At 37.0% G+C, this 72089-nt stretch overlaps 1 protein-coding gene across 1 annotated transcript; it reads right to left on the reverse strand.

The window, feature by feature from the left end:
* Positions 1-965: 965 nt before the first annotated feature.
* LOC122753154 (cysteine-rich venom protein-like) lies at positions 966-21895 on the reverse strand. Its single transcript, XM_044000303.1, has 8 exons — positions 21790-21895; positions 21226-21286; positions 19400-19516; positions 15857-15947; positions 12915-13060; positions 10677-10771; positions 8901-8989; positions 966-1093 (listed from the first exon to the last, which is right to left on the reverse strand). The coding sequence occupies exons 1-8, from the start codon at positions 21807-21809 to the stop codon at positions 966-968; spliced, it is 747 nt and encodes a 248-aa protein (XP_043856238.1). The 5' UTR covers positions 21810-21895.
* Positions 21896-72089: the final 50194 nt, after the last annotated feature.

Here is a 72089-nt window from a genome sequence, read left to right on the forward strand (position 1 = left end):
ACAGGCCTTGGCAACAGTTGGATGTGGAGTTGGGGTGGATGAGATATAGTAAGGAATTCAGGATGATGCCTAGATTTCGGGCTTGAAGGGATGGGAGGATAATGCTGGCCTCTACAGTAATGGGGAAGGTAGGAGGTGGTGGGGAGAATATTATACCTGATAACCCTCTGAAGTCCCTTCTAAATTTGTGAATCAATCGCTGTTATAATATAGATCCTAATGTGCATGCTTATCGAATGGCATCTTTTTCAGATGGACTATTGAGGTCAATGTACCATTGTGTCCAAAAAAACTCTGCACATGGAGGTCAGCTCTTTTGTGTCATGGCTGTCTATAGAATCAGAACTATATCTGAACATCTGATATAAAGCCCCTTTTTCTGTATTGTTGCACTTTTCTGTAATATATTCTTTGATATCACATGGAATGATCCCATACTAAATGGGTAGCCTGTTTTATTGAAAATCTTTCCTTTTAATCAAGGCTGTTGAAGTTAACCTTGGTATACCATGACACCTACAATTTTTCTTCAAAATTTCCTCAGTTATGTTGAAGTATAATTGCTCTTTTTCATTCCCAGGCACATATTTAATAATTTGCTTTAAAATGAAGGAAGTGAATCTGTCATGAAAGGAATAAAATTTAGACATTTTATTAGTGCTATTTAAATTCCCATTTTAACATCATATACAAAATAGATAGCTAGGATTTATTATGCCATGGAAAAAAATGTAAAGTACCAGCAAGACTGGATACAATTAATTTTATAGTGCAAGCATGCACTACAAAATAGGAATGGAATCTTCCTATATATCACACCAAATAGAAACAGGGATACAGTTTATTATAGTTTTACCTGGAATTATGAACATTGGAAATATAGTGAAAGTGGGATTACATAGTCATAATTTACATCTTGGCTCTAAAATAATTGTCTCATAGAAGAGAGAAATTGGGAATCAACTCTATTTTATTTCACTGGTACACCTGCACGTAGCTTTACAGTGAAGCTTGACCTCTGTGAAGTCACAGGTAAGATGATCTTTCAAGTCTTGGCAATTTGAATATTTATCTTCATACTGACAAGGGTTGGCTGAAGTGAAGCAGAAAGAAGGGAAGTTGTTATGAAACACGAGATACATTGCTCATGGTATAGATTTCAGAAATGATTTAAATGAGATTTTTAGGAGGAATAAAAGGTGAAAATAGGCCCAATTTTTTTTTAAAAGAAAGAATATATGATAAGGCCGCATTCATGCAGTACCCAGTCAACAAGTTCAAATTTCTCTCCATCCCCTATGCCATGCTCTCAGTATATAATATGCCTCTATTAAAATACCTACTTACAGTCTTACTATGATTTGGAAGTGACCTTTAATTCTCACATCCTAGATAGTGTAGTAGAGACCTACAAAGCCAGAATAACCTCCTGAATAAAGCAAATGATTTGTTTTTCTTCTTTTTTTGCCACAGCAATTGTTGAAGTTTTTGTAGACACTGACAAAATCAGAGGTCCTTGAAGTATTGATAGTGTGTGGTACTATAAAAATTATATATTACAAATGTAGTATTTACCACTGTGGTTTATACCTTCACTAAATCCATTAATAAGAATTTATTTAATGCCCATTATGTGCTGGGTCTGGGGATACAAAACCAGAAATGGATTAGTCTCTGCCTTCATTGATTTTCATTTGATCAGAGGAGATAACGTCTTTGTATAAAAGTTATGTGCATAATAAATAAATAAATACAATGTATTTTTTAGAGAGAAGGCCCTAGCCACTGGGGGTGGGGTAGGTGAGAGTGTGGCTTGTCAGGAAAACCTTTATGTAGAAGGTAGAGCTTGAATTCAGCTTTGACAGAAATCAGACATTCTATGAGGTAGAGAGAGTAAAATAGTGCAATCTAGGCATGAGACACAAACAAGACAAAAGCACGGAAAGAGAGGATGGAGAATTACGTGTGAGGAGCAGTACAAAGCTAAAAAAGGATCCTAGGTTCATTTATAATCAACATATAATTTGATCTTGAGAAATTTTCTGTAAATTGCTTTGCAAACCTTAAAGTACCCTTGTCACCAAGTCAAAGATCCCTTCCATATTCCTCAAGCCTCTTTTAAGTTAATTTTCCCTTTCAAAGTTGCCTTGACACCCACTTTTTACACTCACTGTATATATTCACTATATTTCACTTTATTAAAATATAGGAAGAGTTAGGGGAAAGCAATGGAATGGTTGACCCTAGCCATACACTCTGTTAATAATTTAAATAATCATCAATGTAGGTAGAAGCAGAAATAATATTGTAATTAAAGTATACTATGGATCACCTGTACAGAAAGGGAAACTGAAGAGGGACTCAGTGATTAAGTCTAAGATACTCCAGGTGTCTTGGCTCTAATAGGTTAGCTTTGACCTTATTTTGTTGGGATCCAGGCCTCTACAAGATATCCTGCTCCTTCCACATGCATACTGTATTCAGTTCTTTATATCTAATCTTTTCCTATTGGAATGTAAGCTCCTAATGGGTAGAAATAGGCTTTTAAAAATTTGTATATCACCATCCCTTATCCCAGTGCCTGGCACCCCATAAACTCTTAGTAAAGTCAAAAAAACATTTATTAAAAGTCTATCATGTTCTAGGAATTGCACTAAGGCCTGGGAACACAAAGAAGAGCCAAAGACTGTTTCTACCTATAAACAGCTCACAGTCATAGAGGAGACAACAAGAAAACAACAATGTACAAATGAGGCAAAGCTATATCTATCTATATATGACACATATATGATATACACACATATGTGTACACAGATATACATATGTATAATATACATATATTACATATATTTAATATGTAAGATATGGGATCAATTTCAGATTAACAAGAGAAGGAAGGCAGTTAAGGGTGATTAGAAAAAGCTTCTTGCTAAAGAAGCTTGAGACTTGAATGAAGCCAGAGAACTGTCTTCCAGTCTCTCCTTATCTCTCTCTCAGTCTCTTTCTCAGTGTCTCTCTCTCTCTCTCTCTTTCCCTCCCTCCTCTCTTCCTCCCTCCCCTCTCATGGAAACTTGGAGAGACATCTCTAGTGGGAAACTTTAGGGATCTTTGCTTGGCCTTCTGCTATTTAATCTTTTAAAATTAATTACTAGAATAAAGATATACATGATGTGTGTCAGAAATAGTATTCAAGAATTTCTGGGACCCCAGTGTTGGAGAAGTTTCAAAAAACCCCTTTATTTACATTTTCCTGAGAATGGGCCCATTCCCTAGTGGAAATGGCAGCGAGTGTGGGGTTCAGGGAGCCCTTTTATCCCTTAACATGACTGGCCCCTCCCTTCTTCCCTAGCTACAGTCTGCGTGCCAAACACTGGAGCCAAAAAATGGCCAATCAGAATGCAGTATAGCCAATGGGGGAGGTGACACACAGGGACTGCCCTTTAAACTCCTCCCCCACCTGACCAGCCCAGGGTTTTCCCTAATCATGAGATTCCATTCACTGAGGGAGGGGTGGAGGCAGACCTTCTTCCCAGGCTAGGAGAGACCAGCTCCCATCTGTGGACATTAGCATTTTGAGCACCTCCACTGTTCCCATGGAAGCCCAGTCCACCTCCTAGACATCAATTGTTTCCCCCTAGGTAGCTTCAATCAACTTTGAGGGGGGCCCACATTTCCTACAATGTGTTAACCAAATTTACAAATGATACAAAATTGGAAGGGATAGAGAACCTACTGGATCACAAGTCTCCCCCCCCCCCAAAAAAAAAAGATCTTTATGGGTAAGAACACTGGGCTGAATCCGATAAGATGAAATTTAATAGGGATTAATGTATAGTCTTATACCTACTTGGTTTCAGAAATTGTCATAAGTACAAGCTATAGAGACATGCCTAAACAGTGCTTTTTCTAATGAAAAGATCTTAGGAGATGGAAAATTCGGTATGAATCAACAAACAAGCAAAAAATCAAATATAGCACATGTTAATATGATCACATACTAAATTGACAGGCATTGTGTCCAGAAAGAAAGAAATGATAGTTCTGTATTCTGCCCTGGTGATTCTATATCTGGATTAAGGAATTTAGTTCTGTATACCGTGTTTTGGGAAGAACTTTGGTAAACTGGAGAACATGCAGGGGAAGGCAACCAGGATAGTGAAAAACCTTAAAATCATGCCATATGAGGATTAGTAGAAAGAACTCAAGTTGTTTAACCTGGAGAAGTAAAGATTCAATGGGAATATGCTGGCTTTCTTTCTTTTTTTAATCCATAAATTTTTTTTTTATTATTATTTTCTATTTAGCATTCTTTAAGTAGCTGAAAGACTATCACATGGAACAGGCCTTGCTCTTCTGGAGGTAGCTAGAGGGATGAGCCTAGAAGACCTGAATTGCCTTGGGCAAGTCACTTATCTGTTTGTCCCAATTTTCCTAACTACAAAACAGGGATAATAACAATACCTATCTCACAGGGTTGTTGTGAGGGTCAAATGCAATAACATGTTTAAAGCTCTTGGCACAATGCCTGGCACATAGTAGGCATTATATAAATGCTTATTTCTTTCCCTCCCTACCCTTCAATGTGACCCCAGAGGGCAGAATGAAGAGCAATGCATGGAAGTTTTTTTTGTTTTGTTTTGTGGGGCAATGAGGGTTAAGTGACTTGCCCAGGGTCACACAGCTACTACATGTTAAGTGTCTGAGCTTGAATTTGAACTTTGGTCCTCCTGAATCCAGGGACCATGCTTTATCCACTGCGCCACCTAGTTGCCCTACATGGAAGTTTTAAGGAGGAAAGTTGGCTTACGCTAAGGAGGGAAAACATCTACATAGTTCCTACCAATGAGAGCTCTCCAAAAGTGGAATGGCTTCTCTTGGAAAATAATGGGTTTCCCCTCACCAGGAGTCTTCAAGCAAAGACTGGGTGTGTTGTGAAGGGGAATGGGATTCTTTTTTTTATGTACAGTATAGGTTGTGCTAGATGGTTTGTGAGGTTCCTTTCACTTCTGAGGTTTTGCAGTTCTACAGTTCTTTGAATGAATCAACTTCTGGAAAAGTATAAGAGTATTAGGTATATACCTACATACATACATGTCTCCCCCAGTAGAATATAAGCTCATTGAGAGCTGGGATTATTTTATGTTTTTTTCTTTTGTGTCCCTAGAGCCTAGCATAGTGCTAGGCTCACAGTAGGTGCTTAATACATACTGGCTCATTTATTATCAGTCAGCATGATGAGGGTAACCAGGTTAAATGTTTGATGATTGATTGATTAACTAAATATCAGGAAGTTCTGTTAGTCTGACTGCTTCCTCATAGTCACTCTATTAAATGGAGCTAAATGCCAGAGAGTACAGGACCAGAAAATGTTGATGTGAAACTTTTCCATTCCTCTGTACAGGTAGGTGGTGATCAGGCATAGTCATAGGTACTATTCAGACTGAAATTAATGCATTTACTCAATTACTTTCTTAAGGTACTCTCTATGAAAAAAAAAAATCAGCTCCCAGTGAGAAACTTTCTTTACCAATGCAGATCTGCATGGTTTTAGAGTATTGTTTTGAGCTCTGAGAGCCTAGGTCACAGAAACAGAATTTCTCTGAGGTCAGCTTGGACCAAGGTCTTTCTGATGCTGTGGCCAGCAGTCTACCCATTATCTCAGGCTGTCTCTATGTATTTTAATAGGGTTAACTTTATGTACAAGGTCCTTCACGTAGGAATATCTGTTGGATGATATTGGATCCTTGCCTTACTGAAAATAACCACTAGAATGTAACATGTTAGGAATAAGTCTGAAGAATGTGACACTGCTTTAGACTCTGTGCGTGTGTTTGTGTGTATGAGTACGTGTGCTTCTGTATGTGTGAGAGTAAAAGGGTACCAAGAAGTACTCTGATCAATACTATATTCCAAGACAATTCCAAAATTCTTGACGTGGGCTTAGGAGAAGTCAGAAGAAGTTTCTCTCCTGAGAAGCAAAACCAAAGATGACTAGATAACAGGACAGACGTGGAGGAATCAAAGGACTATTAAAGTTTAGGTTGGACAACTAGATATCAGGACAGACACACCTAAGAAATAAGGGGAGATAAAATTCTATAGCAGGAAAGTCTCTTAGGTGTGGCTACTACCTGGCCAGAGCTAGGAGACAGAGATAACCCCAGAGGACAGGACTGTCATTTAAAAAAAAATTCCCCTGACTTTCATGAATATGACAAGCATCCAAGCTTTCCCTACCGCACCCCAAAAAGGAACTTTCCATTTTCAGGTGGTCACTCCATCTATCCTCTATAAAAGCTTCTGCCTTCCTTCTCTTCTGGGAGAAGGATGTTTCTAAACCACCTTCTCCCCTGGGGTGAAGCCATTGACTTCCCCCTTGGTCACTTTCTCTAGTACCAAATAAAAGACCACTTTAATTCTAGTTGGACTGTATGTGAAAGTGTAATTCTTGTTTTTTTTTTTTTTTTTGCAGGGCAATGGGGGTTAAGTGACTTGCCCAGGGTCACACAGCTGGTAAGTGTCAAATGTCTGAGGTCAGATTTGAACTCAGGTCCTCCTGAATCCAGGGCCGGTGCTTTATCCACTGCGCCACCTAGCCGCCCCCGAAAGTATAATTCTTTACTGAAGAATACCTAAAGATCCTCACCTTTTCTTCTCTGACAGTACTCATAATGAAAAAAAAATGCTATTTTCTTCCAGAGAGAGAAGTGATGAACTCTGAGTGCAAATTGAAGTATAATTTTCTAACTTTATATTTCTTGCTTTTTTTTGGAAATATGGATAATGTGGAAATACGTTTTGCATGATTTCACATGCATAACTGATATCATATTGATTGCTTTCTCAGTGGGTAGGAGAGGTGTATTTGGGGGGAGATAATTTGGAACTCCAAATTTCAAAAGAAAAACAATGTTAAAAATAAACAAGGAAAAAAAGGAAACAGTATCAAAAGGAAAGATGGAAGATGCTAAAAACAATCTTTGCCTAATAATAACTTTAATGTAATTAGCAGTTTATGATTACTGCCTATTTATAATATATTAATGAAAATAAAGTATAAAAATCTCTTTTCAAAAGAGAACTATGAAGGGGTCAGAAAAACTTGAGGATACTATAGGATGGAACAGGAAGAGATATCCCAATGGCCTCAAGCATATTCAGTTGTGAAGTCCTCATGATTCCTTGGGCCAATTTAAGGGTATTAGGATGTAATTTAAGGGCATCAGATCTTGGGATTGATCTCTGGAGGTGTGAAGCATATTCTGAGAACTAGAGTCTATTCTGAGAAAGTTTTTTCTTTCATTAGGGGTACATAGAAAATTACTCCAGAATTCAGAAAAAGGGAGGAGGTGTACTAAGAACAATGTGGCAGCAGAGGGTGAGATGCTGACTGTGGGTGAGATGGTAGGAAAATATAGTTTTTGAATAATGAGGTGCCACCTGAAGCCAATAGAAAATGGTTGTGTCTGCCTTTGATGTTGAGAAGGAAACTGTTGAAACACATTGCTTCCCTCCCTTGGCTCATTCTGGCTCTCATGCCAAGTTCATATCCCATTTCTCATTTCAAGAGTCTATTTGCTTCCTGGATTTGCTTTGTGTCCTTAAAAGAAACAGGTTTCTCTAAACTATTGTTCATTGTATGTGTGTTCTTGGGGGATTAACAGGAGGTGAGTAGGAGGCCATAGTCACTCAAGGACACACACACACACACACACACACACACACACACACAGAAAGAAATTTTATTTCTGGGTTTTTCACTGGGTTTTTCCTTGCTAGGGGTTTGAGTAAAGTAAAATAAAATTTTGTTGGCACATATTAATATGGTGTCCATACTGCAGAGAAAAGATTAAATTAATCTAGACTGTCCTAGACAGGATCATCCAGCAGTGTTTTTGGTGGGAGGAGGCTTGGAATTCAAGGGGGAAGAAAGTTCCTCTGATGCAGTAGCCACAGGCAATTTACCTCCTGTTGCCTTTTCCTTCAGGGGTGGAATGAGGGCACTGAATAAAGGAAAAGTCATGGCTATTGGGAGACCTGAATGGGAAAAGAGGAGCTCACCAGAGACTGACAGTCAGACAGAAAGAGTAGCTGGTTTTCCCCTTTAGCCAAACAACTCCTAACTCTTGACCACTGTCACATACATGCTATGATATGATGAATGCCTCTTAATTAGATTTTGACACATAACATATGTGAACAGGAACTTTTCAGAGCACTTCCTAGTTCTATTCTGGGAAGACATTCTCCCTTCTCATATCCAAAAAATAGGGAAGTAGGGTATAATGATCTCAGGCAAGTGGCATATCTATATGTGAGTTAAAATTTTATGACCCTGTGATTTCATTGGTATCTATACTCCATTCACCAATTCAAATCCCAGTACCTCTGGTGATTAAGCCTTTCTGAACTTAGTCAAAAGATCCTCAGAGGCTATTCCAAACCCAGATGTCTTGCTATTTTTATATATAGGCCTAGGGAATGTGACTGACTTTTCCAACTAATCACAAAATGTTTCCAGTGATCCAACTGAAGCATTTACGCCTGATAAAGGTATATCAGAAAATAGAGTATCTTATTTAGACATTATGACATTATACCTTTACAGAAATTGAGCATATTAGTGAGGAACCCCTTCCCTTACATAGTTCATCGTTAGACTTGTTCTCAAAGCCCCTCCAACCTGATAGAATGTGCTTTCAAGATGACACATCTTTCAAGATCTGAAGGTCATCTCCATATTGTTATGAAGCATTGACAGAAAACTTTAGTAGTCCTCTCTCTCTCTTTCTGTCTCTCTGTCTCTGTCTCTCTCTGTCTCTGTCTCTCTCTCTTGCACACGTATACACCAAGGTAAAGAAAGAGAAAAAGAGAATATAATTTTTCTTCTTTAAACTTACTACACAGTCCATTTTGACAAGAATGAAGGCAATCACCACATCTGTCACCTTTCTTATAGGGTGTTGCTAATGAAATGACTTCATTCCCTCTGCACGACAAGAAAAAAGTTTCAAAAGAGCAAGTTTACCATAGACATTCACCAGTCCCCAAACACAGCCCCCATAGAGGCTGAATTCTCATATATTGTATCCAGAATTCTGACACTGAATTTCAAGCAGTAAAAAGTACCATATTTAGGTATTAAATTTAGGCATTTTTTTTTGAACAAAAAAATAAGGCAGAAGAGTGTGTCATGAGGAAATTTGACATGAGATAATATGATGAAAGGTATGAATGGTGTTTGTATAGAATCTTAAATGTATTATCTTATTTGATTTTCACAGCAATTTTAGGAGACATGGTATGTTTAGTAGTAGCCCAGTAGGCCTGGGTCCAATTAGAGGACACTGACCATGAGAAATAGTATGGTTGATCAACTTTTTGGGGTCAGTTATAGGGTACTCTTCCCTTGGAAAAGCAAAGTGGTTGATTGGAAAAGCAAAGCAATTAATTAACCATATAGTGGTTAGTCAAACATAATGAAGCAGGCATGTCATGGGTACCCAGAAAGTTGGGAGCCTTGAAATTTATAGCAGCAGGCTAATTAGAACCCAGATGTTTTTGTTACATGAATAGGACCAGGCAGTGATGATAACCTCATGACCCCCAAGTGTTTCAAGCACCCCCGCTCCCCAATAGCTCTAACTTTTCAATTTCAAGTCTCCCCCAACTCCCCCATAAAAGCATTGTTTTTACTATGGCTGATTGAGGAACATGCCATAAATCTGCTCTTCCCCAGGAGTTGACTGGTTGACTTCTCCTGGCTATATCCCTTTGTGCCGAATTAAAAAAAAAACAAAACAAAAACAAAACCTTTTACTTAAATTTTGATTGGATCTTGTGTGTGAGTAATTCTTTAATAGAGGGATATTCCAAACCCAGTTTTCTGGAGACAGTATGCATATATTTCTATCATTTTCATTTTTTAGATGAGGAAATAGATCTAGAGAATTTAAGTGACTTTTAAGTCACTTCAAAGGCTTCAAGCAATAAAGACATTTAAGTCTTTACACTTGTCAAAAACAAGTCAGAAATTGTATGTCTACTCTGTTCCACTGATCTACCTTTCTATTTCTTAGCAAGTACCAGGTAGTTTTGAAAATTATTGCCTTATAATATAGTTTTAGGTCTTGTACTGCTAAAACTTCTTCCTTTTTTTTTGATTAGCACATCAGAATTAAAGGTACTTTGTTTCAAGCCTATTTAATTCCTAACTCACTTTGGACCCTGCTCTAGTCTCACCCTATGTTTGATACTGCAGAAAGAATGAGTCACATATTGTTTAGGCCTTAGGGTCTAGGCAACATAGATGGTTCTATGAGGCCTATTTCTTTGGAAGCCTATGTCTAAGCCTGAAAGTAGCTGATAGGTTTCTTTCTTCATCTCAGAATAACATTTTACCTTGCTGTAATAAGGAGAACTAGTGTGGAGGAATTTGGGGTATGTTGGGACATAATATCAATAAATACCAATGAAAAGTAACCAGTAATAAATGACAACCTGGGACAGCTAGGTGGTGAAGTGGATAGAGCACCGGCCCTGGAGTCAGGAGTACCTGAGTTCAAATCCGGCCTCAGACACTTAACACTTACTAGCTGTGTGACTCTGGGCAAGTCGCTTAACCCCAATTGCCTCACTAAAAAAAAAAAAAATAAATAAATGACAACCATACTTACGCTGGACAGTATTGGCACACATAAATGTACTTATATGCATTTTGGGGGCAATAGGAAACACCGCATCCAATTTTATAAGTTTTATACCAGATCATCTATAGATTAAAAAAAAGAGAAATTGTTCACAATTCATATTGTTCATATTAATTAGCAGGCTGCATTTTATCCTAGTTTCTTAAATGATCCCTATTTATTGGATATATTTTCTTATCTCTTTCCTATGTACAAGCTTCCCTTACCCCTCAACCTCCAACCTTCTTCTCCCCACACCATATGACAGTAAATGCTGACTCCTGATTTCTCTTAGCACTTTACCTAGATCTCTCATTTTCAGTATTTCTCATATCAGGGTTATTTTTGTATTTTTCCTTATCCTTCCCCCCTTCATTAGATTGTAAATACTTAGAGAAATAGACACGGGCTCTATATATCTCTATATCTTCAAAACATAGCCAAATATTATCTTATACACAGTAGGCTCTTGATAAATGTTTGTTGGATGGAATTAAATGGATCCTGATAACCTCTCATTTGATTGTCTCTCTTGGTACCAGGGTTGTCTCCTTGTGGCCATCTATCTTAATCTTCAGGCAGGCTTTTCATTCTTTATTCTCTCCCTTAGGGATAGGGACTAGACTTGTGATTTCATTGGTATAGGGAAATTCTAGCTGAGGGAACTCCTTCTACCAATGCAGGTCAGCACTTTCTTTGCAACTTGGAGTCTTATAGAAAAAGGCCTAGAATATTGAGATATTAAGTGAGGTAGCAAGAGTTACATAGCCAGAATGTGTCTGAGGCAGGACATAAACCCAACTTTGTAACCAGTTTTCTGTCCATTTCATATGGCCTCTCACTTAGATTTTTAGATATTTAAATGAATCCATGACAGTATAAATAGTAACCATTCCATACCTTTTCTATCAATGCAATCTTCTCCATGTCTTTCAACTGATCAATCAATCAATAAACAGTGCCAGCACTGCCTTAAGCATTGGGGATACAAAAAGGGGTAAAAGACATTCCTTGGCCTTAAGGGGCTTATAATTCCTAAATCAAAGGATCATAAGATCATTGATCTAGAACTGGAAGTAATCTCAAAGGCCATTTAGCCCAACTCTTTCATTTACAGATAAGCAAACAGAAGTTCAGGGAAGCTAAATGATATTCTCTAGGTCACAGAGGTGATAACTTCCAGGGCTGGGATTTGAACTCAGGTGCTCTGACTCTAGAGCTAATGATTTCCATAAGTCCTTCATAGGGAATCTATTCAATAAAGGAATTTACTCAGAATAGCCCTTCTGTTTTTTTTTTTAATATACTGAAGCATCACTGCAGCCCTCACATTATCATTTGCCCATTATTCCATGGAGAAGGTTAAAGTCAGCTGACCCATGAAGGGCATTCTGAGCAGTTAAGAGAGCAGTCTAAAGAAGGGTACTACTACATGCCAAAAGTAGGTTTCCAGTTGGAAAAAATAATCAAAAGGATTTGGAGGGGCATTATCTTCTTTTAGCCTAGAAAAAGAGGTAGAAGAACATCAGACACAAGCTTTGCTTACTTAGGTTTGTCTCAAACTGACTTGAGTCTTCTCAGTACCATTCTTAAATATATCACTTCTCTGTTGATTTTTTTTAAGTGAGGCAATTTGGGTTAAGTGACTTGCCCAGGGTCACACAACTAGTAAGTGTTAAGTGTCTGAGGCTGGATTTGAACTCAGGTACTCCTGACTCCAGGGCCGGTGCTCTATCCACTGTTGCCCCAAATATATCACTTCTCAAATCACAATGAAACATTTATTTTTTAGAGAATGAGTTGGGGTGAAGTAATCATTAGCTCATAGAGTCACAGATTCAGGGCTGAAAGGGACCTCAGAGGTCTTCTAGTCTAACCCCCTTATTTTACAACTGAGAAAAGTGGGGCCCAATGAGATTAAGTGACTTGTACAAGGTCAAACAGAGTGTGAGTTGGCATTTGAACCTAACCCCTTTGACTTCAGATCCAGTGGTCTTTCCTCTATGCTCTGACAAAGGTCAAAGGTCATAAGTTTACCACATAAGGAAAGGGATTCTCCATTTTGGAGTGGGTTAGGATAGAGAAGAGAAATGCATTAAATTCATTCAACAACCATTTAACAAACATTAGTGAATAGCCTACTGTGCTCAAAGCTCTGTGTTAGGTAATAGATTCTATTATATGAGATAGATAATCAATGAAAGGTTACAGTGCTGTAATTCATACTTGAGTATAAGAAAGATAATGGTGATTTTCATTGATGGCCCCTACTCCGTAAGTAAAATTCTTTTTCTGTAGTTCCCAAACAAGGATGGCATCATCCCAGGAGGCAGGAAAGCTTGCTGCAAATATGTTTTCACCACATACCATATCTGAGAAGAGAAATTAGTTCAGACTCTCCAATTGTACTAAGAGTACAAGAACTAGAGACAAAGGAAAATGGTTATGCATTTGCCCAGGGTTACCTTTTTTGAATTTAGTATTATATTTTCCCACAATTACATGTAAAAACAGTTTTTAACATTCATTTTTAAAACTCTTGAGTTCCAAATTATCTCCATTCCTCCCTCTCTCCCTCCCCCCACATTGATAAGGCAATTCCATATAGATAATACATGTGTAGTCATGCAAAATATTTCCATATTAGTCATGTTGTAAAAGAAAATATAGACCAAAAAAACTAGAGAAAAATAAATTAAAAAAAATAAATTTCTAATCTGTATTCAGATACCATAAATTCTTTCTCTAGGAATGGATGGCATTTTTCATCATAAGTCCTTCAGAGTTCTCTTGGATCATTGAATTGCTGAGAATAGCTAAGTCATTCACAGCTGATCATCTTACAAGATTACTGTTACTTTGTGCACAGTACATTTCACTTTGCATCAGCTCATATAAGTCTTTCCAGGTTTTTCTGAGAGCATCCTGTTCATCATTTCTTATAGCACAACAGAATTCCATTATAATCACATACTAACAATTTGTTCAGACATTCAAGGTTACCATTTGATGTCCAAATAAATAACATTTGTTGGCTACCTCTTTTTTTACATGTGACAGAGGAATTATGGTGCCTTGGAAAGGACACTGGACCTGGATTTTAGGAAGAACCTGGGTTTAAAAACTGTTGCAATATTTCCTAGTTTTGTTATTTCACTTCTGTGCCTCAATTTCCTTCTCTGTAAAATGAGAATGATAATATTTGAATGAATAACTCACAGAGTTAGGTGGAAAGATTGTTGCCAACCTATATTTACATTTTTTTGCCATATTCACATTTGTGTATTATTATTCATAAAAATGAAAAAAATGCCCTTCCTCATAAATGTTTCTTCAAGTGCATACATTTTCAGACTGTATGGCTTTCAGACCACCGAGTTATCAGTTAATTCTCTACAGCTGACCTGCCATTTTGATGGAACTTATCTTTTTGGGGTATATTAGAAAGTGTACTTTATATTAACATAGAACTATTAGTAGCAGAAACTCTTTGAGAATTATTATCTAGCACATTAAGATCTAGAGCTGGGAGAGACAGAAAGAGATATCTTTGTCACCTTCTTCATTTGACAGATGAGGATATTATGGTTCAAGGAGGTTATGGAACTTGTCCAAAGACTGCTGCCTAGGCTGTTAGTGTCTGAGGCAGGATCTCAAACTAAAGTCCTCTGACTCCAGAGGCAAATGCACTTCCTGCTGTACATGCTTGTCTTCTGGTTTTAATAGGAGGGAGAATTAGGTTGTCCCCATGAGGTCTTTTAGAACTCTAAAATTCTGTGATTCTGAGTTAGTTGAGGAGTGAATATGAACATGAAGATAGGCTTGGATTATTCAAAGACCCTCAAGTGTCTCATGTTTACTCTTCAAAATATTGCTTCCCAACCATTTCTGTTTATTGCCAGCTAACACATTCTTTTATATTTTTCATTTTTTAGTCAAAAACATTTGTTGAACAACTAGAAGTCATTGTGCTAGGTAATCTGGGATGATAGAAAGAAACAGTAATGGAGGAGCCTGATGTGAAGGATCTTATGACCTAAATGGAAGGACAACGTATAAACTTTTTTTTTTTTGTGGGTCAGTGGGGGTTAAGTGACTTGCCCAGGGTCACCCAGCTAGTGAGTATTAAGTGTCTGAGGCCGAATTTGAACTCAGGTCCTCCTGAATCCAGAGATGGTGCTTTATCCACTGCGCCACCTAGCTGCCCCGCAACGTTCAAACTTTTGAGCAGTTAAATAGCAAATATAAGTGCATGAACACATCTATATCATGATAACACATTCTTTTAGACCTAGCTTTTATACTATCTCCTTTAGTCTTCCATAATTTCTTCCTCTGTACCCCTCTACTCTAAGCGTGATTTTTTTCCCCCTTTAGTTGATCTCATGACAATTTACACTCCTCTTAGGTACTGAAATTCTAATTTGTGCCATATTGGTATATGTATCTTAACTATGCCTACTAGCTCATAAGGATAGGAACTATGACTTTTCTATTTTTGTAGATCTCCCAGTACTTAGTATCTAGCATATTTGGGAGGAGGATATAGTATTGTGATTTTGTTGCTGGCTGGAGAGGGTGAAAGATGGACATTAGAGAGCTCTGTCCAGATCCTTAAGGAGACTACCCAGGGCAGCCATCTCATAATTTCCCACCTGGCTGCAAGAATGCATTAGGACCCTATACTGGGAACCACCTTTTGCTCTTCCTTTACTTTTCAGCATTTTAAATATGATATCTTCTCCCATTACATTGCGAGGTCATTGAGAGCAGGGACTATCTTTTATATTTCTTTGTTCTCCTAGAGTTGAGTACAGTGTCTGGTCTCTTAAGTAAATGGTTATTGACTGATTGAAATGTTAACACAAAATCACTGGAAAATCCTCTTTGGTGAATGGGTGTGCTGGTAGCTTTATGGGCCAAGGAAGAACTTAGCCAGGGTGTAGCAGATAGTGCTTTCTGGTTGCTTCCTATTTTAGCCGAATATTCTTGCTTATCAGGTACTAAATTCAGTTTTTTTAAACCTTCTAAAAGATTGCAAGAGCTGTCAGTTCCTGCTACATTTCAGCACCCTGGAGCAAAGTTCTGGTCATCTTGCCACCATTAATATTCTCTTTTCAAGGCACTCCTAAAGTCACAAAGTATATGTGTTGTAAATCTTTACTTACCATCAATAGATCTATTATTAATTCCACTAGCTTCTGTTGTGCATTTATTTGCCCACCTCTGAGCATTTGCAGCTGCTTCATTATTCCATTCCTTAGTGGAAAAAGGACATATTTTATGTTACATTTTTTATTTCAGAAGATGGACATCTCTTAGCTTTCATGCTTGAACTAATTCAACAGTCTTCCAAATTGGTCTGCATATCTCCAAACTCTTCCATTGCTCCTACTATGTACTGCCAATAGCTTAGAAACATGAGATTGAGATTTATATCCAGCATATGCCACTTACAACTATGGCAGTGATAATATCTTTTGTATTTTAAAGGGTTGTTATGAAAATAACATGAAATGACATATGTCAAGCTCTTTTCAAGCAAAATACTACATGGATATACTATATATGCACATGTATATATATGCAAACACATATATATCATATAAAAGTATATACATGTGTCTGTATGTACCTTTATATTATGTGCTTGTATAACATTATACAAGTCACATATATTATCTGAGCCTTTGTTTCCTCATCTCTAAAATCTCAAATCTTAGGCTAGATGGTATCTAAGACCTTTTGTGATTTGAAATACTAGGATTTGGTGATCCAGAGACTGAACCCCTGACTCCAGAAAAGAGAGAGGAAATTACAGTGTAGTGCCTGTTACACAAATACTCGATGACTGACTGATTGGCTAACAATATGGAAAATATATTCTTCTATTTGTAAACAAACTTATCTGAAAGAATACTGAATTTAGAGTCATAGGACCTATAAATTATGGTTCTATACTTGCTACCTAATCTTTATTATTTATACTCTAGTCATTGTACATATTGTTTTTCTGATTCTACCTACTTTACTTTGTACCAGTTCATATAAATCTTCCCAGGTTTCTCTGTATTCATATTTATTGTTTCTTATGGTACAATAATAATCTGTTACATTTATGTACCACAACTTATTAAACATTTGCTGATCGATAAACATTTACCTTGCTTCTTCTTTTTTTTTTTTTGCTACTATAAAAAGTTTAGCTATAAATACTTAGACCTATATGGTACTTTCCCTTTTTCTCATTGACCACCTTTGAGTATATATATCTAGCAGTGAAATATCTAGGTTAAAGTTTCTGGTATATTTCTTATGATGACTAAGGCAGAAGGATTTAGATCAGGGATATCAATGAGGAAATATGTGATTAGGAAAGGAGGTAGTTTGTAATGCAGGAAAAACAAGGGACTTTCTTATTTCTTTGCATCCCTAGTGCTTAGCACAGTGCCTGACTCACTGATTGGCTTCTCAGGTATAGAGTCCAAGGGGCATATAGGCAATGAAGATGATTGCTAGAGTGCAGGCAGTAAAATATGTACATAGTTGGTATGTTGACCTTAAAGAGTAAAAAGATGCTACAGCATATTTTGAATGATGACCTGAATGAACAAAACAGCATAAGACATATCATCAAAGAGATGTATAAGTAGAGAGGGAGGTAGCTCATGTATACAGCAAGAATGAGGGATAATAGAAAGCATACATGTTGCTCTAGTATTCAGGTAGTATCACGGGTTGGGAAGGAAGGCTCTTAGTAACAATGGTAGAGGATTGGTTTAAAGGCATGCACAAGAGACACACAGGATAACTTTTATCTGTATCATTTGGGGGAAAATCAATGAGAGTGGCTCCATTGATATATTAAAATATGGAGTAGTTCAGAACCAAAAAATTCATCTACTATAGAATTCTCATCTTCTAGATGAAGAATCAGAGGTCTGAAGAGGTGAGGGAGTAAATTCTTTAGGGGGTAGTACGAACCAGCCTAAGGTATTGAATGGGTATCTATTATTTAGATTGGTGTAGTCCAGAAAGGTCACATCTATTTAGAGCCATATCCAGAACCATGGAGAGAGACATATATGTGCTAGTACTTTTGGTGGGAAGAGTTCACACCACACTTTCCCTCTTTAGACTTTCTATTCATGTCCTAGGGAATTATAGAAAAATGCAATCATAGATTTAGAGCTGGGAGGTATCCAGTCTAACCCACTAATTTTAATAAAGTAGACCCAGAAAATTTAAATGACTTGTCCAGACTTAAATAGGTAGTAAGTAGCTGAATTAAGATTTAAACCCAGGTCTTTTGGCTCCAAATCTCTTTCCACTGTACCATGAGTCTACAGAGACATGAGTTATTGAGAGCAAACCTTTGGGGCATATCCAATCATACTTCTGCTAACTAAAAGAGCTCCTCTCCTATCTTTCTAGCTCTTATTTCTAAAGGCCACTTATCCTACTTTCAACTCAGTGGTGTGTTGGTAAATCTTTAACAACTAGCTCTCTAAAAATTCATGACACACTTTTAAGTTTAATCTGAGTTACATTTTCTTCATTGCTTTCTTAAGTCTAGGCAATCATCAGAATAATAGATCAAATTTTGATTTGTACTATCATTTGATGATTACTGAGGTATTATGCTCACACTGGAAATTTAAGAATTTGCCCACAAGAGCCAGGAGGAGCTGGCTCTATTACACTTTAAACCTGTACTGTTGGGGAAAATGGTGCAACAATTAGACAGGGCAATTTTAGCTGATGAACACTGGTGATTATTATAAGAACAGTATCTTCTGGATAAGTTAAATCCCTCTTCCACATAATAATGCCTCAAAGATTTGAAGACAGTTAACATGTCACTCCTAAATCTTCTCTTTGGGTAAATATTCCATTTCCTTCAATTGAAGGCATAATCTTCATAACAGGAATAATTTCCAGTTCCTTCAGCATCTTGATCACTTTCTTCTAATTGCATTTCAGCTTATTAATGTCTTTCCCAAAGACACCGTACCAGAAATTGAATATGATTTGGAGATATGGTCTGAGCAGAGCAAAGCTCACTGAATAAGACTCTCATGTCACCCTGAATGCTTTGCCTCTTTTAATGCAGTTTAAACTATTTTTGACTATCTTGTCACTATGCTGACTTCTATCAAGCCTTCAGTCTACTAAAACCACCAGACTTAAAAAAATACATGAATCGATGTCCAGCCTTGCTTTTTTCCATTCTCTGATTGCACAGTTGGGTACGTCTTTCTATTATTCTCCTTTACATTTCATTTATTAGATAACTCAACATTCTAGTCTATCAATATTATTCTGTACTTTGGTTCTATTGTCACCTGTCTCCATTACAGATTCATTTTAACTTCAGATCTTTTACTTGTGCTATCTATGCCCTCATCCCCATTAGGTTGAGATTAGGGAAGATTTTTTCCCCTTCCTGTTTTCCCAGCATCTATCTCAGAGCCCAACACAAAATAATTGCTTAATAAATGCTTGTTGGTTGATGGACTCATCCAAGTAATTTATAAAAATGTTGAACAGTATAAGACCATGGACATATCCTAGATCATAAAGTCACTGGCTATGGACCAATTCCTAAATTATGCTAGTTCTCTTTCTTAAGCAGAAAGAACATGTAGCCTGCCTCTTGTATTAGAGTTACTTTTAAAACTTTTACATATTTCCCTCTCTGTATGACTTACCATTTTCAGCATATTGCTAGCTGGTGGGATCACCGATCTTCTTATATTATTGTGGTGTTCAAGAATCTTCTTCTGCATTTCTTTTGTAGGGGATAAATTGCTATAAAGTGTGAAATTCTAATAGAAAAATCACACAGAGATCAGTTTGTTATTGGCTGTGTTATCCTTTGTATTCATCCTAGTCCTTAGAGTTGGTTGGTGTGGTGTTCATTAAAGAATTTTTTACTTAATCTAGCATTGTCATAGATTCCTTTGACACTGGTGAAGCCTATGGATCCTTTTCAGATAATTATTTTAAATGCATTAAAATAAATATATTAGAATTGCAGAGGAAACCAATTATATTGAAATAAATATGTATTTTTCCCCATCTGAATTCATAGACACCCCATAAATCTATTTTTTAACTATTTTGGAATCCACGGACTCCAATTAAAGAACCTCTACTTTAGGGGTAGTGTTTGTTGTTGGACAAGAGCCAGTATTATTTATCATCAGGACTAGCTCTTTTTCAAGGGCTAAAACATTTAGTGCTATATATATCATAAAAATCATCTGAGTCCTTAGCTTAAAAATAATATTAATGATAGCATTTCTGTCATTCTATAAAGTTTTAGTTTGTGTCTGTGAATTGGTTGGCTGACAAATTAATCTTCCTAGAAGCACATGTTTGACCATGTCATCTCTCTGTATTCAAGTTACTCAAATGGCTCCCTATCATCTCCAGGATCAAATACAGACTTTCTTGTTTGGTGTTCCAAGTTCTTCATAACCTAATAACTTCCTACCTTTCCAATTGATTATATCCTTTACCATGTACTCTACCACCCAGAGATCCTGGCTTATTTGTTGTTCCTCATACAAATCTTCCATGTCTTGACTCAAGCATTTCCATTAGCTGCTCCCACACCTATAATTCTCTTCCTCCTCATGTCTGTGTCCTGGCTTTCCTGGCTTCCTTCAAGTTCCATCAATAATCCCATTTTCTATAACAATTCTTTCCCAATCCCCCTTAATACTAGTGCCTCTGTTGATTATTTCTAATTTATTCTGTATACAGGATCTCCAGAAAGTTTTAAGTTTTAAAAGATAAAAAACTACAATAAGACTTTTTGGGACACTTTGAATATTTTCTTTTTACATAGTGATTTACATAATAAATATTTGTTGTGTGAGTGGTGTGGAGAATTCCTAGCATAGAAAATGTTTGGTGCATTGAGGGGGTTAAATGACTTGGTTATGGTCCCAAAGCCAGTCTCAGGGGCAGATCTTAAACTCAGGTTTTCCCAAGTCTCTGGAATGCTGGCTCTCTAACTACTATTACACAAGGTATTGCTATCTCTCTCTAGTAATATTCTGGAATTTATATACAATTTGTATGCTTCTCATTTCATGTCAAAATACTCAATAGCTCACGTTTTTCTGGTTCTGCTAATTAGCTCCTTGCTTTGTTCTGATTCCTGACTTCTCCTCATGGAATTAGTAATGAGCTCCTCTAAGGATCCCTGGTGATGAACTTTTCTTTTTATGATAATCCCTCAAATTGTGAATCTCCATTCACTCTGTTCACCCTACATTGAGTAGGCTTTTCTGTTGTGTTTGAAGGGGTAGTTCTTTAAAGGGTTGGCTCCCCTTCAGTTAGCAACATTTGGGGTGCAGCTAGGTGGTACAGTGGATAGAGCACCAGCCCTGGATTCAGGAGGATCTGAGTTCAAATCTAGCCTCAGACAGTTGACACTTACTAGCTGTGTGACCCTGGGCAAGTCACTTAACCCCCATTGCCCAGCAAAAATATATCGAAAAAAAGAAACATGTGGGTTCCTTACCAGTCCTGTAGATTGGTGGATCACAGTGGCCAGAAGCAACAGTAGAGAAAGTGGACCCATCCTGAAAGAAGAGTCACTTCTCTTACTTCAGATATCTGTTAGGCCTCAAGAGTCCCCCTGAAACTCACTCACCTTTTGAGAATACAGATGTTCAGGGCATTAAACTAAGCCTTCTGACTTTGACATTATTTTCTCTTTAGATTGAGCCCTTCATTTTTATTCTTACAGACATCCTTGACATGTACATAAATTTTTACTACTGGGACAAGGGGATGTTGCTAAAATTATTTCTATCTTCCCTTTTTGCCAAACTACAGTATATACTTTCCACCCTTTAAGACTCCAGTCCATTTTTACCTACGTATTTATGAAGGGATATTTTTTATCCCTGTGAATTTATATTAACTATAAACAAACTCTCTCTCTCCCCACACATATACATATATATGTATATATGTGTATATATACATATATGTATATATATGTGTACACACACACACACGCGCACACACCACACACACACATTTGGAAAACAAATTTTACCTCTCTAAAGTTTTTAGTTACCTCTTTGTATCTCTAGGCATATCCACCTAAAAACTATTAGACAGTGATTTCCAAGAACCTTTCAGTCCTGTGGAGCCCTAAGATATGTCTCCCTCAAGCCCAAAATGAAAATGTTTTTATATAAAGACTGAGAACTTGAGATATCACTGATCTAGTTTTTAAAGGAAACAATCCACTCAGTCAATGTTTCATAATAAGCTTGTTTGTATCTTTGAACTTCCCACCCACTCAATCCAACTGCTTGGCATAGTTCTGATGGTGGTTATTTTCTTCCCCTGGCTCCAAGGAATTAGTTCATTTTTTGATTGTTGGATAATACTGACTGGTAAATCGGAATAATTAAAAGTGTGATTGTACAGGTATCACTTCATCCAAGAGGGAAAGATCATATTTCTGGAGGGGATTTTAGAGATTGTTTCTCCAAACCCTTCATTTTATACAGGAGGAAACTGTAGCCTAAAGAGAATAAGTGACTTGCCAAAGGTCAGACATAAAGTAGTTGACAGGTAGGATTTGAACCCAATAACTCTGATTCTAGGCTTAATTCCCTTTCTACTCTACCATAAGTTTCCTCTTCTTTCTTTCCTTAGCTCACTGTTGAAATTCAGTGCATAGGTATTCAGTGCAAATATGGGTATTAAGGATAGAAGAAAACATGATTAGATTTTTGTACTCATATTGGTAAGAGTTGGATTCAAGTCCTGCCTCTTATATTTTTCATATGTGAACCTGGATGAATCACTTAACCTTCATGTCGCAGGCTCTCCCATGGAGATTATAAAATTATATGCCTATATATCTAACAATCTAGCCAAAATGAATGAATCTTTATAAAAATATAATTTACCAAAATTAGTGGAAAAGGAAATCAAATTCTTAAATAAACCTAACTTAGAAAAAGAAATTGAACAAACTATCAATGAGTCACATATAACAAAAATTCCCAGAACCAGATGGATTCACAAAAGAATGATACTAAACATTAAAAAAAACACTTAATTCCATTGCTATAAAATCTATTTGGAAAACTACACATAAATATCTTACTAAATTCCTATTAGGACACAAATATGGTATGACAGCTATACCATGAAGAGAAAAAACAGAGAGAAAATGATAGACCAGCCTGTGTTGGTGGAGGTAGTTTCCTCAAAATCCAGCTGATAGGATCTACTACAAATTTATGTTAAATGACCTCAAATGGCCTCTCATTGCACCATGGCCATTTTTTTATAATTCCCTTATAAATTCAGTACACTTAGGACACTCCTTTCAGATCTTTTAAGTTCCTCCTATCCTCTCAGCTGAGGATCTCGTCTCTTAATTCACCCCACCTGTTCAATTGAGGCCATGACTGAGTGCTGATCCCTCTTCCCCCCTCCTCCTCATATCATTTGAACGCATTTCTCCACTATTTCCTTTTTACTTCTGTCTCTGATATCCCTTCTTCTTTCCAAGGGAAACTTCTCTGTGTGCACCCTATTATCTCTATCTTCTTTATTAGATTTTTATTATTATTCCACTTTTCTCTCATATCTTCAATCTCTCCCTCACTCTTAGTGCCTTGTCTGCTGTTTACAAAATCATCATGTCTCCTCTTCTGTTACAAAAACTTTGATTGATCCAAATATTACAACTAGATGTTGTCCTAAATCTCTCCTATATTTTTCAGCTAAACTTTGTGAGAAAGTCTTCTATACTAGCTGCCTCTACTTCCTCCTCTCTGTAGTTTCTTACCTCTCTGTAGTTCAGGTTAGGAACTCATTATGTAATTTAAACTGCCCTCTACCAAGTTACCAATGATCCCTCAATTGCCAATTCTAATGGCCTTTTCTCAGTTCTCATCTTTGACATCTCTGTGACACTTGACACCATCGATTATCCTCTTCTCCAGGATCCTTTTTTCTCTCTAGGCTTTCATGACATTGTTCTATACTGGTTCTCTTCTTATCTGTCTGACCTTTCTTTCTCAGTCTCTTTTGAAAGATCTTTATCTAGGTCATGCAAGTTAACCATGACTGTCCCCCAAAGTTGTGTCCTAGGTGCTCTTTTCTCCTTCTATATAATCTCATTTGGGGATTTTATTAGCTCTCATAAGTTTCAATTTTCATTCCTATGCCAGTGATTCCCACATCTGTATATTTGGGTCTAACCACTCTTCTGAATCTCAGTATCATTAACTGCTTTTTGAATCTTGTCCTATTGGTATTTCAAATTCAACATATCCAAAAAATGAAACTTTTTCCAACACTTCCCCTCTTCCTAACTTTCCTATTACTGTTGAAGGTACCAGCACACTTCTAGTCACCCTGGTTTACAACCTTCATATCATTTTCCAGCTCTTCATTTACACTTTACATATCCAGTATGTTGTCGAAGTGATTTTCTTCAAGTGCAGGTCTAACTCTACTCAATAAACTCCAGTAGTTTCCTATTACCTTAGGACCAAATAGAAAGGCTTCTGTTTGAAATTTAATGCCTTTCAAAGCATTTTCATCTTCCTACACATCAGTCCTTTTCCAAGAACTCATATCCAGGCTCATTAACCAACTTGCTGTTCTTCACTCATGCTATTCCAGCTCTATACTCTATGCCTTTTAATTGGCTGTCCCTCATACCTGGCATGCTCTGCCTTTTCAAATCCACTGCTTAGCTTCCTTTAAGATTTAGCCTCAAACTCAACTTTTTCACTAGATCTTTTCTAGTTTCTCTTCCCCCACACTCTCACACAAGTGCCTTCCCTTTGAAATTACCAGTCACCCTCTCACCTCCTCTCCCCTCTCCCCCTTTCTCCCTCTTCCCTCTCTCTTTCTCCCTCTTCCTTCCTCTCTTCCCTCCCTCTCTCTCCATTTGTCCTTCTCTTCTCCCCTCTCCTCTTTCATGTACATAGTTATTTTACCAACTGTCTTCCCTATAAGAATGTGAACTGCTTGAGAACAGGGACAGAATTTTTGCCTTTGTTTGTAACATACAGTGCTTTAACACAGTGCCTAGAACATAGCAAGTGCTTAATAAATGCTTGTTGATTGACTGTCCTGTTTCTGAGTAGATCATGCTGTCTCATGAGGTAACTTTAGTTTGGGGAGATTGGGACTCTGGTCTAGCTATAGTAGTAATTGTAATTTTAAAAAATATTTCTTTTGGTTTCAGATCTGGAGGCCTCATCTTTTAGGTAACAATTTTTAGTGTTCAGTAAAGTGTTGAATGAATGAATGAATGAATGAAAAATAATTTATTTTGAGTTTACTTAGCACAAGGCATTATGTTAAGTTCTTGGGATACAACTAGAAAACTAAAGCAGTCCCTGTCAAGGAGCTCACATGATGTAGGTGATCCTTAAGTGGAGTCCTTCAGGTATAGCTCCTGGAAGCCCTGATTGTCTGCAGAGATACAGGTGTTGACTTATTAAAATGGCTTGTCAAAACAAAAACTGGAATGCTGATTAACTCTGGCTTGCTAGGCAAACTTGTTCCCCTGATAACAAGAGGCAAGCAAAGCTGCCACCCTAACCACCCCCTCTTAAAAAACAAAAACAAAAACAAAAAACAACAACAAAAGAGATAGAGAGACATAGACATAGAGGTGCAGAGAGAGAGAGAGAGAGAGAGAGAGAGAGAGAGAGAGAGAGAGAGAGAGAGAGAGAGAGAGAGAGAGAGAGAGAGAGAGAAGCTGTGAACTTTTCTTTCTGGACTGAAATTTCTCCCTCAAACCTTTCTTGGCAAAACTTTTTGATTTTATCTCTCAAAGAACTATGTTTCTGAGCCAGACAAAGGTACTTTCCCATCTCCTATATTTTGAATCATGCAATACTCTCCTTGTTCAACTAAATATATCAATAAAATTTTTGTGTGGCTAGGCAGTTTACAGCTTCACAAGTTTAATTCCCATTTCCTAGGATTGTTCTAGACAAATAACAGAGTAGTTAGACAAACAATAGAGTAAGGAGGTGGAGTACATGGATGAGTAGCATTCCCAGGTTGCATAAACATTAACAGTTCTTTCTTCATTCTTTATAATAAACCAGAAATTTCTCATTCTCCCTCCTCCTCTTTTCCCTTTTCTTTCCTAAATTCCCCTTTCCCCTTCTTTTCAATACTATCTCCTCTACTTCCCTTCCCATTTATCTTTCTTCTTCCCTCCCCCCTTTTCTCCCTTCCTTTCTCTCATTTTTGCCTTTCTCCCTTCCACTCTACTATTCCCCCTCCCTTTCTTCCCTTCTGTTTCTCTGTTTTTCTCTCCTCCTTTTCTCCTCTCTCCCCTCTCTTTTACCTCTCCCTCTCCCTTTCTCCCATTATTTCTGTCTCTCTTTGCCTCTCTCCCTCTCCCTCCTTCCAACCTCACCAATTCTCTTTCAACAGAGTTTCCTACTTGTCTGTCAGTATTCTGAAAATATTTCCCAGGGAGAAGACTCCAAGCAATGGGGGTCCCTAAATGCAGCACAAATAAACACTAAGGATCATATTGCTTCTTAGGAGCTGACTGTTCTTGTACCCAAAACACTTGAGATGGATGGGTCTATCTATCCACTTCCCTAATCTATTAATTGTTCTTCTGGTATTTGACACCAAGTTGCCCAGGTAGTCAGACAAAGACGCACTAAAAGAGAAAAGCTGAGGAAATCCTTTCCTGGCCCATACTTCAAGGGAGCTATAATCCTGAACAAAGTGGAGAAGGGTGGAAGACCAGGTTTATGGCAGTTTTGGGATTAAAGTATTTTTTTTCTAGGATTAAAAGATTAACACAACATAAATAGGAAATCGGGTACTGTCTGTGACAGTGGGATTACTGTCCAGCATTTCTTATCCCAGGGGTAAAGAATTAACTTCCAGGTAAGTCCACTGGAAGCATACTTTTCCCATTTCTTATTTCAGCTCTCTTTTCTTCCTCCCATCTCCCAAAGCCCCGCTGGGAGTAACCACATAATGCTCCTTGGAAGCCCAAGAAGACCCCAACCTCCATAGTCCTTTAATTTGATCTTCCTCTCTCTGATAGATCTTTTTCAATCCACTCCATCTATCAGAGGTCACTTAATTTGTGTCAAAGAGCTTTTTTTAGTTGCTTGGTTGAAAAGTTTCTGATTAACTCCCCTGTAAACTATTCATAGCTGAGGAGGCTTAATGAGCTATAATTTCTAGAAATAGTAGCTAATAGTAGCTATCATTTATAGCTAGCCTTAATTTGCTTTGCAAATATTAGCTTATATGAATTCATAACAATCCTGGGGATGAGGCGCTATTATTATCCACATTTCATATATAAGAAAACTGGTTTAGACAGAGGTTATGTGACCTGCCTGGAGTCCCATAGCCACTTAAGTGTCTGGAGCTAGATTTAAATTTAGTTTTTTCTGACTCCAGATTCAACGTTCTCACCAATACACCACCTACAAGTCTCTATGACATAACATGAAACTGTTAACCTCAATTTACTTTAGGATCAAATGTTTGTGTTATCTCTAAACCATATACTTGTATTTCTAAACTATATACAAAGGTCCAACCTCTCACCACTGCCTACAAGTGATATTTCTAGGTAGAGAAGTTTCTCATTTAATATTTAAACACATACTCTTTTAGCAAAAATTGTGTATTGTTGAAAACAAGGAGGCAGATCTCCAGATTAATGGGTAATACTCACAGAATAACTGTTTTAGAACTTAATGTGATCCTAAAAATAATCAGGTCTAACTCATACTTTATATTTCCATTCCCATCTTCATTTAGTATTGTCTACCTATAATTTTCCTGTGGGACAATTACTTAGTTATTCTAACTAATGAATATCTAATATTGGGATTTCAAATATGAAATTTTTCAAAATTTCCTGTCTGATCTGATTATGTTTTGGCCTGCTTCCTGAGAGCTGATTTTTAAGATTCCCTAGGTCAGCAAAATGCCATATGACCGTACCAAAAGCAAGATGGCTTAATCTTGGACATTGAATGTTGGAGGAGGGGAACTATGCTTGATTTTTGTTCTGTCTCAGACTTCCTTAATGATCTGGGGCTCTGTCAATTTTGTTGCAAAATCTTAAGACAGGATATTCTTGAAGACATCATAATGAAAAATGGAAGGTCTAGTGTTTCGGGTTTGGTGTATTGGTCAATTTGAATTTTTTCATGATTGAACCCAACAGGGGTGTAAAATAAAATAAGATATCAATGGGACCTTAGATTTAGAATGGCAAGAGAACTTAGAGGTCATCAAGTCCAACCCTCTTATTTTATATTATAACAAAACCAAGGCTGGGAGAGGGAAGTGACTTGCTCAGGGTCACACAGGCAATAAATGGCTCATCAAAGATTTGAATCTACATTTTACTACAAATCCAAACAAACAGGTAAAAAAAAAGTTCATAGATTTAGAAGTACACAATTACAATTATGTTAAAGGTGCATTTGGGAGAAACAGATTGGTAGGGTGATAAAGGAAAATTTTCTCTCCTTCATAGTCATAAGGCTATAGAACTAGAATCCTTAAGTCCAGACTTACTTTAGGCTACAGAAAATACTTCGTCTGGAATTCTCTCTCTTACCTAGGCACCAAAGATAGCTGGAGGTTCCCCATGAGAGATTCATTCCTTTGATTCCTCCTCCTTATTTTTAGGATCATAAATCTAGAACTATAAGGGATCTCACAGGTTGTTGAGTGAAACTTCATTTTATAGATGGGGAAAGTAAGGTTGAAGTTCATATTCTTTTTTTTTGTTTTGTTTTTTTGCAGGGCAATTGGGGTTAAGTGACTTGCCCAAGGTCACACAGCCAGTAAGTGTCAAGTGTCTGAGGCCGGATTTGAACTCAGGAAGTCCTGAGTCCAGGGCTGGTGCTTTATCCACTGTGCCACCTAGCCGCCCTGAAGTTCATATTCTTTTAAAGCATAGTCATTCATGGGAAAGGTAACATAGCAGTTTAATATAAGTTTATGTTTATATAGCCTTTTAGAGTTTATAGAATACTTTCTTTCCAACTCTGTGAAATACTTAAAATTATTATTATTAGATCCAGTTTACAGATGAGGAAACTGAGAGTTCACAAGGATTAGGTGATTTATGCAAGGTATGCATAAATGGCTGTGAAGTAGGACCTCTGGCATTTAAACCCATGTTCCCTGACTCCACATCCACTGCTTATTCTACTACACTTTGCTCCTTCACGAAGATGTTTGTGACTGATGTCTTTTAGAGAGGGAATCAGCTGAGAACATGGTACTGGGAAGAAGAGACAGAAGGGGAGAGCTAAGGAAGACAAATTGTTCTTTTCCTAGTTTTTGCCATAGCTAACTTGGACAAACCTAAAGGACAAACATGAATTTTAATTCTCCTCACGATTGAGAGGGCAACAGCACCTTAGAATCTCTTTAATTCTGGATTTGGAGCTCTGTATCTTAGAATTTTACTGATCTGCTTTGTAAAAATAAATGTTTTAAGTCTTATCAACTTGAGCATGTTATTTAGACTATATGACTTATAATTTACAGTTCCACTATTTTTTCCTCATTTAAAAGTTGGACTTGTAAAATATTTTCCTATTTAAAAGAGATTTTGAAATATGAAAATGAGACGCTGTTTGAAAGGGCGCCTTTGAAATGTGGGTTGACATAGTGAGCTGTCTAGGATAACTTGTTTGGTTATGAAATGGTTCTCACGACACACACCTTGTTCATACACTTACATAACACCTGGTTTGCCAATAAACAAGTTTGTCCATATTTCCATTCCACAGTATTAATGTCTCAAGATTTAAAAATATAACTTCTATTGATGCCTCCAGAAAAGCATTTCCACTAGCAGCTGTTCTACTTCTATCACCTGTCAGTTCTACTGGAATCCCCTTTCTTTCACAACCCAAACTAATTGTGCGGAAGCAGGATTCTGGTTTCTTGAGTTGCGTCTTTCAAGCTATCAGATTTTCAGGATGGAATTGTAATCATCAGCTCACTCACTGACTGGTATTGGAAATGTGTAGAATAGATAACCTAGTAAGTTTTGAGCTCAAGACATGCTGCAAATTGGATCCTGAACCAGAAGGTTTTTTCTCCCTAAAACTAAAACTTTTTTCTTTATTTTTTTAAGGTGCCAGTCAAGTAATATTTCAGCTTTGATATTCTTCAATCTCCCTTAAGGTAGGCTTTACCACTTCTGGTTTCTGTGACTGATAATTATGGTGACCATTTATTTACAAAGAACATTTCTGTCTCCAAACTAAGGAGCCAAAACTTCATGTACTTCTTGTCCATGCCTTCTTCCCCTCTCCCCTCCCTTCTCTTTCTTTGTTTATACTTTTTTTCTTTTATTATAATTCTTTAGTTACATTTAATAAATAGCACATAGAGCATTATATATTTTCCCTTTCTTTCAAGTTTTTAAATTATCTTATCATTTGCATCCATATTTCATTAGATCCTTAACTATAAAAACATATTAATAAAGTTAATTAAATGCTTATAGAGAAAAATCTGCTTGAGAAGGCACAATGAAATAATGTAATCTTTCCACGGGCTTTCATATTTCTGACTTTTTAATAGCTTTTTCCCTTCAGCTCTCTCTCTCTCTGGCTCTTTGTCTCTGATTCTCTTGTTCTTTCTGTCTGTCTTCTCCCCACACTGTCTCTCCCTCCTTCTCTCTGTCTCTCTCAGTCTCTCTGTCTCTATCTCTGTTTCTCCCTTTTTGTTTGTCTAGGTCTCTGATTCTGTCTTTATGTATATTCAAGATTGAATATGTTCTTCAAAATTGTAACTATGATTACTAAAACATAATGGTTAACCAGTGCACAGATTTCAGTTTTTCAATCCCTTCCATAGTTTTTATTTTATCCAAGAAATTGTTCTTTTAAAAATACAAATGTGTTCACAGAGAGATAGCATGGTAAAGAGGATAAGAAGGCCGACTGTGAAATCAGGAATACCTGAGTTGAAGTCCAGATACTAGCTGAGTGATTCTAAATCACAAGTTTGAGCAGTACACACAGACAGACACACACCACACACAAATGCAAATCAATCTGTCTGTCTGTCTATCTATCTGTCTATTGTCTGTGTGTCTATCTAATCTAATCTAATTTGTTTTCTGTCTGTCTATGTTTTTCTACTCCTGGGACTTGTTGATACTAATGTAATACTTGCTACAGTCTCCTATTTTTCTCTAAGAGTTTTAAATTGAGTGGAAAAAAATTGTTCAATAATATTAACTCTTACCTTTCATTAATTAATACCCAAAGTTTACATAGGCTATTTTTTTGCAGGGCAATGAGGGTTAAGTGACTTGCCCAGGCTCACACAGCTAGTAAGTGTCAAGTGTCCGAGGCCAGACCTGAAATCAGGTCCTCCTGAATCCAGGGCCGATGCCCTATCCATTTCACCACCCAGCTGCTCCTACATTGGCTATTCTTACACCAAATCCACTAAATGTAGCTTAAAACATTTATTTTAGAATTTGAATATAATATGTGCACCTCAATAAATGGTCTATCTAGGAAAAACAAAATAATAAAATGTGAAGAACAGTACATTATTAATAGAAAATAAACTTCTCTTCTCCCCCATCACCAAATATTACTGAGATTCTTTTGATAAACTGGATAGTAAGACATTAAATTCATGCCATTATTTCTCCTATTTTATAAAACAATCTTCTGTCACCGAGAGAAATATTGTCATATTACCTTTTTATCTGAAAGGAAATTTCTTTGCCTTCTCTGGAAAGTTTGGTGTTGTCCATCCTTTACTGACACTGCATATATATATATATATAGTATACCTACTTCCTGCTTGGCAACTATGTGAAAAAACAAATTAGCATCAGAACATATTAAAAATCTTTGGAAGGCTGGTTCAAGACATAAGCAATTAAAAGTGGAAGAGCATTATGTTTTAAAAAATAATGATAGCTCCTATTTATATAGCAATTAATGTTTACAAAGATTATATTATATTATTTTATCCTGTGAAGTATGTCCTATAACTTTTTACATTTTCGGACAGCTAGGTGGCACAGTGGATAGAACATGGTCTTGGACTCAGGAGTACTTGAGTTCAAATCCAGTATTAGACATTTGCTACCTGTGTGAGCCTGGGCAATTCACTTTGATGGAGGGAGCTAAAAGGGGTTAACAGATAACCTAAGACTTGATCAATAGTAGCTAAAATGGTTAACAGAGAAACTGAGGTTTGAGACTTATCAACAGTACAGTAACCTATCAACCAACACTATCAACAGAAGCCTAAGAGACAGTAACCAGGGACAATTAATCATTAATAGCCATTAATATTCCTAGATGACAGGTAACAGAAACTGCACCTAGAAACCAGATCTTAAATTAAAGAGATATCTTAAACAGAGAGACCCTTGGGATCTGACAAGTTTAAGCGTGTCTTTATAAACATATGCAGAAAGATCAAATGTGTCCTTAAGTTGACCTTATGACATTTAAACCTCAAAAACACACCCCTAGAGGAAAAGGTACCCGCCTTGGGGTACATCTTAGGACCTCAAGAATTCTAAATTAGGATATGAACCTCCCACAAGGAGGAGATTAAGATAATGAAGAGATAACCTAGTTTTCCCACTACAAATTTAACCATTTTCATCTCCCTATTTGAGACACCTTTCTCCTTTGGGTGATTCTCCCTGTGGTCATCACAGTTTTTTAATAAAACTTAAGGGCAGCTAGGTGTAGCAGTGGATAAAGTCCTGGATTCAGGAGGACCTGAGTTCAAATCCAGCCTCAGACACTTGACACTTACCGTGACCCTGGGCAAATCATTTAACCCTCAATGCCCCACAAAAAACGAAAAAAAACCAAAAACAAACAAAAAATACTTTAGGAAACTGTCACACAATCAATTAAATCCATCCCCACTTCAACTTAACCTGAATTGCCTCCTCTCCCCAATTTTTTTCTCACATTTAGTGGAGGAAACAGTATCAGAGAAGATTAATGATTTGTACAATATCATACAGCATCAGAGGCAGGATTTGAACCCACGTTCTCCGTCCACTAATTCTAGCACCCTATTCTTATTGGCATGCTAGCTCTCACAAATTTTCTCCCTCTTTTGGTGTCAGAAAACTAATATCCTCCTACTAATTACAATGTGTCCCAGAACCCCAGATTGTCTTGGCTCTTATGCTACTTCTTGGTTGACTTAGGGCCAGTTTGGTGAGTAGGAGTTAGGGAAAATGGCTTATGGCCTGGGAATCAGTAAGAGAAAAATGAGAGAGATTATAGGTTTTGTGAACCACTGTCCAAGGTTTATATATTTAGAACTGGAAGGGAGCTTAAAGTACTTTTAATTTACAGTTGAGGAACCTGAGGTCAAATGAATTAAGTGATGTATAAGAACACATGGTGGAACCAGTATTCAAACCTAGCTCCTCTGACTCCCATGTCATAGCACTCCCTGCTCATTCTCCTTGCTTTTCCAAACTCTGTGTTTATTTTTCTTCTCTTCACCTTTCCTCCATTCCTGTTCAGTGCCAGGTAATTGTACCTCTTAGCTGACATGGACAGGGGACACTGATCAAAAGCTATTTTTTCTAGCTCTGAGAACCATTGTAATTCAGAAAAAGTTGCAAGGCAGAGTCTCCCTACACCACCTATCTCTGTGAGATTATTCTGCTCTGTTTTGTACCCTGGGAAAGACAAACAAAACCAATTCTGATCTCTGTCTATAGTTCAGCTCTGAAATAACAAAGAGAAAACACATACTAACCAATAAGCTTAGTTAAATGGGAAGAAAATAAAATTTTAAGTTGCCTACTACGTAGTAGGCATCATCCTAAGCACTTTACAAATTTTATCTCATTTGATTCTCACAACATCCCTGGGAGCTAAATGCTATTATTATCCTAATTTACAGTTGAGGAAAGTGAAGTAAACAGAAGTTAACTGACTTCTTTTGGGGTACATACCTAGTAAGTTTCTGAGGTTGAATTTGAACCTCAGTCTTCCTGAATCTGGGCCTAGATTATATCCACTGTGGCATCAAGCTGTATGCAATATCTATTAAGACTATAATAAGAGGACTATGATTTAAATAAAATTTGATAATATCTTATTAATATGTTGGTTTTATAGATTATCCTCATAAACCACATAGGTTACTAATCTATAAAATAAGTTCAAGGTATGTTTCGGTGAAACATATTCAACATTTTATAAGCCAAGTAAGGGGTATCCTTGGTGAGTAAAACTCCCTCATATATTGACCATTCAAGATAATAAGAGGAAAAAATGAATAACAATAGCTATAAAATAAGAAAAAAATCAACTATAGCAAAATTCAGGGATTGTCTTTAAAGTAACATTAAAAAACATAAAGAAGGAAACTCAGGCAAACAATAGCACTTTAAAGCCATTTCTATAGAAATATCATCTCATTTTATCCTTACAATAAACCTGGGAGGTAGATGCTATTATTATCCCTTTTTATTTATTTATTCATTTATCTATCTATCTATTTTTATATATTTATTTACTTATTTACTTTTTGCAGGGTAATGAGGGTTAAGTGACTTGCCCAGGGTCACACAGCTAGTAAGTGTCAAGTGTCTGAGGTCAAATTTGAACTCAGGTTCTCCTGAATCCAGGGCCGGTGCTTTATCCACTGTGCAACCTATCTGCCCCCTATTATCCGTATTTTACAAATGAGAAAACTGAGACAGATAAAAGTTAAGTGACTTGAACAGATTCACTTAATAAGTATCTCAAGATATCCAGTGCACTATCTGGCTGCCTCTAAAACAATTAGGCTGAGTTTTGGCTTGCCTCGCATACATACACATACACATACACATACACATACACATACACATACACATACACATACACATACACATACACATACACATACACATACACATACACATACACATACACATACATATACACATACTTTTTTACAACCAAATTTCTGACCCGCTTGCCATTTCCTTAAAACCTTGTATGGTTAGGTTATCTGATAAACGGATTTGTGCTAAAACCAATGAGATATCAGGATTGCCTAAAGGAACTGAAAATGTTTAACTTGGAAAGGAATCCTCAAGTATTCCCATGTCATCTGCTTGTCTTCCACCCCAGAGAAAAGAACTAGGAACAAAGGGTGGAAATTGGAGAGGGATGGGTTGAGGCTTGATGTAGCGAATATCGTTCTAATAATTAAAGCAATCCAGAAGTATCTGGCTTGGGAGGTAGTGGGTTCCCTTCACTGAAGGTCTTCAAATGGAAACTGTTTGGATATAGTGTAGAAAAGATTCACAGTCAGGTATGGTTTGGGCTAGGTGGTTTCTTAAGTTTTTTCCAACTCTGAACCTTCTGTGTTCTTGTGAACTGGGGTAAGATGCTAAAAAAATGGGTCCTGAACTTCACTCCTACTGGTCTAGTTCTGTTGACTTTGTTCTGAGGAAAGAAAGTACATTCTCTAGGCCCATGGACCACCCTGCAAATGTGTGCTTTCTGTCATGAGGAGAACCAGAAGAGAGAAGGATCATGTGAAGCCATCACAGCTTTGGACCAACAACTCAAAGTACAAGCTCTCTTAAAGGGGATGAGTGTGAATTTAGTGATCTCATATGACCATATACAAAGGACAACAATAGTATTACTTAGTAAATATAATGCTGGCTAATAGTAAGTTTATGTTCTTCTCCAGGTATTGATAGACAGTGTGACAATGGGTAAAAATATTTAACCTCTTTATACCTTCATTTCCCCAAATGCCAAATGGAAACTATGTAAAATGAGGAATCTGTGCTAGATGACCCCCACTATTTTTCGAGTTTTCTCATTCCAAATCTATGATTATCTTCTCTATCTTCTATATTACCTGCAGTCAGGAAGATCTGAGTTCGCTATTTGGTTTCAGACACTTACTAACTTTTTTCTCTGGGCAATTCACTTGACCTCTGTCTCAGTTTCTTCATCTGTGAAATGGGCATAATAATGCCCCCTGCCTCTCAGGGTTGTTGTGAGGATCAAATAAGATAATACTTATATAAAGCCCTTTGCAAACTTTAAAGCACTATATAAATGCTAACTATTGTTATTATTATTAGTAGTCTTGTAAAGAGAGATTGTAAGGGGCAGCTAGGTGGTGCAGTGCATAAAGCACTGGCCCTGGATTCAGGAGTACCTGAGTTCAAATCCGGCCTTGGACACTTGACACTTACTAGCTGTGTGACCCTGGGCAAATCACTTAACACCCATTCCCCCACAAAAAAGAAAAAGAGAGTTTGTAAAGTGTTAGTGAAGCAGGATAAATTTTAGTTCAGTACCAGAGAATACCAGAATAAATATTGACTTGATACCTGAAGGGAAGGTATAGTTTTGTCTTATAGAAATTTTTCTTCATTCATCTTTAGAAGAAATGAAACATAGATATGTTTAGCTGTTTCTACAAAATGAGAAGCAATGGTTCAAAACATGTTGACTAGAATATGGCCAAGATCAGCGTCCTGAGACATTCTATCAAAGGCCTCTCTTCAAGTTGATATCAATAGAGAACCAACACTATTTAGCTCCAATCATTGAACCATTTCTAAGTCTATTCACTTAACTGTAACTATCCACTGGCCTACTTCTCTCCAAAGGGTTTATCAACATATAATGAAAGACATTGTCAAGAGATTCATTGATTGGCTATAATGATGGCATTCTATTCTCCCACACTAATAATTTTCTCCAACAAAGGTTAGTCTGGAGTGATTTGTTTGTTTTTTTGTGGAGTCCTGTTGGCTTTTATAAATTAATGTTTTCCTTTTGAAAGTTCTCACAAAGCATCATTTTAATAACAGTATAGGGGCTGAACCAGTGTTTTCATTATTATAGGGAACTCTTAGGTGAGGAAGTCTCTACCAGTTTAGGTCAGATTTTTTTCCCCTGCAAATTATAGACTTAGAGAGTTGCCTGAAGCAGTGAGAGGTTAAGTGCTTTGCTTAATGTCACACAGCCAGTATGTAGCAGAGGGACTTGAACTTAGGTGCAACTGCTTCATTTTATAGATGTGGAATCTGAGACTGAAAAATGGCTTCAAGTCTGGGTCTCTAACCACTATTTTGTGCCATTGTTATTGTTGTTCAGTCATTTGTGTCTTACCCTTTGTGACCCCATTTGGGGTTTTCTTGGAAAACATATTGTAGTGATTTGCCATTTCCTTCTCCAGCTCATTTTCCAGATAAGGAAACTGAGGCAAAAAGGGTTAAGCAACTTGTCCAGGATCACACATCTAATTAAATGTCTGAGGTCAGATTTGAACTCAGGTCTTCCTGACTCTAGGCCCTGTGACACCTAATGACCCAGAATATTCCAGACTGTCCCCTTATTGTTGTTGTTGTTGTTGTTAGTCTTTCATTCTCAAAGAAAACCAATGACATCAGGAGGGTGATGTCTTGACTTGGAAATGAATTGGATTTAAGTAAAGCAGAGCCATACAAAGTCATCACCCTCACTCTGTCTTCTATAGTCATTGGAGTCCAGTGGCAAGACATAGGAGATGAGTGGGAGACCTTGGCCTTTTTAAGCGAAGGTATTTCCCAGGTTCCAGTTTGTCTGAGGTAATACCCATTCAGTAGTTAAAGGCTAGGTAGTTCTCTTGGATTATTGTATTGCTGAGAATAGCTAAATCATGCACAGCTGATCATCCTATGATATTGATGTTACTTTGTACACAGTACATTTCACTTTGTATCAGCTCATGTAAGTCTTTCCAGGTTTTTCCGAGGGTATCATGCTAATCATTTCTTATAACACAATAATATTCCATCATAATCATATACCACAATTTGTCTAGCCATTCCCCAATTGATGGTCATACCCTCAATTTCCAATTCTTTGCCACCAGGAAAGAGCTGCTGTAAATATTTTTGTACTTATAGTTCTTTTCCTTTAAAAAAATCTCTTTGGATATAGACCTAGTAGTGGTATTGCTGGTCAGAGTATGTATGGTTTTATAGCCCTTTGGGCATAGTTCCAGATTATTCTTCAGGAGGGTTGAATCAGTTCACAACTCCATCAACAATGCATTAATGTATCATTTCCTCTATATTCCCTCCAATATTTGTCATTTTCCTCTTCTGTACTATTGGCCAATCTAAGAGATATAAGGTAGTACCTCAGAATTGTTTCGATTTGCATATCTCCAATTGATAGTAAGATAGGACTTTTTTTCAGATGATTATAGATAGTTTTGATTACTTCATCTGAAAATTGTTCTTTTCTTTTTATCATTTATCATTTGGGGAATGACTTGTATTCAAAGAAACTTGCTTCAATTTTTTTTTCACAATTACTATTGCTAATTGTATTTCCCTCCATCCTCCTCCCCTGTTTAATCTATTTTCTCTTTCCTTTCACCCTGTCCCTCCTCAAAAGTGTTTTGCTTCTGACTACCCCCTCCGTCAATCTGCTCTCCCTTCTTTCACACCACCCCCTTCTGTATTATCCCCTTTCCCTCCTACTTTACTACAGGGTAAGACCGATTTCTATACCCGATTGAGTGTGTACATTATTTTTTCATTGAGCCAGTTCTTCTGAGAGTAAGTTTTCAAGTAGGGTTTAGATGTGTAGGAATTAGACATGTAGATGAAAGAGAAATTTATGATGACACCGTAGTTTTGAAAATAAGTTTCTTGAGGGAGGAGACTGTTAATGTTTTTGTCTTTTTATTTTCAGTGCCCAATACAATGCCTGATATATACTTAATGCTTAATAAGTGTTTGTTGGATTGAATTGAATTGACCTGAGTAGAATAGAATAGAATAGAATAGAATAGAATAGAATAGAATAGAATAGAATAGAATAGAATAGAATAGAATAGAATAGAATAGGAGTAGAATAGAATAGACCAAGGTTGGAGTAACAATTTCTGACATTATGTGTCCCACCATCTCCTTTTGACAGTGGGGTTCAGTAGAGACTAATTGCTTTTGTTTTCTATATTATCTATAGTATGGGAGAAACCCCTTGTAGTATGAAAGATTTGCATACATATGTAAATTTGAAGATGCATCTCAATAGACAATCCTAGTGATATTCAGAGGTAGCTTTTCCTAACAAAAATGAAAGTTATATGGAGCTTGGATATTGTGAAACATTATACACGAAGGAGACTGGAATTTCCAGGTAGATGGCATTTTAAGATAAGTAAGTGAAGAATAAAGTAAGGTAGAGGGACCTATTTGATGGAATTTCTAAATTCTAAACTCCATTCTAACGGACACCATTCCTTATACCAATTTATCACTTAAAATACAGTGAGGATATGATCAAGAATTATCTATCATGATCAATCTGTAATCATGCATGATGCAGTCAACAAATTCTTAACAAGATATTGGCCATTTGTGGATTTGGCATTACTAAGGGAAAGCCTTTTGCCAATTAATTATAGTAGATAATCATGCTGGAAATGAAAAAAATATGCAAATATAATAATCAATGTTAAGCTTCTTGGTGGCATTTTCATCTATGTATCTGCCTTCCTTGTTGGCCACCACCTAGCAGGCTATTTTTCACATAGTAAGTGATAAATAAATGTTTGCTTAATTGAATTAAATCCTCATGTTATAGCAATGATTCTATTTTATGATAGAACCAGTTAAATATTTACCATCATACTCCTTCCTGTGTTCAGGTTCTACCAGTGAGCTTTGCCAAGTCACTTCATTTCTCTTTTGAGTGGAGAAAATAAAATCTTCTGATAATACCAAACTTGCAAGGTTGTGTTGAGGATCAAATGAGATGATATACATGAATTCCCTTTTTGAACTATAAAGAGCTATTCAGATGTAAGGTACCATTCTGGAAGAGATCCAGGGGGAGGAGGGAATTGACATGATTCTTTTTGAGTGAAAGATAATGAGTCCTTAGGTTTTATTGCTTGTTGGCTAGTCACTCAGTATGTTGGTTTGTTTTCTGTGAATCAGCATAATCAAGGGAACAAGTATAGAGTGGGAAGTTCAGATAATTAAGCCTTTCTCCCCCTGTAATTTTAGCTGAAGCTTTGGTTTAATTTTTGCTTTGGACAAAGAATGCATCTTGTTGCTCACATTTTCTACTTCTCATTTGGAATTCCTAGCCTCCAGGTAGCTGACACAACTTTTACTAATCAAGATTATTCCTACCAAGAAATTTATACATTTCCTCCAGATTAGTTAACAGTCAAGCCTTGAGGGGGAAAATAACCTGGAAAGATAATCCTTAGTTCTCCAGATCTTGTAATTTCTGAGAAAGATGAGACATGCCTGGCAAATACATAGGCATGCAGAAAGAAAACTCACCAGAACAGAACAAACAAAACAAAACCCCAAACATAATATGGTGTTTTGTTCTGAGAATTTTAAGGATTTTTCATAGAACTTTAAAAAATTAATCAACATTTTTATTTAAAGTTTTGAGTTCCAAATTCTATTCTACCTTTCCTCCCTACCTCCCTGCCCCTGAATCTCCCAGCTTCCCAGAGATGGTAAGCCATCAGATATGGGTCATACATGTGGACTTATGTAAAATATTACAATATTAGTAATTTTGTATATGAAGACTTGAATAAAAGAAAAAAGTGAAAAAAAAACAAAGTAAAAATTATCATGCTTCAGTCTTTGTTCAATCAATATCAATTCATTCTTTGAAGGTGAATGCTTCATCATTAGTCCTTTGGGATTGTCTTGGTTTGTAGTGCTGAAAATAGTTGTCATTCACAGTTCTTCCTCAAACAATATTGCTGTCACTGTGCACAATGTGCTCCTGGTTTTACTTACTCTACTGGATATCAGTTCATAAAAGTTTCTTATAGCACAATAATATTTCATTACAATCATTCCCCCATTGATGGGTATCCCTTTGATTTCCAATTTTTAGCCACCACTAAAAGAGCTTCTATAAATATTTTTGTACAAATAGGTCTTTTTCTCTTTTGGGGGGATATCTTTGGGACACAAACCTAGCAGTGGTGTTGCTGGATTAAAGGGGTATGCACAGTTCTATAGCCCTTCAGGCATAATTCTAAATTGTTCTCCAGAATGGTTGGATTAATTCATAATTCAACCAACAGTAGATTAAGATCCCAGTTTTCCAATATTCACTGCAACATCCAACATTTACCTTTTTTTGTTATAATAGCCACTTTGATAGGTGTAAGGTGGTGCCTCAGAGTTGTTTTAATTTGCATTTATTTGATCAATAGTGATCCAGAACATTTTTCATAAAACTATAGATAGCTTTGATTTCTTTGTCTGAAAACTGCCGGTTCATATCCTTTAACCATTTATCAATTGGGGAATGACTTGTATTTTCATAAATTTGACTCAGTTCTCTCTATATTTGAGAAATTAGGCCTTTATCAGAGATACTTATTGCAAAAATTCTTTCTCAGTTTTCTGCTTTCCTTATAATTTTGCTTACAATAATTTTCTTTGTGCAAATTTTAAAAATTTTATATAATCAAAATTGTCTCTTTTACATTTTGTAATGCTCTGTACATCTTCTTGGTCCTAAATTCTTCCATGTCCATAAATCTGACAAATGGACTATTCCCTGCTCTCAATTTGCTTACAGTATCACCCTTTATGTGTAAATCATGTACCCATTTGGACCTTACTTTAGTATGTGTTGTTAGGTGTTTATGTATACCAAGTTTCTGCCACACTGTTTTCCCAGCAGTTTTTGTCAAAATATGAATTTTTTCCAAAAGCTTGGATTTTGGGGTTTATCCTATGATATTTACTATAGTGATTAACTATTAGTTTAATTAGGAATTATTCTATTTCACTGATCCACCACTCTGTTTCATAGCCAGTACCAGATTATTTTGATTATTACTGTTTATAATACACTTTGAGATCTGGTACTGCTAAATCACCTTCTTTTGCATTTTTCCTCCATTGATTCCCTTAATATCTTTGAACTTTTGTTCTTCCAGATGAATTTTGTTATTTTTTCTAGTTCTATAATTTTTTTTTGGATAGTTTGATTGGTATGGCCCTAAATAAATAGATTAATTTGGGTAGGATTGTCATTTTTATTATATGGGCTCAGTCTACCCATGAAAAATTGATATTTTTCCAATTGTTTAGATCTGACTTTATTTGTGTGAAAAAAGTTTTATAGCTATGTTCATGTAGTTCTTAGGTTTGTCTTGGCAGGTAGACTCCCAAGTATTTTATATTTTATACAGTTGTTTTTTGTTTTTTTTGTTTTTTTTTTTGTTTTTTTTTTAGTGAGGCAATTGGGGTTAAGTGACTTTCCCAGAGTCACACAGCTAGTAAGTGTTAAGTGTCTGAGGCTGGATTTGAACTCAGGTACTCCTGACTACAGGGCTGGTGCTCTATCCACTACGCCACCTAGCTGCCCCATACAGTTATTTTAAATGGAATTTTTCTTTCCATCTGTTGCTACTATACTTTGTTGGTAATATATAGAAATGCTGAAGATTTATGTGGGTTTATATTGTATCCTGCAGCTTTGCTAGAGTTGTTAATAATTTCAAGTAATATTTGAGTTGATCATCTAGGTTTCTCTAACTATAACATCATATCATATACAAAGAGTCAGTTCTGTTTCATCATTGCTTATTCTAATTCCTGTAATTCTTATGTTTTCCTTTCTTGTTTCATATTTTATCCTTTTCTGTTTCTAGTGAGTCTTATATTTGGAGGTAAAATTTTTTATTCTGCTCTGAACTTTTAATCAGAAATGTTCGAAAGTTTTCTATTTCATTAAATATGGATTTTCCCCCCTATATTCAGTTTTGTTGGGTAGGTGATTCTTGGTTGTAAACCTAATTCCTTTGCTTTCCAGTATATCATATTTTATTTCCACTAGTTCTTTCATGTAGATGCTGTCAAATCCTGTGTTATTGTGACTGTAAGTGCCATAACATTTGAATTGTTTCTTTTAGGCTGCTTGAAATATTTTTCCTTGACCTGTGAGCTCTGGAATTTGGCTATGATGTTTCTGGGAGTTTTCGTTTTGGGATCTTTTTCAGGCAGTGATTGGTGGATTCTTTCAATTTCTATTTTCTGGTTTTAATATATCAGGGCAGGTTTCTTTGATAATTTCTTTAAAAATATTGTCTAGGCTTTTTATTTATTTTTTTGATCATGGCTTTCAGGCAGCTCAATAATTCTTATATTATTTCTCCTGTATCTATTTTCTAGTTTAGTTGTTTTTCCAATGAGAAATTTCACATCTTCTATTTTTTAAAAAGTCTTTTGATTTTGTTTTATTGTATCTTGAGATCTCATAAAGTCATTAGTTTCCATTTGTTCACTTCTAATTTTTAAGGAATTATTTTCTTCAGTTGCCTTTTGAACTTCCTTTTCCATTAGACTAATTCTGTTTTTTAGGGATCTTTTTTTCCCTTGGTAAATTTTTTGTATATATTTTCTGATGCTATTGACTTTTATTTTCATGATTCTCTTGTATTACTCTCATTTTCCCCCCTAATTTTTCTTCTACCTCTCTAATTTGCTTTTTAAAGTCTTTTTAATCTCTTCCAGGAATTCTTTTGGGGCCTTAGATAAGATTACATTTTTCTTTGAAAAATAGTGCCATTTTGGCACTATTATATTTCTCTAAGTTTATGCCTTGATCTTCCATATCACTATAGTAACTCTTTATAGTCAGGCTTTTATTTTTTTTGGTTTTTGAGTCCTTTTTATGCCTTTTTTTGTGACTTGGTATTTTTTGGTGAGAGTTTGGTTCTAGCCCTATACTGTCCCAAGCTTTTGCGCTTGGGCTCTGTGTCTTGCTGGTAGCTTTCACTGGGCTGTAGGGCTTAGCTGCTAACTTTTTCTGTAGGGTAAACTTCCCTTCTGGCTTGTATTGGGGGTGGGTTTTCTTCTCGATTGGCCTCCTTTGGGTGTGGGGTTTAACTGCTGGCCTTCTCCAGGGGTGGGGCCTTGCTATTGGTTTGTTATAGTAAAAATGTCTTTCTGGTAGACTGGCCTTGGAGGAGGGATTTTTCTTATTGCAAGTCTGCCTCAGAGGTCCTGCCCTAATTCTAGGTTGCTATGTTTATAAGGCCTCTCTGTTAGTAGGCCCATAGCAGTAATTTTGTTACAAATCTGCCCAAAGTTTGGGGCCACCTTCTGTGGGTTGCTATAGAAACAGAGTCTCTGTTGGTAGGCCCCAGGGGTGGGATCTTGCTGTTGGTCAGCCTCTGGCTAGGGCCTCATTCCTGTTCAACAGTGGGGTCAAGGCCTCCCTGGTGGTCTATGCTATGGGTGGGGTCATTGGGGTGGATTGCCCCAGGCTCAGGATTGCTGTAGCCCACTGCTATAAGGCTGGTTGCTGTTGCTGCTGCCCTTGGACCTCACTCCTTTCTTACCCAGATAAGACAGAACTTTCTTGCCAGGATGGGAAGTTGCTTCCCTGCTCTTGGAACAATTCTGAGGAGATTTTCTAATGGTTTGGAGGGGAAATTTGGGAGGGCTATAGAGGGTGTCTTTCTCATTGACCATCTTGACAAAATCCACTATCTAGGAGGTTCTTAATAAAAGATTCCAAGGTTAGGAAATCCCACACATTGTTTTAGAAACTTTATTCACTCACTCATTCATTCATTTAAAAACCTTTTTTCTTTAATAAGGGAGCTCTTGGTGAATGACCTCAATTTTTTTTTCAGTGAAATATGAGGAAAGTTTCTCTTCTGAGAGGTTGGGGGAGCAAGATGCATGGTAGGCCAGAGCAAGGATTAAAAAAAAAAACTATTTGAAAGAATTACTTTGGTGAGATAATGAATTAATTAGGGAGATGTAAAATGATTCCCTTGCAGGAGTGAAGCCCCAGTTAAGGTGATATAACATAAATTAATTCATTATCTCAGGATGTCGTGTTAGAAACAGTAAGGAGCCTAATGTCATCAAGTACTCAGGGCAGAGGGTACAATGTGTAAGAAAACTGCAAAGGCAAAAAGCGGTAAGCTTATGAAAGTCATTGAATGATAAATAGATGCTTTAAATTTGATATTGGAGATTATAGGAAGCCACTGGGATTTATGGAATGAAGGAGGTGGTGGTGACATTTTTAGACTTGTGTGTTAGAAAGATCAATTTGATAGCTAAGTGGAAGATGGATTGGATTGGGGACAGACAGAGAGGAACCAGAAGGTTACTGCAAGAGTCCATGTTTGAGTTAATGAGGAACAGTCCCATAATGCTGTCAATGTCAAAGAGAAAAGGGGAAATGTATAAGCGGGACCTGACAATAGATTGGATATGGGAGGGATGAGAGTGAGGAGTCCACCTCACTTATGAATCTTGGGGACTGGGACAATGGTGGTTCCCTCAAAAGTAACAGTAAAATTAAAAATATTGGAGGGCTTGGGGGGAAATAATGAGTTCAGTTTTGGACATATTAAATTTTAGACTTTCAGTAAAAATTTAGAGGTATAAGAATGAAGCTCATGAGAGAAGTTAGGGATGGTTAATTAAGTAGATCTGGGTATTATTGTCATAAAGTTCAATATTAAATTGATTGGAGCTGATAAAATAATTGAGATAATAAAGATGGAGAAGGTGGTCCAGGACAGAGCCTTCAGGGACACCTAGAGGTAATGGGCATGACCTGGACAATGAGCCTATAAGTACACTGAAAAAGAATGATCACAGAAAATTTGAGAACCACAAGAACACATTGTCATGAAATCCCAGAGAAGAGAAAGTAGTCATGAGAAGAGGGTGAGCAACAGTGTTGAATTTTTTAGAGAGATCAAGAAAAATGAGGATTGAGAAAAGGTTATTTGATGTGGTGATTAAGAGATCATTGTTAACTTGGAGTCTTTTCTTTTGAATGATGAGGTAGGAAAGTCAGATTCCAGTCAATACTGTTTTGTGATTTTCTACATCTTTATTCAGTAGGACATGCATAGAAATTGTGAAGAAAATAATGGGTTTTGTAATGCCTAAAGGCCCCAGCTGAGTGGATTGATTGGATTGACTTACTTTGCTGATTAACTCATTTAAAGTTAATTCAATTAAAACCACACCTGCCTGGCCCTCAAGAGGGTGTGTTCTCAGAGGGTGTGAACTCTGAACTCAACTGGGGACCACCCTCAAGTCCAGTGACCCAATGGATTTGGGTGATGCTAGCCAATGAGCTTGTGGCAGTGTGTAAGGACCCCTCTCCTCCGGATGCAGAGAAAGCTTCCATTTGCAGTTTGTCTCTCAGACAGGATCATGGTGGTGGTGGAGGACTTGGAGGAAAAATCAGGCCAGGCTAGACTCTAGGCTAGATAGGCCTTTTCTTAACTTTCTGACCCAGGTGCTCTATTTTTACTAATACTTGATATAATAAATGCTTAATGCCCCCAAACTGGTGCTAAAGCTTCTAATTTATAAGTAACAAATTTATTAGAAACTCCAGCTAATTTTCCCCAAACTTGGGACAGAAATAAGGCGACAACACATTTAATTTTACATGTGACAAATTGAAGGCAGTGGATGTTGGGGTTGATACAAGGCTGAGGGCTTAACAGGTCACAATCAGTAATACAAAAAGGGGGCAAGAGACTCAAGAGAAAAGGGTAGTATAGCTTTGAACTAATTCACCAAGGGGTCAAGATGGAGAAATGAAGACAGTGTAGACAGTTCAAGGATGATATTCGGGAAAATAATTGAGTAGTAGATGGACTGGAAAATGTGTTGAGGACAAAGGTTTTAGATTGCTAGACAGAGAAGTGGGATGATAACAGATTATGATCAGACCAGAGAATTTCAGAGATCATGATCATGGAGGTGGAACACTTGTATCTACAAGTACAAGCAACAAAATTAAAAGCATGACCATCTATTTGTGTTACTGAGTTGGGGTAGTGGAGCAAGTCATGGGAAATTAATAAGCTAAGAAACAAGGATGTTAGAGAATTTGAAGAAGTATCACTATACATGTTGAGTTTCCCTAATATGAAGGCAGGGGAGGAGAGGACTTTGAGCCAATGTTGATCACTTAATAAAAGAGATGGTATTGGAAGTAGGCAGATAAAGTTACAGAATCTTCATTGGGTGGTAAATATGATTGAGTGAACCTCAGAGATAGGGAGTTTACTGATTGATGGAGAGGGAGAGCCTGGAAATAGCAATGGGGAGTAAGTTGTAATCCAATTCCCCTTCTCTCCACCAATGAGACAGAGATATATGAGTGAAAGTATAAGCAGTGTTGGAAAGGATAACTAGGGAAATTATATCTTCAGGAAGGAATCCATGTTTTAGTGAGTGTGAGAACATAGAATGAGCAGGGAAAGAAAGAAGGTTTACAATTAAAACATGTTTATTACCTATGAAGCAGGTATTCCAGAGAGAACAATGGAAAGAGTGGGTAGCTTTAGAATGTTGGGGGGAGGTGGTTTGAATGGAGTAATAATAAGGGACAATGCTAATGGGGGGTGGAGAATGGGGTTTCATTAATGATAGCTAGGGGTTTAGCATCACTAGTATGGGGAGAGTATGATGCAAAGGGAGTTTATTAGTCATTGAGGAATGAGTTTAGGTAAGTTATCAATATCCCTTTGGGTTTGGACTTAGAATAGAAATCTCTTAGGAATATTAAGTAGCAATGGAAAGGGTAGTGAGGGAAGTACCTGCCCAGCAGGAAGCCCAGGTAGGGAACTGATGGAGGGAGTTTCTTTCTTATTTGGTGCCAAGCTTAGTCATCATAATTATACATTCCATTTACCTTTTACCATGTCTTGGGAGAGATCATTAAGACACAGTTCTTGGGAATTTACATTTTAATAGGAAACTGTGGAATCCATTTCCAGAGAGTAATGTTCATTTCTGTTATAAAGTTGTTTATTTTACATCACAGGGAGCTGGTAGTAATCATTAATTGATCATAAATTGTCATAGGATTATAAGTCTAAAGAGCTAGAAGGTATTTCAGAGACCATCTGATTTAACTCCATTATTTTCCAGTTGAAGAAACTGAGGCCCATGGAGTTTAATCATCTTGTTCAAGTTCATATAGGTAGTGAGCATCAGAGGTAAGAATTGAACCCAGGTTGAAATCCAGGTTTTCCTTTTCAAGGGATTCTTAGTAAGGTGGGAAGGCCAAGAACAAACAGAATGAGCTAAATAAGGGCAAATTCAAGGTAGTATAGTCAGTTCAGTGCTGTTAATGAACAACAATACCTGAAGAATCAGAGTAGGGAACTCCGGATATATGCACTCCAGTAGCATTTTGTATGGCTTAATAGAAATTTCATAGAACTTGTCCAAGCATGTTGATATCAAATGATGTGACCAGGGTTGCTGAACCAGAGTGGAATTTGAACCTATGTTTTCCAGATAGCAATCTGTCCTCTATATCAGGTTGCTTCTGTTATACATGTTATAGATATGTAAAAAACTCTTACATCTCTGAGATAACTTTTAAATAACTTAGCAAAGTAGTGCCAGTCTTCTGACTTGGAGTTATTTTGACTTCTTTGTACAATACATAATATTCTATTCTGGATAGATTTATGAAACTATTAATAAATCAACAAGTATTTATTAAGTAGTTATTATGTGACAGGCACTGTACTAGGGATTGAAATTATAAAAGCAAAATTATTCCTTATCTCAAGGAGTTTGCTAGCTAGAATATTAGTTGGAATAGACAATATGTAAACCTATAGACATGCACAAATATACAAAGTAGACATAAAGTGATTTTCAAAAAAGGCACAAGCAGCTGAGGGGTGAGGCAGAATAGAAAAAAAAAACTCATGTAGAAGATGATACTTGATATGAGCTTTGAGAGAAACCAGGGATCATGGTAGATAAAAGTAAGGAGTTGGTATATTCCTATATGGGAGAGGGAGACAGGAATACAAAAGCATGGAGTTAGGAGATGGAGTGTCATGTATAAGAAAGAATGAAAAGATGTTTGGCTGGACTGCAGAGTATGAGACAAGGGATAATTTTAGTAAGCTCTGAAAGTTGAGTTAAGGTTAGCTTATGAAGGGCTTTAAGTAACAAATATGTGAATTTATATTTGGTCTTGGTGGTAATAGTGATCCGCTGGCATTTACTATGAAGGGAAGTGACATGGTCATATCTGTTTTTAGGGATAATCCATATGGCAATTATGTGAAGGACAGATTGGAGTGACACTTGAAGCAAGGAAACCAATGAGGAGACGATTTCCATGGTTCAGAAGGGAAATTATAATGCTCTTAAGTTATGAGGAGTGGCCATGTGAATGTAGAGAAGGGGACAGATGTGAGAGATGCTGTGGAATAGAAATGACAAGATATGGCAACTGAATGGGTATGTTGGGTGAGTGAGCTAGAGAAATTGAGAATGACACTGAGGTTGGAAATTTACATTACCAAAAAGATGGTGATGCCCCTGAAAGAAATAGTGGAGTTCAGAAAAGGGATAGAGTTGGGGACAGGGAAAGATAATGAATGATTTTTTTACATGATGAGTCTGAGATGTTTATGGCAAAGCTTCTTAAACTGTGGCTCACAACCCTATATGGGATCACATAACTGAATATGGGGGTTGTGAAAAATTTGACAACAGTAAAAGGTTATATATTATTTTATACACCTATATATTGGGTCCATGTAAAAATTTCTCTGCCAAAAAGAGGTCACAAGTGGAAAAAAGTTTAAGAAGGCTTGGTTTATGAAATACAGGTTAAAATGTCCAATATCCAGATGGTGACATGGAAGTATAGCTCAGAAAAGACACTAGGGCTAAAAATACAGTTTTAGGAGTTATCACCATAAAGCTGATAGTTGAATTCATGGGATCTGATGAGCCAATATGAGAGAGAAAGAATAAAGATGCTTCAAGACAGTGTCTATTGAGGGATCCTGTTATGGATAATGAACCAGTAAAGGAGACTAAGGTGTAATAGGGGAGTTAGAAGGGAATCTGAAAGAAAATGGTTATGAATTACTAGAGAAGAGTGTCTAGGAGGGGAAGGTAGTTTACGTATTAAATAGTGAAGAGGGGTCAAGAAGAATGAAAAAAGATCATCTAATTTGAAAATTAAGAAATCACTGGTCACTTTGGAAATGACAGTTTTGAGTTGATTTGATTTGAGTCATTAGGTAAAAAGGAAGATTGTAGAGGGTTTAGAAGAGAATAAGAGGAGAGGAATGAAAGTAAATGAGTGTGGATAAAGGAATTTAGTTGAGAAAAGGAGAAATATATGGAGATAGCATTTTTTAAAAGGACAGAGAGGTGGAAATGTTTGTAAATAGTAAAAATAACCAGTAGATTATAAGCAAGAGAAGGGAGAAATTTTTTGGAGTTCATGTTAGGGGACAAGATAAAGGATACATTAGAAAGTTTGGATTTGCCTAGAAGAGGGTCCTGTTAGAATGAAAGAGGCTTTAGAAGTAATCTAGTCTAACCTTTCAATTTACTGATTAGGATAATCAGACTTAGAAAAGGGAAGTGTTTTACCCAAAGCCAAACAATTGCTTCATGTTGGAGCTAGGGCTAGAGACTGAGTCTATTTTGTATGTTTTAAGATTGATATGTTCTATCTGCATGATACCAAAACAATATGGTAAAAAGTGAAGAATTATTAATTGGTTCTGCAAAAAGGGTTGATTCTCCTCCACCAACATGATTAATTACTGTGTAGACATGCCTTCATTTTTATTATCAATGGCAAAATTGAATGGGACAGGAAAAAATAAATTGGTGGATACCATCTACACAGGCCAAAGACAATGGAGTTATGGAAACATCAGTCCTACTATGGTTATTTAATAACAGCCTACATCTTTGTATCTTGGGTTCTCTGTGAAAATGAGTCTGTTCAAACAGGTAGCCATACATGTAGAAACTGAATTCTGATTCACTTCCTGGGTAAAAATTCTGATGATGTACATGGTGCTGACTGCATCAGGTAAGACCACATTCCTAGGTATGTGTCACTACTCTTCTATTTTATCTCAAATCCCTTTGGGTTTGTACTGGTGCTGTGGTTCCTCCTGCTGATTGCTATTGAGCATTGGCTTTGGAGTTAGAGATCCTAGTTTCGATTCCAACCTTGGACACAGGCTATCTATGTGACTTTCAGCAAGTTTTTTACCTACCCAGGGCTTCAGTTTTCTCATTTGCAAAATGAGTATTTGGACCAAATGACCTTTGAGGTCTTTGTTTTCTTTTTGTTCTTAATGGATAATCCTGTGATCACAGGGGACTTTAACATACTGGGTTATTTTTTTGTCACAAGGGCACTGGGGATATTGGGTCAGTTCTGTGCTTTTCTTGAAGTTCAAGACAATGTTGTTTTTTAGGCTTGGAGAGTCTAGGGACTGCTCACCTTCATGATACTAGAATCTCTGGACAGGACTAGAGGAAGAAGAAAGAGGATCAATCCTCTCTCTTCAAATAAACATTTTTATTTAAAGTTTTAAGTTCCAAATTCTATCTCTCCTTCCTTCCCTCCCCACCCCTGTCCCTGAGGCAATAAGAAGTCAGATATAGGTTATACATGTGCAATTAAGTAAAACAATACCATATTAGTCATTTTGAATATGAACTCTAATAAAAGAAAGAAAATGAAAGAAAGTAAAAAAACAGCATGCTTCAGTCTGTGTTCAGTCAATATCAGTTCCTTCTTTGGAGGTGGATAGTATGCTTCATCATTAGTCCTTTAGGATTGTCTAAGTATAAAATCATATCATCTGCAAAGGATGATAGTTCTGTTTCCTCATTGCCTGGTCTAATTCCTTCAATTTCTTTTCCTCATCTTATTGCTAAAGCTAACATTGAATAAAACTTCTCTAACTCTTCCAGACCACACTGGTTCCTCCCTGAATCAATCCCCCCAAAAGTTCTAGAGCAGAGACTGTGCTATATAATTGATCATTTAGATATGTTAAATGTTATATTAAATGTCTTTTATTTTCCTCTGATTCTTTAATTTGTATTAGTCATGTTCCCAACTAAAATGTAGGCTTCTTGAGAACAGGAGTCAGTGTTTTTTAGTGAAAAGACCATTTGTTGCAGATAGGAGATATGTGTTGTTTAAAAAGCTTTTAGAGACATAGCTTTTGAGTGTGTGAGGGCCAAAATTTGATATACAGAGCATTATTTGGGTGATTAGCCTTAATATTGGGGTCCCAAAATATGAGGGACCCTTTTAGGTTCACCCTCCCCTCTGAACTGCCCTTTTTAGATATTTCTCTCAGGCCAATAAAAAGGAGCCTCCAAGCTTTAGTTCACAAAAGGATCACATTTTATTACTTGGGAATTAATTAAACAATAAAGGTGAAATTAATAAAAATCAAAGATAAGGAAATAGGAAAATAGAAATACAGATAAATGCTCTTAACTCTAAACTTAACCTATGCAACCCCAGATCATTTCCAATTAAACTAGTTCAAAGGAATTTAGGGTATTCTGTAATTAACTCACCAACACCTGGACAGTCTGAGAGCAAGAGAATGCACCACCACCAGAAGGGCAGAAGACCGAGAGCCCATTCCGGAAGACCCTAGTGTTCTGGAAACAGCCTAGCATCCCAGAAGAACCCTCTGCCTTCCTTCAGGGAGCGTTCAATCTTTCCTCCCCCAAAAGGGGAGGTCCTTCAAAAACTGCCTATGGAGAGTTCTCCTTCTGAGCTCAGTAGCATATGCAATAATTTTTACCACATTCCCTCCCTTTGTTTCTTTGGGAAGCACGTATGGGTTTGCTCAATGAAACAGCCCAAAATAACAGAATATAATACCCTATGCTAGCAAACAATATGTTAATATCAATATAGAAAAGGGAGAGAGGAAAGTTTTGTCAAGAGGGGCGGTCCCTCATGAATATGGTGCTTTGTACTGGCCTACAGAGGGAGAGCCTCTGCAGAGAGTACATGTTACAGATGGTGAAGATAATAACAGAAGGGAAAAAAAAAAACCCAAGAAAACAAAACTGTTCATTTAAAGTCTCTGAGCTCTTGTCTTCTTGGAGTGGTAAGATGTCATTAGGAGAAAACTGGACTCTTGTCTCTGGTCTGGAAAGCTGGACTCTGGTCTGGAAAGCTGGATTCACTTCTTTAGCTGTTAAACTGCTGGATTTTTACTAATCCTTAGCATAGCATTGTCAATGATCAAATTAAACAGTGAAAGTTCTTCAAAATATAACTCATACTCAAACTCGATATATATATGTATATATATATATGTGTATATATATATAATATTCCATTCCATTCCCCTCCTTTATATAATACAGGGTTGAGGTAATTACGCAATCTATAACACTTCTTACCACCATGTGTCTGGATCAAAGACAAATTTACTAATGTTTTCATGATACCTGAAAATGTTATGGAAAGGTTACCATACCATATCTCATGGTTCTGAGACATCCAGCAATTGTGCTAGGCCACAGGTGTATGGATTCTGACCATGCCATCAGGCTGAGTGAAAGAAAAAGAAAACTTTTAGGAGGGAAAGAGGAAGAAACTAGACTGTGTCCAGAAATTGTGGTCTACATAGTCACCGTCATAAGCAAACCATGGACTTATGTATACCCGTCTCTCCTCCTATTGTACATATATTCTCTCCATGGCCTGCATCAAGCTCAATGTAAGAGCAGTTAGTTTCTGAAATGATAAGTTCCCATAATTTATAAATCTCATATTAATTTCACCAAAGACAGTATGATGGTAAAAATGCATGTTATGCTGCATAACTGAGGATATACTTGTAATATCTACAATAATTCCAAACCATACTCAGAGTATAATGACATATAAATTATAAATTAATGTAAATAGCTTATAATTTTAGACATTATTACATAATCTCCTTTGAGCAAGTAAACACATCATCTTGTACATGAGTTCTCTATCTAGTATGACAATAACAGATACTTAAAAGTGATAATCAATTTATCAAAAAGAAATAAAACTTCAATCAGCAAGACTCAATATTCAATATATTCATTAATAAATCAAGCCATAGGCTTCAATAACCTTAAAAAAAACCCCATAATCCCATAAACAAAACTCATTAAACCCATGGTTCTCTCAAAAAAAAAAAAGAATTGTGATAACTTTTGAGGCCCAGTGGCCCCACAGCATATACTTAAAATGTCTTTGAAAAGTCACTTAGTTTACAAAATTGAGTTAAAAAGAAACAAAAGTCAAAAACAAAACAAAGCAAAAAAGGCAAAAGGTTTGCTAAGCACCCTTTTGTGCTCATGAGGAAACTTAAAGATGTGGTGAATTCCAGACCTTTCCAATGCCTTTCAAAAACAAAACAAAACAAAAAAGATGGTTTCAAGGAACAAAAGGGGTAGGGGAGATTGAGGTAGGCCAGAAAACAAGGCCATGTGCTTCAGTGGTTTACCTGTAGAAGGAAAAGCTTGTTAAAGTTAAATTATCATGCTGCTAGAATTTGGGGTATACTGAATCATTTTAACTGGTTCCCTAATTCTCTGCATGCCAAAGTGGCAGGGGTTTCTGAATTGTCACTGATTTTTCTAATGCTGTCATAATGTTCTCTATGGTAGAAAATGTGGAGTTCTTTAGCATCGGCTTTGTCTGTGCCATGGATTTGACATAGGGGCTTATTCAACTGATGGATGATTACATTAGCAAAAGCTACCATCCTATTGCTACCCCACATACCAGGTTGTCTCAATTCAGCAAAATATTCTTCAAAAGGAGAGTCATTCACTCTAAAAGGCTCAAATCAGTTCTATGCATAAGCATATAAGCAGTAGTTTCTTGTCTGTATCTGAGATGATTTCTAGGGTAGTCTTCATCTGACCCCCCAGGGCCCTAAAAGGCAATTTCCATCTCCCAATACTTTAGGAAGACTGAGTCAAAAAGCATGTAACTGATCAGTAGGATTATCAAATGGGAACTGTCTATAGTCCCTGGGCTCTGTTAGGGTTCTTTGTTCTTTAACAGGTGCTATTGTTAGGATTTTTTGCTCTTTAGCGTCTACTTGAGCCCTATTTGAAATTTCTTTACCTATAAATGGTGCAGGCTTTACATGAGAACAATGAATCCAAGATTCTTTTTCTCCAATTTTAATAGCAGTAGGAGTTGTCAATAATACCTGAAAAGGTCCCTCCCAAGCTCCGGAAGCAGCCTAGCATCCCAGAAGAATCCTCCACCTCCCTTCAGGGAGCGTTCAATCTTTCCTCCTCCAAAAAGGGAGGTCCTTCAAAAACTGCCTATGGAGAGTTCTCCTTCTGAGCTCAGTAGCATATGTAATAATTTTTAGCACAGGTGATTTAATAATTTTATTAATAATATCAGCATTTTTAAATACAGGATGGTCATTTGGCGGCTTCTCTCTTTTAGACCAAAGATAATTATGGTGGTGGGCTCATGGTTCATGCATTTTTTTTAAAGAGGAGTGTTCAAAAGGATGGCAATCAATTCTGATTAGTTCACAATTAATGAGAGAGACCTGAACTATGATTATGTTATCTACTTCAAAATTCCCCCAGTCTTGGGCAATTGATTCATAGAATTTATGCCTCAGCTGAGCCTGAGCAGAACACAATTGGCTGCCCCATCTGTGTGGGGTTTAGGTAGAGGAGAAGGTTAACTCAGTATTCAGAGATTGAAGTCTTTGAAATGAGGATTAAGAAAAGGAGCAGCTAGGTAGCACAATGGATAGAGCACTGGCCCTGGAATCAGGAGTACCTGAGTTCAAATGTGGCCTCAGATGCTTGACACTTACTAGCTGTGTGATCCTGGGCAAGTCACTTAATCCCAATTGCCTCACCAAAAAAAAATTTAAAAAAAAAGTAAAGGAGGAAATCTGAATCTCCCCCAAATCATAGTTATTAATTAATCATTTCTCTCAGATGGAAGATTGAGTCTCCTCCTTGACAGTAACTGTGTGATCTTGGGTCTCAGCCTTTTTTCCTCAACTGCAAAATGTAAATGACTTTCAGGATTGTGAGGGAAGCATCTTGTCAGTAGGTCCACAAGCCACTGATTAAGCACTTACTGTCTGCCAGGCACTGTGCTAAAACATGAGAATAACAATTCAAACAAAAAGAAAGACAATCTCTGCTTTCAAGGAGATTATGTTCTAATGGAGGTAGCACCACAAAAAATATTGAAAAACTGGAGAAAGGAGGAACCAGGTGTGATTGCAAGTGTGTAGGAGTGCAGAAATGAAGAGATGGTCAGCCCCAGGCACCTTCCTCACATGGAGATTCTAAGAAGAGTCAATGAATTAGAGGAAGAAGCTGTGGAGGAAGTTTGTACACGTATATAGCACAATGTGAACCATATTTTTGGATCCTACTGGCATTTAGCACAAAACTTGAGCTATTTCCTCAGGAAGCTCTAACTGAGACTGGTACTTACCTGAATTTAGTAAGTTTGGGTAGAACTGAACCAATCTTGGATTGAGATGAGCTGAATGGCTGTTTGGTTTTCTGCATTTGCCTGCCTCTAACATTTCTTTGTGTTTTTTTCATGAGAGGGTCCCTCCCTACTGCTCTCACTTACTGCCATCAGAATTTCTCTTTGTGACCATGCTATTAATTTAGTAAAGTGTAAAGAAGGACCTTTTAGCACATGTTGTCTGAAAATTGATATCCCCAGTAAAGTACCTAGAACTATTAAGCCAAGGATCTCACCCTCCCAACACCATCTGGGAATCCATCTGTTCTTCAACACAAAGGATAGCAGTGTTTACCAATGCAATAAGGACTGCTCTGACACCAGAGATTCCTTACTGAATTAGGGCTCAAGCTGATAGTGAATTAGAGCACAGGCTGAGGGTAGTTTGGGACTTAAGAGCAATTATGGGATTTAGAAAGGAATTTATGAAAAGAATAAGGTCGGTACATTACAATTTATATGAGAGGAGACTCAAGGCCTAAAATGAAACACAAAAGGACAGAAACATGGGAAAAACAAGAGTAACAAGGAAATCCATTTGGTTATTAGGACTTCTAGGTGTCTTAAAGTCATTCTTTCTCTGCCTTCCTTCTCACGTAGAGCATTTATATGACATTTTAAAGTTTCCAAAGTGCATATGTTGTTTTCTGATCCGTGTGAGGTGTGGCTATTATTATCTGCCATTTTACATATGAGAGAACTGAGGTTGAGATTGACTTGATTAGGGGCATACAACTTGTAAGTGTCTGAGGAAGTATTTGAATTCAGGTGTTCCAACTCCAAGACCAGGGTTACATCCACTGCATAATTTAGCTGTCTAATGATAGAAGGCCTCTGTAGAAAGCTTACAATGGCTGGAGGGAAGTGTGGAGTTAACAGTGGTCCTCATTTTTTTTTTTTGCATGAAATATTATTTGGCAGATGAGGCTGCCGAGTTCCCTAAATGATCCATTACTCTCCCTAACCCCTTCTGGGATGCCTGTATTTTAATCACTTCCCCTGCTACCTAGGTTATATATGAAGCAGTTGAATAGTATGAGTTTTTTATGGAGGGGGGAAGTTTTCTTGCTCAGACCAGTCTGAATGCTTTCTTACATCTGATATCACGTTAGGGAGACTTAGATTTGGAGCTAGGGTGAAATAAATAGGGAATATAAACATAGAGTATGGAAAATGTACAGAAAATTCCAGCATAGGGCACTTGCCAGGAAAAAGGACAAAACTAGTATACAAAGCAGAGGCAACTTTTTGCAATAACACGAGCCTTGTAGATCTTAGAAAATCTCAGAGGCCCTAGGTTTTTTTTTTTATAAAACTCTTACAGTGTAATGGAGGTGAATAGCCAATGAGGACTCAGCTCTTGAAAAATGCAGATATTCATTCCCTGCAGTCAGTCCACATGGAAACTTTGATTTTGCAGTGATGGTGCAGAATTGTTAATATGTAAAGATGAAAATTTCTCATTGGCTATAGAATAAAAAGAACTGATTACAGGAGTATCTGAGGTGAAATTATGTGCACAGATAAAGTGCCACCTAGGCAGGGACATTTAAGTTTTTTTCACTGTACTTCCTGGTGAGGAATGAGGCAAGGACTCTTATGAGCTTCTGGGTGGGAGAGAGAGAGCAGCTGGCCACATTCCTCTACCTGGCTGCCATGTATTCATAAGCTCATAACACCTGTTTCTTTTGCATATATTTTCATAATCTTAGGTGAATTAGTGTCCTCAGAGGTGAGGGTATAGACAACCTTGTGAGTTTGTAAGACCCAGCAGTCCCATTAGAAGTTTCACTGATGAGTGGGGACAATAGCAGCAGCTGTTGGAGTGACAGGGGCCAATATCAGAGGAAATGTATGCGAGATGATATGGAAATACAGCCAAGGATAGTGGCAACTTCAGGGATCTGATGCCTTGTAATGGAACAATATACCATCTAGGTACTCCTGAAGGGTACTGATGCCTGGAGTCCATTAGAGAGCTAAACCTAAAGGGAACTTCAGGAGAATTCCATGAAAGAATAGAATTTATAGGACCAGAAGATACCCCTTGATCATATTTGTTACCTTCATGTTTACTTCTCTACATTTGTCCTTTAAACTTGACCCAACTCTACTAAGAGAATATGTATGGGCAGGGCAAGAGTGTGTCATTGGTTTGGATGGAATGTTTTGTGCCAACTGTTTTTTCTATATCTTCTCAGATCCTTTTTCTAAAAGCAGATGGAGTTCAAGCTGATTCTGATTGATAATGAACAATTTGTTGTCAGGGACTCATAAGCAATACACTACAAACCCAACTCCTTGTTCCATGATAAAACCTGAGGAGAGAAGTAGTCAGCTACCCTCTGGGCCCCCCAACCTATTATTTTTTATTTTTTATTGAATAGAATTTTATTTTCCAAAATGTATGTAAAACCAAACTTTAACATCAATTTTTAAAAAAATTGTGCTCCAACTTCTCTTCTCCTCCATTCTCAACCCCCACACACTAGAACTCAAGCATTTCAAAAAATAAGTTATACATAAGTAGTCATGGAAAACATTCCCACATTAGCTAGGTTGTGAGAGAAAAACAGTTAAAAAAAACCTAAAACTTCAGATTGAGGATTGTCAAAGAGGAAAAAAAAATTTAAAAAATGTGTTTCCATCTGTTTTCAAATACTATCAGTTCTTTCTCTGTAGATGGGTTGCCATTTCATAAGTCCTTCAGAATTATATTGGATCATTGCCTTGCTGAAAATAACCATATGCTTCCCAGCAGATCATCTTACACTATTGCTATTATTTTGTATACAGTACATTTCACTCTGCTTTAATTCGTGTAGGTCTTTCCAGGATTTTCTGATAGTATCCTGTTCATCATAACCTGAATAAAGTACCTTCAACTTGACAAGAATTTTCTTCATATTAGCCCAGCAAAGTAGGTACCTTACGTTTTGCTATATAATCAATCATCATAACTATTTCCCTCCATCCTATTCCTTCCCATGATATTCACTCTATTTTCTATCTTCTTTTAACCTATTCCTCCTCAAAAGTGTTTTACTTCTGACTGTCCACTCTGCATGCCCTTTTTTCACCCTTCCTTCCTTATCATCTTCTTCTCATACTTTCCGGTAGGGGTAAATAGATTACTCCTCCCAACTGGGTGTGAATGTTATTCCCTCCATGAGCCCACTCTGATGAGATCAAGGTCCCTGAGCTAATTCTGTAATTCTAAAATTTTCTTCCTCCCTCCCTCCACAACCCTCCTATGAAATCAAGCAATTCAATATGTCATACTTGTGCAGTTATGCAGAACATCTTTACCTTCCTCAAAAGTGTTTTGCTTTTTACTGCTCTCTCCCCGAATCTGCCCTTCCCTCCTTCCCCTCTCCCCCCTTATCTCCCTCCCTCCCCTCAGGGCAAAAATATATTACTATACCTACTTGAGTATGTATGTTAGTCCTTCTTTGAGCCAATTCTGATGATATTAAGGTTCTCTCACTCCCTAATTCCTTTCCCCTCTTCCCCTCCCTCCATAAGCTTTTTTCTGTTTCCTTCATGTGAACAACCTCTCCCCAGACAATCTCTCCCCTTCCACCTCCCTCAGTCTATTTCTCCTACAACCTCAACCTATTTTAAAGATGTCATCATGGGTTAGTTAGGGTGGCACAGTGTACAATGCACCAGCCCTGGACCCAGGATGCACCAAGCCCAAATCTGGCCCCAGATATAAGACACCCCACCCTGTCTATCCCACAAAGAACAAAACATAAATGCTTTACAGATATTATCCCTTTGTATTCAGTTCAGACCTGTGTCCTCTGCAAATTCCTTACTGAGATAGTTCTTATGAGTTTAAAGTATTATCTTCCCATGTATGAATATAAATGGTCTGATCTTTTAATATCCCTCATGAAGTCTTTTTCCTGTTTACCTATTTTATGCTTCTCCAGGGTCTTATATTAAAAAGTCAAATTTCTATTCAGTTTCATAACAAATGCCTGAAAGTCCTCTTTCTCATTGAAATTCCATTTTTCCTCTGTCCCTGGCTGGGTCTGGATTGCGCTGAGCTGTTCAGCCTGATCAGTAGGTGATCAGAATTGCCCTCTTTTGCAGAGAAATAGTATCACTCTGTTCTTATGTGCATTAGGCTGTTCTGGGTTTTGTTTTTTTTACTGCATTATTTGGGTGAGAGTGGGTGGGTTTATCTGGAGCTTGTGGGAGTCACATTCTCTCCTCTGCCCCACCCCCCCAACCTATTATTTCAGTGCTTAGTCAGAGAAGTGGCTCCAGAGGAGGTGTTAACAACAGACACAAAGGAAAGAAAAAGAAGGACCGGATAATGAAACAATAATGATAACAAAAACAAACCTAGCATTGATTTCCTATTAGCTGCTTTGGACACGAATCCCTATCTTAAGAATTCTTATATTAATAATTTTACCCAAACTAGTTTATATATTCAATACCATCCCAATTAAATTACCAAAAAAGTGTTTTACTTTGTTTAGAAAAAAAAATAATAACAAATTTGATTTGGAAAAACAAAAAGTGAAGCATATCAAAGGAAATAATGGAAAAAAAATAAAGGAAGGAGGATTAGCAGTACCAGATCTTAAACTGTATTATAAGGCAGTGATTATTAACACTATCTGGTACAGGCTAAGAAATTGAAATGTAGATCAATGGAAGAGTAGACATACAGTTTACAGCAGCAAATAACATAACCTTATATTTGACACATGTAATGACTTAAGATTGTGGGATAAAAATTCATTTTTGGTAAAAATTGTTCGGAAAACTGGAAGGCAGTATGGCAGAAACTGAGCATTGACCGATATCTTGCACCATTTACCAAGATAAGGTCAAAATGACTATATGATCTAGATATAAAGAGAGGGCTGATCAATTGGCTGAGGGGAGATTAAAGGGGTCTCTGCTGGTGCTGAGACAAAACTTGGGTATTTCAGCCCTGCTGGTAACCAGGAAGTAGGCCTGAATGGCAGTGGCCCAGGTGGAAGAGGGGCACAGGCTGATCAGAGCTAACAACTATAGTATACAACGTTTTGCTACTTGGTTAATTAGCAAGTTGGCCTGGGGTTATCTACAGACCAGAGAACAGGCCAGGCAAGTGAAGAACCTGCCCCTCCTTAAATCATACCACCTCATACCCACTGAAGCATGGGACAGTACATCCTGGAAGCAGTGCCCCAGTTTATGAGGGAGTTAAAAGTCAAGTAAAAGATGGGCAAAATGAGCAGACAGAGAAAGATGAAGACCATAGAGTTTCTTAGTGACTAGGAAGATTGAGGTACACCCTCAGAAGATGATAGCAACATCAGGGTTCCTCCATAGAGAGCTTCTAAGAAAAATATGAATTGGTCTCAGGCTATAGAAGTGCTCAAAAAGGACTTTGAAGATAAAGAAAAGAGATAGAGGGAAAATTTAGAGAGAGGAAAAAATGGAAAGAGAATGAGAGTGATGAAGGAAGGTCATAAAAAAAAGGTCAACAGCTTGAAAAGCCAAATGGAAAAGGAGGTACAAAAGCTCTCTGAAGAAAATCATTGCTTAAAAATTAGGATTGAGCAAAGAGAAGCAAATGAACTTATGAGAAATCAAGTCACAATAAAGCAAATCCAAATGAATGAAAAAAATAGAAGGCAATGTAAAATATTTCCTTGGAAAAACAGCTAACCTGGAAAAGAGATCTAGGAGAGATAATTTGAAAATTACTGGACTACCTGAAAACCATGATTAAGGAAAGAGCTTAGATATTATCTTCCAGGAAATTGTCAGGGAAAATTGCCCTAATATTATAGAAGCAGAAGGTAAAATAGTAAATGAAAGAATTCACTGATAACTTCATGAAAGAGATCCCAAAATGAAAACTCTCAGGAATATTATAGCCAAATTCCAGAGCTCCCAGGTCAAGGAGAAAACATTGCAAGTAGCCAGAAAGAAACAATTAAAGTACTGTGGAGCCACAGTCAGGACAGCTTAAGATCTAGCAGCTTCTACATTAAAGGATCAGAGGGCATGGGGTATGATATCCCATATGGCAAAGGAAATGGGATTACAACCAAAAATCACCTACCCAGTAAAACTGTGTGTAATCTTTCAGGGGAAAAATGGCACTTCAATGAAAAAGAGAACTTTCAGGTATTCATGATGAAAAAACCTTAACCGAATAGAAAATCTGACTTTCAAATACAAGACCCTGGAGAAGCATAAAAAGGTAAACTAGAAAAAGAAATTAAGAGGGATCTTAAAAGGTTAAACTGCTTACATTCCTACATGGAAAGATGATATGTTTAAGTCATAAGAACTTTCTCAGTATCAAAGACCTTAATGTCATCAGAGTTGGCTCAAGGAGGGATTAACATATACATTCAATTGGGTGGAGTAATTTATCTAACCCTGAAGGAAAGTAGGAGGGGAAGGGGTTAAGGAGGGAGGAGTGAAAGAAGGGAGAACAAATAGATAATAGATAATAATAGATAGAGGATAGATAATAAATATCATGGGGAAGGGAATAGGATAGAGGGAAACAGTTAATAATAGTACCTGTGAAACAAGAAAAGGAAAATGTACAAAAATATTTATTGCAATTCTTTGTGATGGCTAAGAATTGGCAATCAAAGGAATGCCCATCAAATGGGGAATGACTAAACAAGCTGTGGTATATGATTGTAATGGAATATTATTGTGCTATAAGAAATAATAAGCAGGATGATTTCAGAAAAACCTGGAAAGACTTACATGAACTGATATATAGTGAAATGAGCAGAACCAGGAGGACATTGTGCACAGTGACAGCATTATTGTTCTATGAGCAATTGTGAATGACTTAACTATTTTCCGCAATGCAATGATCCAAGATAATCGCAAAAGACTATTGATGAAGCATACTATCCACCTCCAGAGAAAGAACTGATATTGATTGAACACAGACTGAAGCATTCTATTTTGCACTTTTTTCTACTTGAGTCTTTTTTATATAAAATGACTAATATGGTATTGTTTTACATAATTGCAAAAAAACTATAATAAACAAGTCATTCTCCAATTGATAAATGGATAAAGGATATGAACAGGTAGTTTTCCAATGAAGAATTCAAAACAATTTATAGTCATATGAAAAAAAATGTTCTAAAACATTATTGATTAGATAAATACAAATTAAAACAACCTTGATATATCATTTTAGACCCATCAGATTGGCTAAAAGAATTGAAGGAGAAAGTTACAAATGTTGGAGGGGATGTGGAAAATTTAGGACACTAATTAATTTGTTGGTGGAATTGTGAACTGATCTAACCATTTTGGAAAGCAATCTGGAATTATGCCTGAAGAGTTATTAAGCTGTCTTTGATCCAGCAATACTGATACTTGGTCTCTTTTGAATGATGATTAGGGACAAAGGAAAGGAACTTATATGTTCTAAATAGTTTATATCATCTCTCTTTGTAGTGGCAAAGAACTGGAAACTGTAGGGATGTCCATCATTTGGGAAATGGCTGAACAAGTTGTGGTATATCATTGTGATGGAATACTACTGTGTTATAAGAAATGATAAGCTCAATGATTTTAGGAAAACATGCAAAAACTTGCATAAATAATGAAGACCAAAATGATCAGAACCAAGAGAACATTGTATATAGTAAGAGCAGTATTGGTTTTTTTTTGGTGAGGCAATTGGGGTTAAGTGACTTGCCCATGGTCACCCAGCTAGTAAGTGACAAGTGGCTGAGGCTGGATTTGAACTCAGCTCCTCTTGAATCCAGGGCTGGTGCTCTATCCACTGTGCCACCTAGCTGCCCCCCAGCAATATTAGTTTTTTTTGTTGTTTTTGTTGTTTTTTTTTTAGCAACAAACATTTATTTTATTTTTTTCCAGTTACATGTAAGGATAGGTTTCAACATTCATTTTCATAAGATTTAGAGTTCCAAAATTTTCTCCCTCCCTTTACTCCCCCCATCACAAGATCACAACCAGGTTATATATGTACAATCCATAAGTGTTCTTTTTATCAGTTCTTTCTATGGGGGTGGAAAGTAAGCTTCCTCATTAGTTCCTTGGGATTGTCTTGGATCATTGCATTGCTGAGAGTAGTTAAGTCATTCACAATTGCTCATTGAAATGCTCACTTCACTATACATAGATGTTCATTAGTCTTTCCAGGTTTTTTTGGGGATAATCCTGTTTGTCATTTGCTGTAGCACAAGACCATTCCACCACAATCACGTAGCACAGGTTTTCCCATCATTCCTCAATTGATGGACATTTCCTTGATTCTCAATTCTTAGCCTCCACCAAGAGTTGCTATAAATATTTTTTGTACAATTTTCCCCCATTTTCTCTTTTTCATGATTACTACTAACTGTTTCCCTTCCATCCTATTCCCTTCCCCATGATGTTTATTCTATTATCCATCTTCTTTCATCCTATCACTCTTCAAAAGGGATTTGCTTCTGTCTGTCCCCTCCCTCACTCTGCCCTTCCTTCTTTTGCCCCCCCCGCTTATTTTTTGGTGAGGCAATTAGGGTTAAGTGACTTGCCTAGGGTCACACAGCTAGTAAGTGTCAAGTTTCTGAGGTCGGATTTGAACTCAGGTACTCCTGAATCCAGGGCCCGTGCTTTATCCACTGCGCCACCTAGCCTCCCCTGCCCCTCTTTCTTTATCCCCTTCCCCTCCTATTTTCCTGTAGGGTTAGAGAGATTACTCCATCCAATTGAATGTGTACATTATTGCCTCCTTGAGCCAGTTCTAATGAGATTGGGGTCTTGGAGCCAATTCTGATGACTATTAGGCTCATTTACTGCCCAGATTAAATAGATTACTTCACTCAGTTGGGTGTGTGTGTGTTAGTCCCTCCTTGAGGCAACTCTGATGAGTTTAAGGTCTTTGAGCCTTTTCTGATGAGTGTAAAATTCATTTACTGCCCTGCTCCTCTCCCTTCTCTTCCCCCACTCCATAAGCCTTTTCCTCTTTCTTTCATGTAGGATTTCTCCTCTGCCCTTCCCCCTCCCCCAGTGCATTCTCTTCACCCCTCAATTTAACCCTAAAGATGTCATCATGGGGCAGCTAGGTGACACAGTGGACAAAGCACCACCCCTGGACCCAGGGGGATCCCAGCCAAAACCCGGCCTCAGACACAAGACAGTCAGACATTGCACGATCCCAGGTATGTCCCCCAGCTCCAATTATTTTATGGTTCTCTAGGGTCTTGTATTTGAAAGTCAAATTTGCCATTCAGTTCAGGTCTTTTCATCATAAGTATCTGAAAGTCTTCTTTTTCATTAAAGTCCCATTTTTTTTCTACTAAAATATTATGCTGAGTTTTGCTGGGTAGGTTATTCTTGGTTGTAATCCCATTTCCTTTGCCCTCTGGAATATCATATTCTATGCACTCTGGTCCTTTAATGTAGAAGCTGCTAGATTTTGTGCTATCCTGACTGGGGCTCCACAGTACTTGAATTCTTTCTTTTTGGCAGCTTGCCATATTTTCTCCTTGACCTGAGAGCTCTGGAATTTGGCTATAATATTCCTAGTTGTTTTCCTTTTGGGATCTCTTTCTGGAGGTGATTGGTGGATTCTTTCAATTTCTCTTTTAGCTTCTTCTTCTAGAATTTCAGGGCAATTTTCCCTGGGAATATCTTGGAAATTGATTGTCTAAGCTCTTTCCTTGATCATGGTTTTCAGGTAGACCAATAATTTTCAAATTATCTCTCCTGGACCTATTTTCCAGGTCAACAGTTTTTTCCTAGAAGATATTTCACATTGCCCCCTATTTTTTATTCATTTGTATTTCCTTTATTGTGTCTTGGTTTCTCATAAAGTCACTGGCTTCCATTTGTTCAATCCTCATTCTTAGGCAATTATTTTCATCAGTGAGCTTTTGTACCTCCTTTTCCATTTGGCCAATTTGACTTTTCAAGCTGTTGAGTTTTTTCTCATGTCTTTCCTGAATCACCCTCATTTCTCTTTCCATTTTTTTCTCTACCTCTCTAACTTTATCTTGAAAGTCCTTTTTGAGCAACTCTATGGCCTGAGACCAATTCATATTTTTCTTGGAAGCTTTAGATATCGGGGCACTGATGTTGACATCTTCCTCTGAGGGTGCACCTCAGTCTTCCTTGTTACTGAAGAAGCTTTCTATGGTCCTCCCCTTTCTCTGTCTGCTCATCTTGCCTTTCTTTTACTTGACTTTTAGCTGCTTAAAGTGGGGCACTGTTTCCAGGCTGCAGTATCCCAAGCTTAAGAAGTCCCAGGTGGTATGATTTAAGGAGAATCAGGTTCTTCACTTGCCCGACCTGTTCCCTGGTCTGTATATGACCCCAGACCAACTTGCTAATCAACCAGCTTTGTGTGTTGCGGTTGTTAGCTCTTACGAGCCTATGCCCATTCCCCACCTGGGCCACTGCTACTCTAGCCTACCTCCTGGTTCTCAGCAGGGGTGAAAAATCCAAGTTCTGCCTCAGAATCAGCATAAACTCCTGTAGTGTTCCCCCTGCCCAGGGCTCAGCCCTCTCACCAGACTGTGAGCTTAGTTCCAGATGACACCTCGCAGCTTTCAGCTGATTCAGAAGTTCTGGGGGTCTCCTTCTCTGGTGAGGCCTTCCTGGGACTGGATCTGTGTCAGGGTGACTGTGGGGTTGGGCTTGACTAATGTATTAGCACAGCAGCTTCCTCCTTCTGACCTTCCAAGCCATTCTTCTCAATGTTTTTTTGTTTGTTTGTTTGTTTTTGTTTTTGCAAGGCAATGAGGGTTAAGTCGCTTGCCCAGGGTCACACAGCTAGTAATTGTCAAGTGTCCTGAGGCCAGAGTTGAACTCAGTTACTCCTGAATCCAGGCCGTGCTTTATCCACTGCACTACCTAGCCGCCCCGCAATTTTGTTTTAAGAATGATTTCGAAGGAATAAATCATTTTGACTAGTATAAATACCCAAATGAACTATAAAGGACATATGAAGAAAAATGCTATTTGCATCTAGAGAAAGAACTGATAAATAGAACTATGTATGGAATAATTACGTCTGTTTGTCTATGTACATATCCATACATACACAAATTGATATACACACACATATGTATGTGTATATACACAGACACACATATAAACAGACACAAAGATGCACACAGACACAGACACTGAGAGTCAGACACACACACCAACACACATTATATATATATATATATAAAATGTATATATATAATGTATATATATATATTTATATATATATATATACACACACACATGTACACTCCAATTTGTGTCTAATAGTAGCCATCTCCAGGGCAAGGGGGAAAGGGAAGGAAAAAGAAGGGAAAAAAGAAATATATGTGATAATTTTGTTGTATATTTGAAAGGAATAGCAAGGTGTGCTTGATAGATTTGCAGTTTCATGTGCAATCGTCTTTTTTTTTTTTTTGGTAATATGTTATGGAAATGCTTGTTTTATTCCATAAATTGAAAACAAAATGAATTTTTAAAAAGAATCATGGAATTACTAGAAGAAAAAGAGTAATTCCAGAAGGGGAGAGTTTTCTTACTTTTGATGATATAATAATGATGTACGGTACAAAGATTTGTTTATTTAATATATAGCCTCTGTATAGAGTCACTCATAATTTTCTATCAACTTTAGCAGGTATTTTGAGGGCATTTAAAAATACTTAAATATTGGAAGTCTGACTCCATCTTCTAATACTGAAGTTGAATGAGGGACACCATCTGGCTTTTCATATATTCAGGCTATTCCCAAATCAGGAAATTCCTGGGTCCCTATTCTATTTGTAGGGAGATTCTTAGTTTCTCTCTGGGTCTGTCCACTAGTTATAATCCTCCCAAGAGGAGCTCACAGATCTATCACTGAAGTGACAGGGAAAGAAATTCAATTAATTGAAATTGAGTAATGTAGCATAGTGAATAGAACACTGATTCTGGAGGTGGGAAGACCTGAGTTTCTAAACTCCCCCAGACATTTTTTTTTGGGGGGGGGTGCAGAGCAGTGAGGGTTAAGTGACTTGCCCAGGGTCACACAGCTAGTGTTAAGTGTCTGAGGCCGGATTTGAACTCAGGTAGTCCTGACTCCAGGGCTGTTGCTCTATCCACTGGGCCACCTAGCTGCCCCGATGGTTATTTTTGAATGAAATTTATTTGACAAATTATTTTGGATGTGATATTGTATTTAAATTAATTGACAAAACCTAAGTTACTATGGAAATTTCAGTTATTTTTTCTTTTCACTTAGAGTTTATTGGCCTCTTTACACACACACACACGTTCTCTCTCAAGAGGTAGACAGTCAAATCATCTAGTCCTTTCAGTGATGAGAATTGGTCATTAGATCTTATTCCAGGTAAAGCTATATGGTCCTTATTTCTGTATCTGTATGCTCATCAATAATATCTTTAACACTACATCTTAGAATTTTACTTGCAATTGAAGTCAAGCTTACTGATCTATAGTTTTAAAACATTTTTTGGTTTTGAGATCTGTGGCTTCTCTCCAGGTTCATGCTTTTTCAAAGATCACTACAGTGGTCCAGCAGTTGCATTGAACAGTTTTTTCAATAAGTTGGGAAAGAGTTCATGTAGACTTGGTAGTTCACATTGACAGAGGAGAACTGAATGTAATCCATCATAACTTTTAAGAAGACATATTTAAATTCATTTAAAATTATAGAAATTTAAGCCATGTGAGGGATCCCTATTCTTTTTTTAAAAATTTCTTATTTATTAAAAAAATTAACACATCACATGAGAATTTCAGTATTTCTGAACAGAACAATTCTGTTCTGTAAAGAACAGAAAAAAATATGAAATGGAACTTCTACTACAATTTTTTCTTATTCACAAATTTAACATGATAATAACAAAACTGCTATGCTTGTGGCTCAGTGGATGGAGCGTTGGGCCTTCAGTCAGGAAGACTTGAGTTTAAATTTTGCCTCAGACCGTACCAAATGTGTGACCCTGGGCAAGTCACTTCACCTCTATTTCCCTCATTTTCCTCAACTGTAAAATGATTATAATAATAGCATCTACCTTGCAAAGTTGTTATGAGGATTAAATGAAATAATATTTGTAAAGTGTTTACTTAAGCACACTGCTTTGCATATAGTGGAGCCATATATGTGATTGTTCCCTTCCCCTTTACTCCCCTTTGTATGTACCACATTCTAAATTTGATTTTGCTTTCTTATGTGTATTTTTAAATTGTTACTCTATTTTCTTTCTTTTCTCATTTTTTCTATTACTATCACTAGCTACCAACTTCATCCATCCCCAACTATTTCCCCAAGTAGAATCTCTCCCTTGTTACATGTAATGTATAGCCAAGTAAAACACATCAACCTATTATATGTGTTCATTTATCCTTTCTGGGAACTCTTTAAAATCAGCTCTTCTCGGGGGCAGCTAGGTGGCGCAGTGGATAGAGCACCGGCCCTGGAGTCAGGAGTACCTGAGTTTAAATCCAGCCTCAGACACTTAACACTAGCTGTGTGACCCTGGGCAAGTCACTTAACCTCGACTGCCTTACTGAAAAAAAAATGTCATTTAAAATCAGCTCTTTTCAACTCTAGGGTATGAATCATACCCCTACCTGCTCTTCCCTTCTTTGTTGCTTTGTTCAGTCATGTCTGATTCTTCATGACCCCATGGACAATAGCATGCCAATGCTATCCATGGAGTTTTCTTGACAAAAATAATGGAATGGTTTGCCATTTCCTTTTCCAGTAGATTAAGGCAAACAGAAGTGAATTCCTTAGGGTCATATAGCTAGTAAGTGTCTTAGGGAAGATTTGAATTCATGACTTCCTGACTGCAGGAGCAGCACTCCATCCTCTGAGCCACATAGTGGCCTCTTTTCTTTACATATCCAAATTCTAAAATGGCATAGTCATTTCCTATCAAGCTTCCTATAATTTCTTCTTTAGCATTGAGGTCCTAATGTTTAGTCAGAATCAGATACAGCATATCAGTTCTCCTAGGAACTTTCTCTATGTTTTGAAAAATGAAATGAACATTAAGGAACAAGACAAGCCTTAACTTGTCAGTCTGCATTTAGTAGAGGGAATTTTAGCAGATAAACAGCTAGGTTATGTTCTCTATCACTATATCATGCTTCTAAGTCAAGTTTGCAGTATTTTTCCTTAACACATTATTTATTTTTTCTTTCTTTCTTTTTTGATTAGCTGATTTTTTTTTTAGCATACTAAAAAAATAGTCACTTTTGATTGCCCTTCAATTGATTTGTACCCAAACCCTTTCTACTCTACTGCCACTACCCAACTTCAACTGGTAAATTTCCATTTGTGAATGTATCATTTTCATGTTTCAATTATCTTCCCTTTTTTGTTCCTTTTGAATAAAATATACCTTTTCATACCCATAACTCAATCATGTGCCCCATCTAAGAATCAGCAAAACCTATGAAACAGAATTTAGCTCTTTGAATTAAGATCCTTAGCTTATCTTATTTTTTTATCCAAGTTCTTAATTCACATATAGATATAGGAAGCCATGGTTTCATTATTGCATCCTCTTGTAAGGATGTTATTTCCTTTGAATTACTATTAGTTCTCCTATTTTTATTTCTGTGTTGTATTCTCTGTGGTATCTTGATTTGTTGGTATATGCAGATAATTTTTCCCCTCTTTCATTTTCAGTTTAAAGTTAAATTGATCAGTTTTGCAAGTTCCTAAAAGGATATATTTCATAGGTCTATTAGATAAAATCTGTCCCAAGCCTAGATGATTTTTGAGAGCCTTGTATCTCTCTTAAGTCATGTTCCTTTTAGAGTCTGATCATGGGATCATACCTATCCATTTTTTCTGAATATTTGAAATGTGCTTTCTTAAAGCTAGGGATAGTATGTCTGACTATATTTTTCTTGACAAGTATAAGCTCTAAAATGACAGAAACTTTCTCTCAAATTTCAGAAACCTACCATTTTACTGCTTTCCTTATTGGTAAGACCAAAATCTGAAAGAGTTGGCAGATTTAATTGATGTGAGCCATATTTTTGTGGTCATTGAAACATCTTAGTGAATAGGAGAGATGCAACAAAACTGAAGAAGGACAAATGTCCCACTAAAAAAAGAAGGTAAGAGAGTGGGTCTGAAAATTATTGACCACTGATTTGCCTTTTTTCCTGGAAAAAAAAGTTTTGTGATACTTAAGAAGACTAAAAGTCAATATGGCTTCGAACCTCTGTCTTTGTCTCTCTCTCTATCTCTTCCGTCCCCCCCCCTTCTCTGTGTCTTTCTCTGTCTCTGTCTGTCTTTCACCAAATCATTAAACAAACTCTCTCATACTATTCTTTTAGACAAGGTGGATAAATATGGGTTAGAGTTTTTAAGAATTCCAGAGTTACATGGCTTTGGAAATAACTTAATGACTAGACCCAAAGAAGAGTCATTTATTGGTTGATGCATACTCAGAGGAGGATCTCTTGCAAAATGCTGAAAGAATCATTCCATGTTCAACTTATTATTATTATGATTATTAATGACTTGGATAAAGAAGATTATTATTAATGACTTGGATGAAGATGATATGTATGCCAAATTGATAAATGGCATGAAGCTTAGAAGGGTAGATTAGGTAGCATGTTGTATGACAGAGTCTAGATCCAAAAAAATTCAACAGACTGAATTAAATTGAATAAAATAAAATTCAGGATAAATATACATTTCTAACCTTACGTTTAAAAAAATCATCTTTGCTAATACAAGGATGGAAGAAGCACATCTTTCTTTTGAAAAGGTCTGGGAGTTTTAGTGGCCTAGAATAATAGAATATACGCTCCTTGAGGTGTGGGGCTTTTTTTTTTGTCTTTGTATCCCAAGATTCTAAGCATGTGCCTTGGACATAGTAAGTACTTAATAAATGCTCACTGAATGACTGAAAATCAACAGAGTAAAATGCAGCTGAAACATCTAAACCCATCTTAGGCTGCATTAAGAAAGGCATAAATATATAGAATGAAAGTC

The sequence above is a fragment of the Dromiciops gliroides genome, chromosome 4 (genome assembly GCF_019393635.1).
Source record: "Dromiciops gliroides isolate mDroGli1 chromosome 4, mDroGli1.pri, whole genome shotgun sequence".
NCBI lineage: Eukaryota > Metazoa > Chordata > Mammalia > Microbiotheria > Microbiotheriidae > Dromiciops > Dromiciops gliroides.

What these genes read in the sequence shown, in the direction of transcription:
- LOC122753154 (XM_044000303.1), bottom strand. Translation starts at nt 21,809, where the DNA reads ATGCCTAGAGATACAAAGAG. An exon ending in TCCACCAATCTACAGGACTG is followed by an intron (nt 19,517 to 21,225) that starts GTAAGGAACCCA and finishes TTTTTCTATTAG; the next exon opens with AATTTCACACTTTATAGCAA. An exon ending in TTGTCAAAATGGACTGTGTA is followed by an intron (nt 1,094 to 8,900) that starts GTAAGTTTAAAG and finishes GCTTCACTTCAG; the next exon opens with CCAACCCTTGTCAGTATGAA.